Source organism: Carya illinoinensis, chromosome 1 (genome assembly GCF_018687715.1).
Source record: "Carya illinoinensis cultivar Pawnee chromosome 1, C.illinoinensisPawnee_v1, whole genome shotgun sequence".
In the NCBI taxonomy this organism is placed as follows: domain Eukaryota; kingdom Viridiplantae; phylum Streptophyta; class Magnoliopsida; order Fagales; family Juglandaceae; genus Carya; species Carya illinoinensis.
In genome coordinates, this window is record NC_056752.1 from 46673536 (window position 1) to 46745624 (window position 72089).

The following is a 72089-nucleotide window of genomic DNA, read 5'->3' on the forward strand; positions in this document are numbered from 1 at the left end:
TTTTGGTGCAGGTTTGGAGGATGAGGAGGAGGAGGCTGAGCCCGAGGATGCGGCTCCGTCGGGTTGCTGATGTTATGCTTTCTTTTATGGTTTTAAAACTGTATTTGTGTTTTGTAATATTTTATTTAAGTATGTTTTAAACAGCTTGTATTATGTTAAGAAAAATTCTGGTACTTAGTTATGACTTTCGTTATCCGCTGCGTGTTTCTTGTGCACATTTGTTGCCTTTGCACACACTTGGCACCCGTCGATGGGATGGTGACCCGGGTTGTCACCATCCGGACGTCTCGATTTCCCCGTGTTCGGGCATGGGGATTTGGGGGCGTCACATTATTAATCAAGGGAGTTCAATCCAACGGTGTGCAGTCCAAATGAAGGATTTGATTCAACTTCAATCGACTACGTCTTATCAAGTGAGTGCTCCCTAGAGTTAAAAATTAAGGCTAGGTTGTGATAAATCGATCTTGTAGAGTTCTTGATTCAATTTTTAAATTTAGAATAAGAGATAAATACAATAAATGAATCCAACAATATTTTAAAATAGAATTCACAACAGTGCATATAGACAGGAAATTCTTATTCAACTTATTTAATTTTAACGTTCTAATATTATTTTGTAGGGTTGAGTTTATCAAATATTAGGAATTCTTATATTTTGATGGTTTAATTTGATTTGAAGATAGATAAATATTACATGGATCTTATAATAATTTTGATTTTGATTTTACTATGAATTGTATTTTCGGATGATCATAATGTGATAAGGCCACGGATGATATTTCTTAAGCGAAAAGGATCCGTGAACTACATTTATGTACCACGTGACCCGGTACGACCGTCCATTTCGTGATCTGGTTTTCTTCTTTAGAGAAGAAAAGTCAAATATCTTAATTACACGTGTCCACACAACAAGGCTCACCAATCTTCGTCTACACAAAAATAGAAACAAAAGTAAAGCCACTAATCTAGTGCGTGTTCTTGTGGCCCAAATGTCCAACAACCTCAAAACAGCATCGCAACCTTCCTTGAATTACACGAAAAATCTCTCTTTACGAAGCCCATCAACATGTATACTACTGCCCACTGCCCAGCTTGAGAGCTCACCACCCTCCCTCATTTCAAGTTCTTCAAAAATTGCACCGCAACATTCTTCATCTCTCGCCTTTCACACTTGCTCCCTTTCTGTAACAATGGCGTCCCATCTCGGCGTCAATCCACGCGTCTCGCACCTCCATCCATACAAGCACGAGTACAGGCGCCCATTTCATCAATTACCGGCGCTAGAGAAAGTGCTACTGGTCCAGGGAGCAAGAAAGAGGAGCGGAGGAGGACGGTTGAGAGCTAAGGTTCCTGATGGCGGGGACTCGTACTTGGACATGTGGAAGAATGCAGTGGATAGAGAGAGGAAGGCCATCGACTTCCAGAAGATCGTCGAGAACTCCGCTGGGACTGATAATCGGAGCTTGGAGGAATTCGAGAAGAAGAGCGAGGAGTTCCAGAAGATTCTGGAAGTCCCCAAGGAGGAGCGGGATCGGGTCCAGCGAATGCAAGTGATCGATCGGGCCGCCGCAGCCATTGCCGCGGCACGCTCGATTCTTGAGGAGAAAGGGTCTAAGCCGCAGGGCGGGAGCTCCGGCGATTTCGGGACTTCGGGGGTGAGTGGCGATGCTAATCAAGAAGGTAATCGGACTTCCCGTTGAGTGTTTAGTCTTTGAATTTTTAGTCTGAACTTGGATTGGTGCGAGGAATTGTTTAATTATGTCTTTCTAATTAGGAATTTTTTCAAATGGGGCCAGAATATTCGAGGTCAAGTAATAAAATGAGAAATTTGTGGGTAATAAATATATCATCGTTGGCGCTTGGTCATTGTAAGTGTATGTATGAACATATTTTATCAAGGCCATGCCTCCGAATACAAATAATGTTCTTCATCATTAATCATTCCGTAAAAATGTAAGTTGACAACATGGTGATATTTGGTTTTGGGAGAAAATGAGAAATTGAACGTTGGTGAGAAGCAATACTTACAAAAAAATATATAAAAATAAAATAAAAGAATATTAGAGGCACATTTGGGTTGGTCTGTAATTGGATCACCTTACATGTTGTCCTATTTGTGACTCATGTTGACATTCTCTCCTTTATGGAAAAAATAAAATAAATGATTTCATAAAAAGAGACTTGAAGCCAGAAAAATATCTGTATCACAAACTTATATGTTCCCTATACTTCGCTGAAGGTAATTATCAGTGACTCTCTAATGCAGGCAATTCCATTGTAGTTTCGATGGTGGTAGTTTTCTTGTGCTAACATTTGAGCCAATGTTCTTCATAATGCAAATTGTTCCTTTCAATTTAACCAGGTACTCTGGGCCGGAGCATATTCGTGTCTCGAGCAGAAAGTTCTGGAAATGGAACTCCTGGTCCAGATTTTTGGTCGTGGTCACCTCCTGTGGATGGTGATAGAAGTTCAGATGGTGTTAATGACACGATGATAGCTGGAATATCTTCTGTGTATCCAATACCAACCAACCCGATTGTTGAGAAAGAACGGTCTGTGGAGTTTCTCTCAATCCCGTTTGAGAGTAAACTCTCTGAAAACAGCCGCAACCCTCCTCTTCCACCCCTTCAGTCATTGATTGAGGTTGAGAAAGTCGAAGCCTCTGAGTCTGGTCTGGTGACACCTTCCTTAAAAGAGGAACAGGAACTTGGCTTTCAATTTTTTGCACATGCGGCAGAAGTAGCTCTTGCTCTTCATAAGGTGGACGAGCCTGCATCCCATGGAGTGAATCCTGATGGGTCAAAGTGGTGGAAGGAGACAGGTGTTGAGCAAAGACCTGATGGTGTGATTTGCAGGTGGACAATGTCCAGGGGTGTTAGTGCTGACCAAAGTGTTGAGTGGCAAGAGAAGTTCTGGGAGGCTGCTGATGAGTTTGGCTACAAGGAACTTGGTTCAGAAAAATCTGGACGTGATGCAACAGGAAATGTTTGGCGCGAATATTGGAGAGAATCGATGTGTCAGGTTAGAAAGAATCTCTTCTTGAACTATGACTCTCTTACAAATTTAGGATTATTCAAATTGAATTTGCCTGTCTGATTTATGGAGAGGTAACCCTAGTTTGTGTTAGATGATGGCTCCAATGGGTTACCTTGCTACAATATGTAGCTTAATCAAACTGTAGGCTACATCAGTTGTTTCAAGTACCATGAGAAGCATGCAACAGGGATTGAATTGAGGCCATTGGTATATAGTGCAGCGTTGCAAATTTAGTAGTGTACAAATCAACATTTGAGGGGACCCCAATTAGCTGATGAGCCAACCCAAAATTTAATTTAAATCAATACTTAGCTGAGTTGAGTTAATTATAGCTTTAATTGGTGGCTCATACTGCATGATTATTTGCTGCCTTCACTAACATTAAACCTGGTAGAACCTGTTGAAAGGTTTTTAATATTATTTGCTACAATCTCTAGAGATATATTTTTTTTGTGGGTTTTACTTTTTGTTCTTCACTTTTTCCATTTTCTTTTTCATCTTCTTGCTTTATTTTCTTTAAATTTCAACAATATAAGTTGCATGGACATGGATTACATTCTAAATGCTTGCTTCTGTTGTTCCCTATTTTTTCTGCAGTCTAAAAGATAAAACTGTTTTGATGGTTATGTTTGTATATTTCCTTTTGATTCTGGCAAAATAGAGTGGAGAGAACTGAAGTCTTGATTTTAATTTGTGTAGGATCGTGGGCTTGTTCATCTTGAGAAAACTGCAGACAAGTGGGGAAAGAATGGAAAAGGTGATGAATGGCAAGAGAACTGGTGGGAACATTACAGTGCCTCTGGCCAAGCAGAAAAATGGGCACACAAGTGGTGCAGCATTGATCCAAACACACAACTGGAGGCTGGACATGCCCATGTTTGGCATGAAAGGTATCGAACCTCATGTTTAAATTGCATAAAATTTGATACTCTAGTCCTCTAAACTTGTGCACTTATAAAAATGACAATCCTAGAGTGGCCATAGACATTTTGGCCCGTTGAAGATTCTTTGGAGATAAAAGTAGATAGCATTTGGATGAAATTTAAAAACCAGTGTTAATTTGAACAACTTAAAAACCATGTACTTAACAGTGAATTGTATAATTGGCACTACTTTTATTTTATTAAATTTCTGAGAATTTGAATTGTTGGAGTAGCATTTTTTTGGAGTTTGTTCTTTTGGGGGGATCCAGAAAAGCATGCTAAATAGAGGTTGTTTCGATTACTTCTTTAGAGGGTGCAACATGGAGGGTGGCTGGGTTAAATAGTTACAACCTTCCTTCCTTGAGATGTAGCTTAAAGCACACGGCATGTACTCACATTTCTCATATGTCATGTTTCATGTTGTCTTCCTATCCTGTCAAATTCTCTGTGATACCCCATTATGATAAGTGATAAGGTTAGGTGGTGTATGGGATCCCACATTACTTGGGAAGGAGAAGTTCTTGCTCTTTATAGTGTTTCAATGGGGCTTCAATTGTATCATTAACTAGTCCTTTTAGAGTATACGCTATCTAGCTTGGGCCTTCTATAGGGGTATTACATTCTCATACAAGGAGTTTATAGTTGCTCACTAATTCAAAATCTGTCAACAAATGGTTACCTCTCAAAGATCACAACTTATTTTGCTATTTTCCAGGTAAAATTGTTCCCAGATTTATATGTGGTCTTTTGATACAATTGACAGGTGGGGTGAGACTTATGATGGACACGGTGGCAGCATGAAATACACTGACAAATGGGCTGAACGTTGTGAGGGTGATGGTTGGACAAAGTGGGGTGATAAATGGGATGAAAACTTTGATCCCAATGGTCATGGTGTCAAACAGGGAGAGACTTGGTGGGAAGGCCAGTATGATGAGAGGTGGAATCGAACATGGGGTGAGCGCCACAATGGCTCTGGATGGGTTCACAAGTATGGGAAGAGCAGCAGTGGAGAGCACTGGGACACTCACGTGCAACAAGATACATGGTATGAAAGATACCCTCACTACGGTTTTTATCACTGCTTTGATAACTCTGTCCAACTGCGGGAAGTTCGGAATCCATCTGAGCTGTCATAAACTATGTAGTTCATTTTATTTTGTTATTAACATTACTAGTTTATATTATTACCTTTGTTGCTGCAAGGGATGGCAGTATATGTTACATGGTTCATGTTTCCTCAGTACATATGTTCATCGTAAGTCACAGAGCCCTTTCCCTATATGGTCACGCTATGAGGTGCTCTAACTTCCTTGTCAATACGGGTTTTGAATCCCTGTGATCTGCTTTGTGAGTTTGCAACCCACTTTACTCATTAATAATAGCTAATCTTGTTTTGCAAGAGAAAAAACTTTGTCTATATGATGTAGCTGTGCGTATTTATTCTGGTTCAAAGAAACAAACAAGTGAGGCGGAAAATAAGAGCTCGATTTATTTTATCCAAAGGATCGGATAGGAAATGAGTATAAGTTTAATCCAATCAACAATAATTACTGAGTTTTGGATGATTGTGCAACAGTAGTGGTTGCCATACGACACAACACGAGTAAAATGACATTCAATGAAAAGCGACGGAGTTGATAAAAAGATAGTGGATCAGGGGGTGTAGTGTGTCAATATGATCTTTTGAGGGGTGAGGTGTAAAATGCTTGGTAGTTGAAGGGTGCAAAATGTATTTTATTATTATTTATATAAGTCAGGACTTTTTTATGTTCTTGTGAAAGAATGATATTTTTTTCGAAGAATATAAAACGTAATTTTAAAACCTCAGGTAATTTCGAGGAATACATTGCATTGATCATTTCTAGAGTTTTCTGAAGAAAAAGGAAGTAATTTGAAAGGGTCAAACAATTCAGAAAGTTTCAAGGCTTCGATTTTGCAATATGAGCTAAGCACTGATGCAAACAACTTAAGGATGTCGATGTTTGATAAAGAATATGACTTAGTAAATGAAATTAGGAAAAGTGAAGTATGCATGAAGATGACAGTCCTATAATTATATCCCATTTATTGGTAGATGACTCTAGTGTAATTACATTTCCATAAAGTGTCCAATCAACATTATACTGTGTGCATCAATGATCTTGAAACTTGATGGAATTTGTCATATTTTTATTTATTTATCTATTTTTTTTTTTTTAGTGAGGGATAAAGAATTCCGCAGATGATGAAATATGTAATAATCCTAGCCAATTTCTCATACCAAGGAAACTTTTAATTTTCATTCATCATTAAGGAATGAGGGAAGCCATTTTCATAGATGGTTGGGGGACCTGGGGTCCTCCTCCTTTTCTTGTTAATCCATTTATTTGTCAAATCATTTGATCTTATGCCAGAAGATGATGAATGGATGAAAAGGCAACAAAGAAAAATCTCATCTCTGTAAATCCAGAAGAAAATTTGTGTTCTCATTGCTCATGGTGCAACAATTCAGCTGTTGCCAATGAAAGGTGGTCGGTCAAAAGCATGGACGGTGTGTTTGTTACATCCTGCGACAAAATGTTCCCCAAAGCGTAAACGCCATGGCCGGGGATTTGAAAGTTTAGGAGAAGATTCATAATCTTCATTATAAATATTCTTAACGTTTCACCAAACTTGGGTTGATTTACAACGACCCAGAGACCTTCTTCCTTTAAAAAACAGAGGATTATATGCTATTAATGAAGGATTGTCAAGCTTGTAAAATGTGTGAGAAGCGAACTTGTACAAACCCAAACCTTTGAACTGCTTAATGCCTTCAAATGTCGCTGGTCAATACCTATGATTCCCAGTCTGAGTCTCCTTTTTGAAGGTTGAAACTTGAAAGTCCAGCTCATGAACAATGACTCTGCCACGTGTGATGTCCTGTTCGTTGTCAGAGAAGATCATCGAGAACTAATTGACTTTGTCAAAACCAAATTATACCTTAATCACTCCCTCCAAAACCATTGCACTACGGCAATGTTTCATCGAACCGAATAAGAGGAGGGACGTGGCTAACCCAATCAATACCTGCAATAACTTAAAAGGAAACCGCGTGGACAGCCAATCACATTAATATCGTTTGTCTATACCATTTATGAAGGAAAGAGAGACTCCCCCCAACCTTTCATTTGTGATTGTAGTTTAATGGAAGATTTCCTATCATAGCTCAAGCAGTTAATTTACCTTACGATTAGTCTAGAAGTTATGTCTCTCTTCTCAAGTAAATTACATGGTATTGACCATTCTTTTCCACCGAACTCATGACGAGTTTCAATTAAGATTCTCTTTAATTACTTCATTGAATTAAATGATCTAGACATGATATTAAATGCTTATTCAGAGACAACATTAAATATTATAAGGTCTACATAATATATTTATTTCTTTCTAAATTTAAACGGTCAAATTCGACCAGATGATTTTCGAGAATTTTTAAATTCTCTGATGAAATCAAGTTTTTGAAATTTATTTTTGAGTACACTTACAATAGATTAAACATATTCTATATATCTGGTTGTTAAATCTACAAGTCTTAATTTAAAATTAGTGCAAAAAATATTTAAAAATTGTAAATAAGGTTGTGTACATCACACTCGTTATAGAAGCGCGTAGAGAGTGGAAAACATATTAAGCTCTCATCTCGTGCAAGCAACGCAGCGTGCTCTCTGGGGCTTGAAATTTTGAGAGCCAAGAACACTTCTCCCCATACCCTCTGATCGCTCAGTCCATCTTACTTTTTGAATATACTATTTGTCTCCTAAACACCGAACCCTTACAGCTGTCCGAAATTTATTAAAAAATAAAATATTCATTAATATGCAGAAAAACCAGATAAAAAAAACTTTTAACTAATTAATAATTATTTTGTGTTTAATTAATTCCCTCACAGAATGAAGTCCAATATGTAGAATGAAACATTATTACGATTCTCTCGTGTAATAATAGTAGAGCAAAAGTCTGTAATTCTAAACTACAGTCACCATGCAGCTTATAAATTTGACTTTAATGTTGGACCTTCTTTACTATTGATTTGAAAAGAAGTTGCGAAACCCTTACCGTATCAAAGTTCTATTTAAAGCCCCACCTAAGGCTTCAGCTATACTCAACATACTCTATCTCTCTCTCTCTCTCTAGCTCTCTCTCTCGTTCTCTCTCCATCGATTCCTTTGCGTGTAAGGTTCTTAGAGCGTTCTTGAGATTCAATGGCAAACACCATGGCAGATCATGTTCTGAGCGAGGAACAGATTGTCGAGTTTAAAGAAGCCTTTAGCCTATTCGACAAAGATGGAGATGGTGAGCATTTCTCCTTTATGCTTATCGTTTATGGTTCTACCTTGTTTATAATAATTATAAGCACTTTAGATTTACAACAGGTTTTCAAGAATATGTATCTAAATATTCATGTTGTGGTTGCATTTGATCGTGTAGGTTGCATTACCATTGAAGAACTGGCGACTGTTATCCGGTCACTGGATCAAAATCCGACTGAGGAGGAGCTTCAGGACATGATAAGCGAAGTTGATGCCGATGGAAATGGGACTATTGAGTTTGCAGAATTCCTCAACTTAATGGCCAAAAAAATGAAGGTAACGGATTATAGTTACCTTTACTGTACCAATGTGAACCCGTTAACCAGACATGTCATGTCAATGTGTCGGAACACAAAAAGGGAAAATTAATGATTTTGAAAATTTTCATTTTTATGATGTTTTTGTACTTGCTTGCTTATCCAACCCACCAAAAAATAAACGTAGTTTAGTCACCAATCTTGATTAAGGTTGGATATGTTTGTGCTCTTTTATAGGAAACTGATGCAGAGGAGGAGCTGAAGGAGGCTTTCAAAGTTTTTGATAAGGACCAAAATGGCTATATATCAGCTACTGAGGTAAGTCGGCTTGCCCCTTGTCGTTCACTTCACATCATGTGAATGAATAACTTTATGAAAGTAAAAGTGAGAACCTTTTTTCTTTCTACAAAACTTCAAACTTTTGTTCTGTGTCCTCGCCGTGTGTGTTGACCTCGACAGCCTGAGAATTTCTGACATTCAGAATACAGCTAAGCCTATGATATTGTACCAATACAAGTTTACATCTGTGACCCACAGACACATCATTGAAAAATAATGTTCTTTCATGAAGAAATAAGTGAAGGTTCAGCTGAATTCTAATATTAGAAATCAGACACTGCAGGGATTATAGACACGGATCTCTATGGCTTGGTCGTCTCTGATCAGGGCCTCAGTGCTGAAATGATTAATGCTAAAATGTATTACATGGACAATCGTGTGTAATAGACTAAAATGTTTTATGCAAGCATTTCACATGTTCCACCCAGTTTACATTAATTTATGGGCAGGGGTGGTATCAAAATGACAGTAGCTGCAGGCAGTACATCGATCTCTGCATGCAATGAACATTAGCACATTCTAATTAGAAATTCAATGCATCTTCTATATATATATATATATAAATATATTTGACAACCGGGTCCCAAGAGAATCTAACTGCCTAAAAAAACTAAACTGTGATTCTCTTTGTAATTGTTTCCGTGCAGTTAAGGCATGTAATGATCAATCTGGGTGAAAAATTGACTGATGAAGAGGTAGCACAGATGATCAGGGAGGCTGACCTGGATGGTGATGGACAAGTCAACTACGAAGAATTTGTCAAAATGATGATGAACATCGGATAAGCAACTCCTCTACAATATGATTGAAGAAATTTCTTATTCAAATTCATTAATTTTCAACCCTTATTTCCTCCTAAGATCAATAATTGTGATTAATTACTAGTCGTCTGTTCTTGTTGTACGTTGTAGTAGTAATTTTATCATGTGTCAATGACCCAAAATTAGAATGACTCCATGGACAATCATTATCATTTGATCTGTTCAAACCTAAATTGTATTCTTTCTTTTCAAGTAGTTGAACAATATTAATATCATGTGATTTAAGTGTTCAGAAAAAAAAAAAACACCTGGAAAAATATATATTAGTTATGTTCTTTATTTTTATTTAATTAATTTCCTTATCCTCCAACTCATTGGTAGCCGGTGTACTGATCCAACAATGGTTTTGAAATGCATACATGCATATTAACAACACGTAGTACGTACGTACCGCTGTGTGGGAAAGCTGGATCAGATCATAGGTTCAGTTGTCTCTTTCATATTAACGTGTTGAGATATTTTCATATATATATATATATATATATGTTTGGTGAAAAATTGGAACATAGAAGTCCACTCTTGCAAAGTCTACAAAACCGCGTTGAACCATTGGTTTTCTTTAATTTTGATAAGCGCGTAAGAAAAGAATGGAGGCATGCATGCACATCATGATCTCTCTCATGTATATACGAACACACGCATTCCCATTGGTTTCTCTTTGATCAGCTAGCGAATGCGTGTTTTGCACAGTTTGAGAAAGGTTTTCAAACGTTGAGACATCATCTAGAGATTGTTATGGTTAATCCTGTATTAATGTTAAGCTGAGTTAAATTCTTTATAAATAGTAGTGAGTTAAGATGCTAAAGTAAGTTTTGTAGACTCTACCTAAAATAAGTTTAGATATGTTTAAATATTAAAATCAGTTTAGATATATTTATAGGAAGTTAAAAAATGTTATGAGTTTTATATATAAAGATGTTTTGAATTGAAAAAAGTTATGAATTTTACGTGTAAAGAGGTTTTGTGTTAGATAAATTTAGTAACTTGAGAGTGGTATTTATATGTTAGACCAAGTTTAAAATGAGATTAAACTGAGTTGATCTCAATCAATTCGTTCCAAACGCAACCTACTCGTTTTGCCCCAATGGAAATTTACAAATAATACGTAATTCATTAAAACAAAATAAATATAAGGAGAGAAATCACAATTTTACATCTTTGAATTATTATTATTTTGTCTATGTGTACCATAAATTGATAAAACCAATCAATTGAAAATTCTTTTCTTTTTTTTTTTAAAAGAATACCTCATATATTGAATTTACTTGTTAACTGAGTTACAAAGTTTATCAAAGTTCACAGCTTTTAATAGCTCCTGTGGATGATCTTCCATCCAGACTCTCTCTTCCTCTACAAATAAAACACTTTTTGCAAGATAATGTGCAACACTATTACAAACTCTATTAACATGTAAAACAGACCACTGCTTTCTATTCTTCAAAACAGACTTCACATCCTCTATCAATTGACCATGCCATTCCCAACACTCTTCTGCATTATTAACTGCATTGATCACAGACTTTGCATCTCCCTCCAACTGCACTTTACTGAATTTCAATTCCTCACATAATTTCATTGCCCTCCAAAGAGCATGAATTTCTGCTATTACAGGGTTTGAAACATTCAATCTGCAACTGCATAATGAGGCTAAAACATCACTACAGCTGTCTCTGATCACCACCCCCATTCCACACTTTCTGTCATCACTTTTTAGAGCTGCATCCCAGTTTACTTGAGGGAATAAATATCATTATCTAGGTTGCTTATAAATAAATAAATAATGTTATCTAACCTTGCCTAGGAAAATGCAACGAAGGCCACCTAATGACTTTAAGGCCAAACGAAATAATAATTTAAGCGAAAATTTTCCATTAAAAAATGATTAATTTACGTATTTTAATATAATACGATAGATTATAATTTTTATTTTTATTTTATCTTAAGTGCTTTATAACATTCTAAAGAATATTTGATCGTTGCCAAAGGTGGATGAAGCCCAAAAACAAGCGTTCGGTATGGGTTAGTGGGTTTCATTTTGGTGAGCCTTCAAAACCAATCAAAAGGCCCGAGGTGGAATGAGCTTCAGCCTTAAAAATTTTAAATAGATCAGAGCCCGCACAAAAGCAGGCCGAGACTAGGCGAGCCCAAAACCACTCAACGTCTTATTTTCTTAACAAATTGGTTACATTTCTCACATGAACATAGTAATTAATGATGAACACATGAAAGGGATGATCATGATAGGAGTTCATTATCACTGCACTATATGAATAATGACTTGCAATCAAAGGCAGAAAACTGCCTAATATTACCATTTCTTGTTCAAACCATGCAATTATATCTCCTCAACAAACAGAAAATAAATAAATAAATGAAAATAATTACACCATACATCACACTATTTTGAGTCTGTATATGAGGGGAATGGTGGAAAAATGAATACAAACGATGGACTCGATCTCCCTCTTTGCTGGTTTATCTCAATATACAAACGATCAACAGTGTCTGCGGGTCAAAATTCCATTTTTCGAAAGCTTGAATCAGAAAGAAAATCCAACCCCAACAAATCAGAAAAAGAACAGAGAAGAAACGGTAAGTGATTAATGTCTTAAGATGTTTAATTAATCGCAGTTGCACAGCACACGCAGTTGCCAAAGAAGGAAGACCTTGGTTTGCGCTTCTCTTTACCTTTACGTAGAGTTGATGCGGATGCAGCTTCCTTGGTAGATGAGTCGCACAATTCTCTGGTTGCATTCTCGGCAGCGGTAAGGTCTACTTGTTTCTGTGGTGTTACCACAATTTGAGCTTTTTCCTCTTCTTTCAAGAAGCCAAGGAAGGGAGTTCTCGACTTCTCAGACTCGCTTCTTTCCAATTTGATGACTTTCTCCTCCACGGCCATTGATTGATACTGTAACAAGTCTTTATTGTACCCAACGTACTCAACTGAGTTTCCAAGATTAACATCAGCCTGGCTCGATGAACTCTCCTTGGTATCCTTTTCCTGAAACAATAGTGGGGTTTGATCCGACTCTTCCCCTCTTGCCTGATCAATTCGGAGATCAAGATCAAAACTTGGGGATTTTCGCATCTGAACGTGGGGGGCGTTCATGTAATCGGGATTTGATTCAGTGCTAAGCCTTCCCCCACTTTCCCTTCCGCCAGTACTGCCATTTACAAGCGCAGATCCTTCAGTTTTTATACCTTGTGCACTGGACAAGCTTGCCAAAGTTGTAGTTTCTGTCAGTGTCTCTGGAGTTGTTTCTTCGCATTGTGATAGTTCTCTGCAACTTTCCTCAAATGCAGAGACAAAATTTTCTGCTGTCAATCTCGTGGAATTGAAAGTGGAAAAGTGGGCTACAAAGAGTTCATTGCAGATTTCCTGCCTCAGTTCAGGATTTGGCTCATAGGTGCTTTGAGTAGTTTCAGGTGCCACTGTACTAGGCCAATTGTGATCAAGAGACTGGATTGTAAAAGCAGGAGACTGTAAGAGGAACGCTTCTTCCTGGTCAATCAGAGGGGCTTGAGACATGCATTGCTTTGCGGTTTCACTTTCGAATGTATCCTTTACTGTGGCAAATGAAGCTTCTGCTTTGTCGTCTATTTTTTCCAGAATTTTCTTCTCCTCTGGTTGCTCCTCTTCACTTCTGCGATCTGTGAAAATCAACTCTGCCGGAACAGGAACCAATTCCTCCGAGACCACCAGAAGCTCTCCTTCTGAGTCCTTGTGGCGTCCCTCAAAAATGCTATTCTGGTTTCTAACAACTACTTCGACGTTGTAAGCATTCTCAGCAGTCTTTTCCTCCTCAATTATACTGCTAATATCAGTAGAAATATCAAGCGGACTTCTCATTTCGCACTCCTCATTTTTAGACTCAATCTTCCTGGACTCTGATTGGGTATCATTTGTTTCATCAGTCTTTAGTTCTTTCTCTGGGTTTTCACATAACGTACCTAGATTGGACTCATGTGAAACCTCTCCTATTTCTGATCCACTTCCTACTATTTTGGTTTCTCTAGTAAGAATCATCCATTTGTCCTCAGGTTCAGAAACTTCTTGATGTGAGTTTAATAGCTTATCCAGCACAACATTTTCAAGTTCTGAATTCAAGGAATCATTTCTAATTGAATCAGCCTCAGTAGATAACTCCCCATTGCAATTGTTCGTAATATTTCCTGGGGGGTCTGAGGTCGTTGTTTTCAGATTGCTCAAATCAAACCGTACCCCATTTCCGTTTATAATCTCATTTTTCTCTTCGTATGGCAGCTTTTCTTCGTTGAATGTCGCTTCTTTTACTAACGAGTCACTCTTATTTTCCGCACTTGAACTAACACCAAGATTGTTTGATATGTCAGCATTTAAAAGGTGACCATTCTCCTCATTAGCATATTTTTCGCTTGGTCCTAGAATATCCTCGCTTGCTTGCAGCAATCTACTGCCATCTTCTTCAGAAAGGTTAGCATTGACTTGATCCAGTTCATGTTGTTCGGACTTTAAATCTGAAGATCGTCGAGGTTCTGGATCATTTGGCGTAGGTAGAGTGTTAGAAGTTGTATTCCTAATCTACTCTGTTGCAGTTTGTAGCAAACAAACGCATGGGTCTTATGTTGGGTTTCAGTATGTTTATATGTGTACTATGCATCCTACTAGTACTAAATAAAAATGTGAGGAAGCAATGAAAAATAATTGAACACCTAATATGACTAATTGAAATAAGTTCTTTTAGTTAGTGGGTGGACTGAGTATGCTGACCTTCACAGGTGGAAGCCTGCCTCTCAAGTTGATGGTCATATGTTCCCAATAGATTCTCAGCCAAATATGAATCTGACGGCTTTTCGTGAACTTCTGAATCATTTGGTGAAGCTGGTTTGATTTCACCATCTTCACCGCTTGCTTCAATTGAGTCTACCACTGATCTTAAAGATTCAGTGGGAGTTTGAACTACACTTTTTTCTTGCTCTACAGAAGGAAAATGATGAGTGAAAGTCTGTGGATTGGAATTAGAATTCTTAAAGCAAAATGGACTATGGACCAAGTATGCGAACCTTCATTTGGGAAAGCTTGCTTCTGAAGCTGAATGTCACTTGTTACCAATTGATTATCATCCAAATTTGGCTCTATTGTCTTCTCGTGAACTTCAGAATTTTTCTGCGAAGAAGTTGGTCTGAACTCACTGTCTTCACCGCTGGGATCAATTGATTTCGTTACTGTTTTTGAAAGTTCAGTGTGAGGAAGGACTTCGTTTTCTTCTTGCTCTATAGAAGCAATGAGGCCGAAGTTAATGTTTATGGACTTATCAAATGATCGACAGGTAAAGCATGATGAATTTAAGCACCAGTTATAGATAAAATCAAATTACCAACCTCTTCCACCAGATGTTTCGTTTTCAATATGAGGATCTTTTGGTCCTGTTGGATCATCAGAAGACAGCCCTGCAACTTTTTCGTAAAAATCTTTGGCTGGAGATGTTGGAACCGTTTGATTTTCCACTTTAACATCCTCTGCACCATCAGCTTCTAGCAACAAGTTTTTTGAATCTATAGCATTTGTGTTATTTTCTTCTGTATTTGTACAAGCAACAATATTATTATCAAAGAAAAACACATTTCTGTAAAGTCAGAAAGAACAAAATATCAAATTACTTAGACTTGCCTTACCTTTTAAACCAGACGTGTTATTGTTACCCATCTCATTGCCCATGTCTATATTGCCAACTCCTGCAATACAATGAAGCAAAAAGACAAAAGTCACGAGAAAACAACTACGAGGGCCGGAAATTTTCAGCAGCACTAGAGAGCTTAAAGAGGGCACGAACCCAAAATGTGCAAGTCTTAAGAACTTCATACCATGACGAAGAGGATTATATTCACATGCATATAGCTATAAAGATTTGTTGACAGCTCCATTCCTCTCAGACTGCCAGAGCATCAGTACTTTGATTAAAACTTCTACTTCATTGTTATTGCTTAAAGCGCAAGCCTCATTGGGCCATTTGTCAGCCAAACATGAATACCTCTAAAAGCAGTGGAACATATACTTCAAATTCTCCCATTCTTTAATCTGACATTGACATTCTGTGATCATGAATTTCACAGATTCCTTGAGGACATTGCTAACTAAATAAAGTTGATCTGTCGGCGACTCAATGCGCATAGCCCTATCAATAATTACGTTTTGCAGAATTCCTAACTAATATGCCAAAAGCTAGGCATTCTTTGGAGAAAAGTTATGCCAGTCTAACCTAGCCTTTTAAAGCAGATCATAATCTGCAAATGCAGCACTGACACAAATGATGCGTTCCGATCTTGTTTTCGAGTTTGTTAAACCCTGGACAGAGCACATTATGCGGCTTTTAATTTTTAGAAGCGCATCTTCATGAGTACTGAAAATGAGTTGGATTAATTTTCCAATTTCAATGTAAAAAAGATGGTCCATAAAGGTCTCGTGCTGTTCGAGTACATGTGGGAAAGACTATAGAGAAAGGTCCATCTAGCTGTTCATACCGGAGAAAGACATTTGGACAAGGACCTACATCGGTACCGACCATGGCTGATAAAAAAGGGTAATGGGATATGGATGGAATGTGAAACACGACTGCAAATTCAACAAGATAATGCATTTCTTTTTGGTGTAGATGATAGTTTAATTGAGCTTAGAAGATCTGTGTTGTTTGATTTTGGACAGAGCCACATGTAGAATAAAGATTGGCCAGGTTGAGGTCTGCATAACAGGACGGTGCATATATTAACTTTCTTCTGCCATGGGGTATGGAATAATGGTTTTGATAAGGCCATGAACAGGTAGGTCTCTTCTTCAAGATTTTTTTAGGTCTTGAAAGGCCAGTTCCATCATCTGTACGCGGTGTGGGTTGTAGAAGCAGATATATATTTAAGGCTAAGTTCATCATGGCTGAGCATTTTGCTTTGGAACTCTCTACCTGTCCATGGCTCAAAAGTAAACTTGTTGGACCCTCTCCCTTCCTTTTCCTTTTCTCAGAACCAGAGGAACATAAAGAAAAGTTGGTTGAAACCACCGCACCCACTTTTAAACAAAATAAAATAATTAGCCATGGAAATGATTACACCATTTTGCATCCTTCTGAGGCAGCAACTTTCTTATTTTATAACCAAACCCATTCTCTCATCTCCCCGGGTGTGTTTGTAAAGATTTTAAATTCATTCCGTACCAGTTGGTAGGGTCAGAATTTATCGTTCCAATGCAGTATCCAGTATATTATGTCATCCCATTATGTTTTGCTTCAAATTCTAGTCATGTTGGTCCGTTTCGGTCATTCTGATTAAATTTTAGACATTTTGATTAGAATGAGTGTTTCGATCTCCATTCTTTTCGGATTATTTTTGTAATTTTTTTGTATTTAGATAACATTTTTATAAATTTTAAATCTATATAGTATTTAATTAATTCTAGAATATAAAATTTTTTTATATAATTTTAATTTTTTTATAATTATAAATTTCATTATTTTTAATAATTTATCTATTATTTTATTTTTTTTTCTTTATTTTCGTGTCTCAACTCAAGTTTATAATTTTTTCAACATATAATCATTTTATATATTTTCAATTCTTTTTTATATATACAAAGATATATGATACACATTTACATATATATATCAGTAGGGTTGTGCACATGAACTGAAAGCCGCTTATTCCGATTAAAATAATCCAATTTGACCCGACTCGAATGATTTGGATACGTGCGGATCGGGTTGGCATGCTTATGAAGTGGGACCAGGTCGGGTTGGTCCCAAATCCGACTACAGCTTATTGGGTTGCAAGCCTACATATATGTATTTATTATATTAGTTGTTAGCTTACATATACGTATAAATATTTATATATAATATATAATTAATTCTAAAATAGTATCGATATCAAAATATTTTGTTTAAGTGTTTTAACCGAAACTATTACTAAAACGATATTTAAAACTTTACAATTTATACTTCATTTATCCCATGGATGAACATACAAATCCGTAGGACCGACAAATCATAACAATGTAGATATTAGATGCTAAGCATCTTGGAGAACCAATTACAAGCTTGAACCCACTGAAGGTGTCGTGGGTGAGGCCACAATATTGCTACATACGATCACAGCCTACCTCCTCTTATAGCACTCTTAATAGATTTTTTATCATATTCTTTAAAATATATCGCTAAATTTTATTTTTTCTATTTTACATACTGACTTTTATAATATATCACATATCAACTTATCTATTTTTTTTCATATCATTTTAATATTATACCTTTTAATATTTTATGGGAGAAAAAATACAATGAGAGAAATTAATTTGAGAAAAAAAGTACAAGAAGAGATAAAAACAAATAAAAATATGTTTACATTTGTGTACAATTTCTTCTACATATAGTGGCAACACCGTACAAAAATGAAATATAGAAATAAAATGTAGCATCCGTTGGATGCATATTTTAGACAACTTTTCTTTAAATTTTACATAACAATGGGTTTTATAAAACTCATTGTGAGTGCTCTTATATCTTCATTGTTTTTATCTTTTAGAAGTGTCTTAGGCACTATTTTTTTTATTTTTTTTATAAAAGTAAATTCACAAGTTAACATTATTTGATGTGATATATCAAATTATAAAATTAATTATTATTGTAAAGTAAACATTCTAACGTATTACATTATGAAGTCATATCAATGTCTGAATATATATATTTTTTTTCTTGTTAAGAGAAGAGGTCACATGTATGTCTGAATACTTTACTTGAATGGAGAGACAAGAGAAAGGCTTTAATTTTATACAATGACCTAACATGACCATCAAGAGACGGACGTGACTTGTTACCTGTTATAATAACATATGTCCACACGGAATGTGTACTACCAATTTATCACTTCAAGCTAAACTAACAAAAATCCGGAAACAATTTTTTGACTGAACAAACAAAAACCAATTAGATTACTAATTCTGAGGCACACGTAAACTTTCGAAGAAAATTACTAACTTGACCAATTACTTGGCTTCAGAGACAAAGATTACGGACATGTTTGGATGCTTAGAATATTTTAAAATTTTATAAATCGTAAGAAAATAATTTAAGTAAAGATATTTTATCAGATTTTAAAAAATGAAATATATTGAATCTTGAGTTGGGGGTATTATTCGTGATGATTGTGGCAGGTTACTTATGGCTTACTCTGTGTCCTGGGATCGGGTTCCAACAATTTTGCTAAAATGAGGAGGTTATTGAAAGGAGTTCGAAAGTGTTATAATCTTGGTTTCTTTCGGGTTGAGATTGAGACTGACTTTCAACTTTTTGTTTATTAAATTCTGAAGGGAGCTTGTAATATTTGATATCTGGAATATTTTTAAGATGATTTATATGATTACCTTCATGGCATGGAGTAACCGTGAATCTTACATTTTGTGAAGGTAACGTTGGAATGGGTTGAGGAACATATGTTGCCTAGTAATTTAAGGGGGCTTATTCGCATGGACAAGTTGAGTCTTTCTTACTTGCGACTTTCGTAAGGCCTGACTAGGTAAGTTGTTCTTTTGGAATTAGTTCTTCTACTATTCTTTTTTTTTGTTTTTTTGGCATGTGTTTCTTCTTGTAGGTATTGTTTGTTTGTATTAGATTCCTTTCAAGTACTTTCCACAGCATTGTATTAGGATGTTTCATAATGTTTTGTTTTTTTAATTTTTTTGATATCCAGGTTTGGATTTCTTGATCATTTGTAACCTTATCTGGTTGTAACTATAGTTTTCTTCCACTATAAATAAGGGTAATTAATAAAATTAGGGTATCGTTCTCTTTCTAAAAATATAAAAAAATAAAAAATTGAATAAAAATATATTTTAAAATAATACTATATTGGAGTTTTTGAAGGTGAATAGATCATAATACTAAAAGGTGGTTTGAATATAACTTCTTAAAATTATTTTTGTTAAATTTGTAAAAGTTATACAAATTTTTGTGTTTGCGTAATAATTAGGTAATTATTAAATTAATAAATTAAAAATTTGAGAATATAATAACTCAATTTGAAATTATAAAGTATTTTGTATTTGAGTGATATTTAAGAATGAAGTTATGAAAAATTTTAAGAATTTTGAGAGAATTTCATGTTTGGCAAACCCTTATAATCAACATAGTCGGAATAGGTACTTTGACCTAGTATTTGGGGCATGCAATTACATCGTCCTTTCTTATCCATTGCCATTGTCATTACTGAGACTGGAAAATTATTAGTTCTTCGACGTTAAGTTCATTTTATAATTTGGATGAACCTTTTGGGTATTGAATGGGAAAAAAAAAAAGTGACGAGCGAAAATGATGAATATCTGGTCATAGTAATTTTCCGGGCTTGCGTATAAGTAAAGTACTGAAGGCAACGCAAATGAACAAAGCCGGTATATGAACCAAAGTTTTGAAATCCGTTTCGAAGATCATTCCAGTTGAGGTACTGGAACAGAATATTTCAGTATCGGTACGTTTCGGTGTACCGTTTCGGGATTAATTATATATTATATATAAATATTTATATGTATATATAAACTAACAATTAATAAAATAAATACATATATGTAAGTGTGTGATATGTATATGTGTATATATATAGAAGAATTAAAGATTTATAAAATGAATATATATTGAAAAAATTCACAAACTTGAGTTAAGATACAAAAATAAAGAAAAAAAATTAAAGAATAGACAAATTATTAAAAGCAACAATACTTCTAATGCACGGAAATAGGTATTTGAATTCTTAAAGTACAATTTTATTCATTATTTTTTAACTTATTTACAAGATTTTTTTTTTTTTGGACCGGAATACCAGAATTCCGGCCGGAATTGACCGGAACGGCCGGAATTTGACCCGGAATGGAACAGATACCTATCCCATTCCGGTCACTGTTCCGGCACGAAAAATTCCGGCCATTTCAGCCGGAACGGAACGAATTTTAAAACTTTGATATGAACTGGGTACCTTTTATTAAAAGAGTTGTTACGTGTAAGTAAAATTATATACTAATTTATGTATTAATAATAATTTTTTTATATTTTTAATTTAAATTAATATTATTTTTAATAAAATTTATTTTTTGACCAATCATATTAAATTAATGTACATATTAATGTGTAATTATATTTACAACTAAATTTTTTATTATTAAAAAGGAAAACTAAAGATATTGTGCTCCAATCCTCCAGGGGAGCATTAGACATGCATGCATACATTTATATTAAGAGTAATTAATCAATATTTTTATTAAAATCTTTTAAATAGTATTAGATACAGTCTTAAAATGTGTAAACTCAGTGCACGTCTTTTGAAGGATAATAGAGTGCATAATTAAAAAGTGAATTTTTTTATATGCATATTAAATTCATCCATATTTTTCAAAAGAATTACGTCAGGTTTGCATATCCTAAACCATACAGATCATTTCTTGTTTATCACGTACCATTTTCTATTAATTAGTTAGCTTCTTTGGATCAATTGTATTATTTTTATCGTGCAAATAGAGAGTTTTTTCCCCTGCAATTGGTGAGAGAGTTCTTAAACCCAACTAAAACGGCAATTGACCGTTGACAAGGACGGTCGAGAAGGACTTTGACGAGGATAATTGCCAAAAAAACCTTCACGTGGATAAAATAGAAAAATACTCTTGGAAATCAGAATGAATCATGTGGGTCTGAGAGTTTATTATGAGGGATGGTGTGAAAGGGAAAGGTTGTTGGCAGTTGCTTGCCATTCAAGAAGTGCTATGGAATATTGAACATATAGGTCAGAAGAAAATAAAAAACAGAGATAAGTTTGCTACATAAAGGCTAAGGACAGAGTACTCAAATGGTCCTAGATAGTTGTTCTCATACTTCAGCGGTATCTTCGAAGAACGCATTTTTTTTGTTTTCGTATTAAATGAAAGAAGCTAACCCAATTGTTAGAAATATTAGAATCAAAGATGAATAAGCTACCTAAAGACACTCCTTCGATCACTTTATGATAATCATATTCTTTTAACGTACGTACCCTGCTACGTTAAAGACTGTTTCGCATCTCTTCAACAATTTTGGATAGAATTTTGTAGGATACTTAGCAAAGACCAACTTTGAATTTAAATCAAAGCAAAACGTGGGTTTACCTAATCAGAAAATCACAAAGAAAATGCTGCCAAATTAATGGGAAATTCACTGCACCGCCGTGATCGACGGGGTCCAAAAAATTGGATGTTTTGTTAACCTGCCACAGAAAGTAGGACAGATACATTACCAAAGCCAAAAATAAAAATAAAAATAAAAAAAAGATACATTACCAAATGCGGTTTATAAGTTGCTGGGCTTCAAGCTTTTCTATCCATGTCTTAGTTTTATCCATTACTCTTAAGTTGTTACATTTCTTCCCAAGAGCCTTTTGTGCGCACCCATATCCTTGAGTTTGATATTTCACTCATCGAAGAAAAATACACAAACATTGTTACCATCTGTACAATTTCTCGCTTTCCTGTAGTGACCAGCTTCGTGGCATCGAAGGCTATACATCAAAACACCAGGACTCCTAGTCTGTATCCAAGTCATTTTATCCATTTGGCATTGCGGCGCATACCCTTATTATCTGCCCACCCTTTTTAAAGAATCCTTACATCCTTCATTTTTAACTTGTGTGTATTCGAGTTATTTTATATTTGGCATTGCAGCATACCTCCATTGTTGTCTTCCACTCTGCCACATTTGTTTCCAGTAGCCTTTTTACTGTCTGTCTTCCTTGCTATTTTGCTTAATATATAATCTACATAGTCATCTGCTTCTTTTACTTTCGATCCTCTGCTTTCCAAACCAATGTCTAGCATTCTCTTGGCAATATTGGACCCCATTGATTCTTTACTTCTTGCACCAGGCACCCTTAGCCGAGCCAACAAGAGATGGCACTCCGCTTTTGTGACCATATATTGTTCTAGAGCCCTACTATCTTTATTCAACAATTCTCTACCTCATAAGAAAAAAATTGAGGTTTCGCGCAGTCCTTTCTTTACTGTGGATTTCAAACCGGACTATGGTTTCAAAATTGATCAAGCAATTCTCACTAAGCTTGTGAAAGACAAAGATGTTGACAATCTCCAAGACATTGGAGGAGTTCTAAGAGTAGCATCTAGTCTTGAAACCAATGTTGAATTTGGGATTCCTGCTGATCTTGTAGACATTGATCACCGTCACGAGGCTTTTGGCCAAAACACCTATGAAAGACCTCCTACAAAGAGTTTCTTCAATTTCATAGTGGAAGCCTTCAAGGATCTTACCATTTTCATCCTTTTAGGATGTGCTGCATTATCTCTTGCATTCGGCATAAAAGAGCATGGAATAAAAGAAGGATGGTACGATGGCGGAAGCATATTTGTTGCTATATTTCTTGTCATTGTTGTTTCTTCTACAAGTAACTTTAGGCAAAATAGACAATTTGACAAGTTATCCGAAGTCAGCAACAACATCCAAGTTGATGTTGTAAGAGCTGGGAGACGTCAACAGATATCGGTATTTGAAATTGTTGTTGGAGATGTCGTTTGCTTAAAGATCGGAGATCAAGTACCGGCAGATGGGCTATTCTTAGACGGGCACTCATTGCAAGTGGACGAATCCAGCATGACAGGGGAGAGTGACCCCGTAGAAGTAGATTGCAGTCATCCATTTTTTATTTCCGGTACAAAGGTTGTCGATGGATATGCTCGAATGCTTGTCACTTCGGTTGGTATGAACACAACATGGGGCGAGATGATGAGCTCAATCAACCGAGACACCAACGAATAGACACCTTTACAAGCTCGCCTCAACAAACTAACTTCAACAATAGGCAAGGTTGGTTTGGCAGTTGCATTTCTAGTTCTCCTAGTCTTGTTGGTTCGCTACTTCACAGGAAATACAAAAGATGAGAAAGGAAATAGGGAGTTCAATGGTAGCAAGACCAAGGTTGATGATATAGTGAACACTGTAGTAAAGATAGTAGCTGCTGCAATTACTATAGTCGTGGTTGCAATTCCAGAAGGATTGCCCCTGGCTGTCACTCTTACACTTGCTTATTCCATGAAGAGAATGATGGCGGATCAAGCAATGGTTCGGAAGCTTTCTGCCTGTGAGACCATGGGTTCTGCCACCACCATTTGTACTGACAAAACAGGCACTCTCACACTAAACCAAATGAAGGTTACAAAGTTTTGGCTTGGGAAAGAATCTTTTTTGGCAAATGCTTACTCGTCAATTGCTCCATATATTCTTGAATTGTTCCATGAAGGAGTTGCTCTGAACACAACTGGTAGTGTTTTCAAGCCTAATTCAGGATCTGAAATCGAGTTCTCAGGTAGTCCCACTGAAAAGGCAATTCTTTCGTGGGCTGTTCTGGAGCTAAACATGGAAATGAAGCAATTGAAGCAAAGTCGAACGATTATTTTCATCGAAGCATTCAATTCCAAGAAGAAAAGAAGCGGGGTCCTGATGAGGAGAATGGTAGACAACACAACACATGTACACTGGAAAGGAGCTGCAGAGATGATACTGAAGATGTGTTCGAGCTACTATGATGCTTCTGGAATTATTAAATATCTAGATGACGTTGAGAAGATGAAATTTGAGCAAATTATTGAAGGTATGGCAGCGAGCAGCCTCCGATGCATTGCTTTTGCGCATAAAGAAGTTTCAGAAGAATATAATGGAGATGATAAAGAATGTAAAAAGCTAGAAGATGACGGTTTGATCCTTTTAGGATTGGTGGGAATTAAGGACCCATGTCGTTCAGGGGTGAAGAAAGCCGTGGAAGATTGTCAATATGCTGGTGTCAACATCAAAATGATCACAGGAGACAATATTTTCACGGCTAAAGCTATAGCCACTGAATGTGGGATACTAGCGCCTAGTCAGGACAGTCTCAGCGGAGCAGTAGTAGAAGGCGAGGAATTTAGAAACTACACACCAGAGGAGAGATTGGAAAAGGTTGATAAAATTTGTGTGATGGCAAGATCCTCTCCCTTTGACAAACTTCTGATGGTAGAATGCTTGAAACAGAAAGGGCATGTGGTTGCAGTTACAGGGGATGGTACAAATGATGCACCGGCGTTAAAAGAAGCTGATATAGGACTTTCAATGGGGATTCAAGGAACCGAGGTGGCCAAGGAAAGCTCAGACATCGTAATTTTGGATGACAATTTTGCTTCCGTGGCCACAGTTGTCATGTGGGGAAGGTGTGTCTATAACAACATTCAGAAGTTCATCCAATTCCAACTCACCGTAAATGTTGCTGCTCTGGCGATCAACTTTGTGGCAGCAGTTTCAGCTGGTGAGGTCCCGTTAACAGCAGTGCAATTATTGTGGGTGAACTTGATTATGGACACTTTGGGAGCTCTAGCTCTTGCAACTGAGAAGCCAACCAAGGAGCTGATGGAAAAACCGGCTGTCGGTTGGACTGAGCCACTTATTACCAACATCATGTGGAGGAACCTCCTAGCCCAAGCTTTATATCAGATAGCCATCCTTTTGACCTTGCAATTTAAAGGTAAGCCCATCTTTGATGTGACCGAGAAGGTAAAAGACACCCTGATCTTTAACACTTTTGTTCTTTGCCAAGTCTTCAATGAATTCAACGCAAGAAAGCTAGAGAAGAAGAATGTCTTCAAGGGAATACATAGGAACAGGTTGTTTTTGGGGATCATTGCAATAACCATAGTTCTCCAGGTAGTCATGGTAGAGTTTTTGAAGAAGTTTGCTGATACAGAAAGGTTGAATTGGGTGCAATGGTGTTCATGCATTGGACTTGCAGCAGTAACTTGGCCAATCGGTTGGATTGTCAAGTGGATACCTGTTCCACAGAGACCAATTTTTAGCTACCTAAAGATGAAAAAGATATGAAATACTGCCACTCAAATGCGCGCATCTGGTCTCATTTTATACTAGTTTAGTTCTCCCATTCTATACCAAATATAATATGTGAGCACTAATGTCGCGACGGATTCCAAGTTGCTGATAAAGTTTGGGCATGAGGAGTTTAGGAGTCAGTAATCGTTAATAAGTTATTTTTTATATTTAAGAATAAAGGGATAAAATCCCTATGTCATTGTTGGTTTTGAATAAAGTCCTTATTATAGTATTGCAGTCAAACTTGTCCGTCGATAAAGTAGATATAGTTGGAGTCTATTTAAAGAGTCAAGTGCTACCATATGAGTCACCTTTTGATGAATTAATAACGTTTATTTTCATTCCTGAGACGAGAAGAATCGGGTGAGACGCCTGGTGCTTTGTGTGAGTTGCTTTTTATTTACTAGTTATTAAGTCCTACATCAATTTTGGTAATCAAAGCTAAGGTTCCTAACGTTGTTATCGCCATGCATATGCGAAGCACCGATTACTCTGCCCGTTTAACACCACAACAATGTGATGATCTCCTAGAAGTAATTCCTCAACTGGGCTCCATCAATAAGAAAGTCGACGTAGTTTGGAACCATGTGTTTGATAAATCGGAAGGTTCAGGCATCAACAAACAGGAGGATACACCAGAAAGTGGAGAAACCAAACTACATTTAGAAGGAGGCAGCAACGTAGAAAACCAATCACGTACACCAACTTTTACCTCGTTCCAAGGATCTCGATCGATGCCATAAACTCACAATGGTGAAGGCAATCTGGCACATCACATGGGTTCATTCTTGAATCGAGCCGAAATTCATGAAAAGCATCATGATGTGGCCACGAGACGAATTCGAGTAGAAGTGCATGATATCCACGGGAAGTTAGATCCATATGCTTTCCAAGATTGGATTACGGCCTTGGAAGATTATTTCGATTGGTTCGGAATGACTGCCGACCGCAAAGTTGGCTTTGTGAGAATGAAACTGAAAGGGTAGGTGCGAGTCTGGTGGCAATGCGTGGAAGAGCAATTGCACAGGCTGCATCAGCCTCCCATTACGGATTGGAAAGAGATGAAGCTAAGGCTACAAGAGAAGTATTTACTGATTGACTATGAGGAAGTACTGTTTGAGGAGTTGTTGCTATTAAGGCAAGGATTGATGTCTGTCGATGACTACACTAATAAATTCCACGAACTCAATATCCGTAGCCGCGTGTCTGAAACAGAGCGCTAGTCCATCGAAAATACAAAGCAAGCTTGTGAGGTGATATTCGGAAGGAACTTATCACCGTCCAATTGACTAGCGTGGAAGATGCGTATCAGCTAGTGCCATGCCTAGAGCAACAGTGTGGGTTGGCCGCATTCAGAAGATCCTCTAATAGTTGGGCAACTCCGGTGTCAAAGGAGAACTTGAACCAGAGAAGCCAGACATCCCCAGCCGAACGCATGAGGTATAATACACCAATGACACCAGACAAATGGGTTCCAAGCCGTGATACGGGGAAAAAGCAAGCCTAAGGAATGTTACAAGTGTGGGGGACGTGGTCATTTCAAAATTGTTTGCCCCGCAAAAGAACAGAGGTTAGCTTTGACCTGTGAAAACATGATTACGTCTGCTGAGGACAAGATGACCTTAGATAACGATGAAGACGGTGAAGCTGAAGAAATATTGGAAGGGTCCCAACTGCCAGTTCATGTGATCCAGCGTGTGTTGACAAGACAAAAGAAAGAGGAGCCAGTGGGGAATGATTGGTTACACAACAATATTTTCCACACTCGGGTGAAACACCTAAGGAGATCCTTAAATCTAATTATTGACAGTAAGAGTGGAATGAACGTTATCTCACAAAAAGTCGTGCAAAAATTGAAACTGCCAGTGGACAAGCACCCACAAACATATTGATTGAGTTGGGTTGACGATACCTCCATCCCTGTGAAATACCAGTGTTTGATCACCTTCTCCGTCGGGCAACATTACATTGAGACCGTATGTTGTGACATGATCCTGATGAAAGCTTGCCACATGTTATTAGGCCGCCCTTGGTTGTATGACAGGTGAGTTAGGTATGATGGTTATCGAAACACATAATCCTTCATGTACAATGATAAGAAGGTGACCCTGTAGCTAATGGAGATTCATGATTTCTATCATCCATTGAGTGAAGAGTGAGTCCTTACACTAAGGCAATTCTCGCAAGCGGGCCATGACCGTGGACTCATTTTTGTCCAAATCACCAAGACAACCATGGAGGTACCAGCTGTCTGTGAGCACCTACCAGAAACAAAAGAACTCTTGGAGGAGTTTTGAGTTTTCGGATCTCACTCCTGAGGAACTGCCGCAATCTCTTCCCCCATGAGAGAGATTTATCATGCGGTGGACTTGGTACCTAGGGCAACCTTGCCCAATTTACCCACTTATTGAAGGAGCCCAGTTGAACATAAAGAGCTCAAGCAGCAAATACAAAGCTTGCTTGACAAAGAATTTATCCGTGAGAAGCTTAGTCCGCATGATGTAGTCGCTTTACTCACATCCAAGAAAGATGGAAGCTAGCAGATGTGCATTGATAGTCGTGTGATAAATAAAATTACGGTGAAGTATCACTTCCTTATTCCACACTTAGACGACATGTTGGACGAATTATATGGTGCGAGGATTTTCTCTAAGATTGACCTGTGGAGTGGTTACCACCAAATACTATTATGGCTCAGGACGAGTGGAATATGGCCTTCAAGATGAGGGAGGGACTTTTTGAGTAGGGCTGAAAACCGGCCGGCCGGTTTTGGTTTTAGGCCTAAACCGAAACCGACCGGTCCTTAAAAAAAAATACATCAACCGGCCAAAACCGACAGTGCTGGGGGAAGAAAACCGGCCGGTTCCTTTGCCAGCCGGTTCCGGTCGGTTCCCACTATTTGGGCCGTGCGTTTTGGGCCCGATTTTAGACCCTGTTTTGGCCCTTTTATCCAATATGTTTGGGTTTTTTTTTTTTTTTTTGTTATATATATATTTTTTCTGAATTCATCATCCAACATTTTTGTAATTTTTTGTTGTTAACTAATAATTCATCATTCATCATAATTCATATTATAAATAAATAAAAATAATAAATAACTAAAGCATTCATCATATTAACTAACTAATTACTATTGTTGCCCAGATGACTAACACAAGAGGGGGGGTGAATTGAGTTGTATTAAAAAAAATAACAATTATAAATCAAATATATAATATAAAATATAAACAAAATATGAAATAACAATAAATATAAGGAGTAAGGGTAAGAGAGAAGCAAACTCAGTATGTTAACGAGGTTCGGCCCCACTGCCTACGTCCTCGCCTCAAGCTACCCCTTGAGGATTCCCAAATTCACTATTCAACCTCCTTCAGGTGGAGATAGAAACCTATTACACCTTTGAACAACACCGCTACAAAGGATCCGTGTAGAACACCCTCTACACTTGCAATCACCTTACACGTGGTGATTCAACTATTCCCTGTGTAGAATACTTTCTACACACACAAGGGTTATACACACCCTTTTTCTGATACAAAAGCTGATAGTGGGTAGGTTATCAGAAAACACTCCTCAACGAGTGAAATAAGAACAATACAGCGCAAGCTATATCTCTCAAAATGAACAAGGATTAAGGCTCAATGTTTAGAGAAGAGAGAATGAAAGCTTTGAATGAATGTTGTATGCTCTTGGTGTTGTAAATGTGAAGCTCTCAAATGATCTATTTATAGGCATATGAGACTTCATATTCAAATTTAAAAAGATTCACATGTCAAAGACAACATCATTCACTTTTTCAAAAAATTCAAATAAAAGGTTCTTCTTTCTCAATTGTCAAAGACAACATCATTCATTTTTTCAAAAAAATCAAACTTAATCTTTTACTTTTGGCATATGACAAAATGAGCACACTTTCATTTTCAAAAAATTCAAACCTAATCTTTTACTTTTTGTATAAGTCTAAAAAAGCATCAATCACTTTTGAAAATATTCAAATAAAACATGCACATGTGAAAGATGATAATCAATCATCTTTAATATTTTCAAAGTTCAACCCTTTAATCAAGGCATGCACATGCAAAAGATGACAATCAATCATCTTTCAAAATTTTCAAATTTAATTTTCAAAAATATTCATGCACATGTGGAAAATGTATTTTAATGCTTTATGATAAAATATTAATTTTGAGCATTAATCCTAATTTCGAATTTTGAAGAGATTTACAACATTACTCTATAATTTTAATGTGAACTTGTTCCCTTCTTGCTCATGCTTGTTTCCTTGATGTGCTTGACTCCATTGTGTAGACAACTTGAGCTTGAGACTTCTTTATTCTTTGAATTCATTTGTTATCATCAAAATCCATATGTAGATTTATAATCACATGAAACTTGAAACCTTGAGTTCAACAATCTCCCCCTTTTTGATGATGACAAATATTTGATAGAACTTGAAACCTATATTAATACTTAAGCTCCCCCTGAAAATATGCGTTAGTTTTTCAAGCAAAAGTATAAATATAATTCCAAGCATATATAACAAGTTTAGCAATTTAAACAATGTTAATGTTCTAGTCTAACACTTCTCCCCCTTTTGGCATCATTAAAAAGGATCCGCAACAAGTAAATGGACTGAAGAAAACGATGCGTTTAATAGTCACTGTAGATAGTTGAAAAATGGAGCCGTCCGTGACCCGACAAGTGCTGCAAAGCCTCGAGGCCTAACTCTATGAATTTAATACGGCTGAAGATTTAAACAATCGCCTGATGTTGTTGACAAACGGGATTGAAGGCTCTGAGTTTCTATAAAAAATGATCATTTTCATCTATCGGATGCCAAAAAAATAATCACTTCTTGACCTGAGTTCTGTTTTTCCACAACGATAGAATGGCTGAGCAATTCTCTTCCACTAATGTTCCAGACTTGAATCAGGAACCCTTGACGCATCAATCATCAATCTTCTCTCCTGAGGCCGTCAATACCATGATAGGAGCAGTGAACCGTTTTTCTAGTAAGGCTGATTCTGAGATTATTGCAGAATCAAGAATGCTCAGTAATCAATATGCTGCCTCTATTACGATCATGTCTCGAAGGTTAATGGCGAGGGTGAGTGAGATTGATCATCTTAACATGCAAATATCTGAGTTACGACAGAAGCTTGCTAATAAGGATAGTGAGAATAAAAGGCTAAAGCAAGAAAACCAAGAGTTGAAAAAATTTGCAGATTGGTATGCTCATGATCTGCAACCACGAATAGAAGAGCTGGAACGAGAAAGGGTTCAGATACAAGGTCAACATCGGCAGATAACAGCAGAGGTTCATCGTTTACTAGAAAAATAGGGACAATCTACTGTTAATCTCGCTGGCTTAGTAAGAAAACTTTTGACAATGTGTGTCCAGCATATCTTGTATTTCTTTTGACTAAATAAGATTTGAAGAGAAAATAGTTTGTCTTATTCTTTATGCTATCTCTATAAAATCAGTCCTGAAGTTCATCTAATCCGCATCAAGTTTTCATCTCATCTCTATAACTCATTTGCATTCCTTCAGCATTCTCGTTTTAAGCCTTCTATTCTTTTCTCAATGGCTCATTCTTCTACCATTTCTCTAGATCCATCCATGAGGCATTCTGCATCTCAACCTCCTGTTCTTTCTGCAGCTACCATTGGTGCCATGTTGCAGCAAGAAAATAATAATCTGACTAATAAGTCAGATTCTGATGCTATTTATGACTTGGTGAGTCTTGGGACTCGCTACTCTTCCTCTATTGTGGCTTTTTCTCACCGGCTACAAGCCAAAAATCACGAAGTTGAAAAGCTCAAAGAACAAATTGTTGTACTTCAACAAATTGTTCAAGAGTCTCACACAAGGGAAGGAATCATTCGGCAGAAGAATAAACAGTTGAAATCTTTATTAGATTCTTCATTCCGCTTGCCGGTTCCCATGAATAAGAATGACATGATATTGTATGAAGAGAATGAGCGTCTCAAACATGAGGCTAAGAATCTCAAATTTATGTAAAAGTATTAAAAAAAATCTATCTCTATTTTTATTGACTCTGGTCTATCTTTTAAGAGATATTCATAGCATGCATCATACCTATTTCTCTTCTGATCATACATAATCTATCTTCTGGTAAAGGTTTTGTGAAAATATCTGCTAACTGATCGTGTGTGTTTGTGAACTCTAACATTATATCACCTTTTTGCACATGATCTCGAAGAAAATGATACCTTATTTCAATATGCTTAGTTCTAGAATGTTGTATTGGGTTCTTTGAAAGATTTATAGCACTTGTATTATCACATTTGATTGGAATGTGATTATATATGAGTTTAAAATCTTCAAGTTGTTGCTTCATGTAGAGAACTTGAGCACAACAACTACCCGCAGCAACATATTCTGCCTCAGCAGTAGATAGTGCAACAGAATTTTGTTTTTTACTAAACCAGGAAACTAATGCATGACCTAAGAAATGGCATGCTCCACTAGTGCTTTTTCGATCTATTTTACAGCCAGCATAATCTGCATCTGTGTAGCTGATTAGATCGAAAGATGTGTGCTTAGGGTACCATAACCCTAGGTTAATTGTACCACTAAGATATCTAAGAATGCGCTTAACTGCAATTAAATGTGATTCTTTTGGAGATGATTGAAAACGTGCACATAAGCACACACTAAACATAATATCTGGTCTACTGGCTGTTAAATATAATAAGCTACCAATCATACCTCGATATATCTTCGAGTCAACTGGCTTACCGGATTCATCTTTATCAAGTTTAGTTGATGGGCTCATTGGTGTTCCAATTTCCTTAGCATTTTCCATCCCAAACTTCTTCAGTAATTCCTTAATATATTTTGATTGATTGATGAATGTCCCACTTTTTGCTTGCTTAATTTGCAATCCGAGAAAGAATGTAAGTTCACCCATCATGCTCATCTCAAATTCTTCCTGCATAGTCTTAGCAAAAACTTGACACATATTTTCATTAGTAGCACCGAATATTATATCATCAACATAAATCTGAATCAAAAGAATATCATCATTTTCATATTTAATGAAAAGAGTTGTGTCGATTTTTCCTCTTGAAAAACCTTTTTCAATCAAGAAACCATTGAGTCTCTCGTACCAAGCTCTAGGAGCTTGTTTAAGTCCATATAGTGCTTTTGTGAGTTTGAAAACATGATTTGGGGAAATATGATTTTCAAAACCTGGAGGTTGCTCAACATATACCTCTTCATTTATAAAACCATTTAAGAAAGCACTTTTAACATCCATTTGAAAAAGTTTGAAATCTTTATAACAAGCATATGCAAGTAGCATTCGAATAGCTTCTAATCTTGCGACAGGTGCATATGTCTCATCATAATCGATTCCTTCTTCTTGATTAAAACCTTGGGCTACAAGTCGAGCCTTATTTCTAGTAATGACTCCAGACTCATCTTTCTTGTTTCTAAAAACCCATTTTGTTCCAATAATAGTATAATTTTTGGGTCTAGGAACAAGTGTCCAAACATCATTTCTTTCAAATTGATTCAACTCTTCTTGCATAGCTAGAATCCAAGATTCATCAAGAAGTGCGTCATCAATATTTTTGGGTTCAATTTGAGATAGAAAAGCAGTATGATTACAAATATTTCTAAGAGATGATCGAGTACTTACACCTTGTGAAGGTTCTCCCAAAATTTGTTCCACTGGATGATCTTTCACAAATTTCCACTGTTTGGTTGCATCTTGTATTAAATTTTGATGATCTTTCCTGATGGCTCCATGTTGAACTTCCTCTATTGCTTTCTCTTTGTTGAAATTGAGACTTTCTGTGTTATTTATACCTTCTATTTCTTCATCAATAGATTTCTTGGAGAGTGGAGAATTAGATTCATCAAATACTACATGCATAGATTCTTGTACAGTTAAAGTCTTTTTGTTGAATACTCTATAAGCTTTACTATTAGTAGAATACCCGAGAAAAATACCTTCATCAGATTTTGCATCAAACTTGCCTAAATTATCTCTGTCATTCAAAATAAAACATTTGCATCCAAATACATGAAAGTAACCAATGTTGGGCTTTTTCTCATTCCAAAGCTCATAGGGGGTTTTATCTAATTTAGACCTTAACATAACTCTATTTATAACATAACATGCAGTACTTACCGCTTCGGCCCAAAAATAACTAGGCAAGTTGTTCTCATTGAGCATTGTTCTTGCCATCTCTTGAAGAGATCTATTTTTCCTCTCTACTACCCCATTTTGTTGAGGAGTTCGAGGAGCAGAAAAATTATGAATAAAACCGTTTTCATCACAAAATGTTTCAATATTTTTATTAACAAATTCTTTTCCCCTATCACTTCGGATACTTGAAATAGTATAGCCCTTTTCATTTTGAATTCTCTTGCATAACTTGGTAAAGGCATTATGTGCCTCATCTTTATGAGCAAGAAAGATGACCCAAGTATATCTAGAGAAATCATCAACAATAACAAATGCATAATATTTTCCTCCTAGACTTGCAACTCTATTTGGTCCAAAAAGATCCATGTGTATCAGTTGCAATGGTCTAGTAGTGGAAATATGTTTCTTAGTTTTAAAAGAAGTTTTTGTTTGTTTACCAAATTGACATGCATCACAAATTTTGTCTTTAAGAAAATATGTTTTTGGTAAACCTCTCACAAGATCATTTTTTGAAAGTTTGGAAATAAGTTCCATGTTGGCATGACCTAATCTTCTATGCCATAACCAACTAGTTTCATTTTGAGCTGACAAGCAAATAGCATCTTGTGAGGTAATTTCTTCAAAATCAATTGTATAAACATTATTGTTTCTAAAAGCAATAAAACAAATATTACAATCATGATCATTCAAAATAATGCATTTATCCATTTTAAAAGTAACTGTAAATCCTTTATCACATAATTGACTTATGCTCAAAAGATTATGTTTTAAACCTTCAACAAGTAGAACATCTTCAATTATGAGAGAAGATTCATTACCAATTTTACCTATTCCCACGATCTTCCCTTTCGAGTTGTCTCCAAATGTCACGTGTCCTTCTTCTTTAGATCTAAGATCAAAGAACTTAGTCTTGTCTCCCGTCATGTGTCTTGAACATCCACTATCTAAAAACCACTTATTTTTGCTTGTGGATGACTTCATGCATACCTATAAAAACAATTAAAATGATTTTTCTTGGTACCCAAGTTCTTTGGGTCCTTTATTTATTAGTATTAGAAGAAACAAGATTTTTAGGTACCCATATGGCCCTAATAGTCATTGTATGATTTCTTCTAATAGGACAAGTATGATAATTATGACCATTTCTATTACAAAAATTACAAATAGCATGTGACATATATGAAAAACTTGAATGATTATAATAATATCCTTTTTTGACAAAATTATTTTTATGAAAAGAATTTTGAATATTAGTCTTTGAGGTAGAATGATTATCAAAGAAATTTTTATAAGGTTTGTATTTTTGTTTTGGCATATATCCCAAACCTGCCTTGTCAAAAACACATCTTTGACTACCAAGAAGTTTTTCAAAATTTCTTTTTCCATTCGTAAAGTTTTCAACAATATTTTCTAAATCGGTTTTCTTCTTATTCAATTCAAGATTTTCATCTTTCAAAATGATACTTTCTTTTCTTAAAATTTCAATTTCGTTTGTTAAAGAAGAATTTTTCTTTTTCAAAGCAGTATACTTTATACCCAATTTTTCAAATTCCTCATAAATCTCTTCTAAAACATTTTGCAATTCTTCATATGAAGGATTTTCAATATTATCAAGATTTGTTACCTCAATGTCATCTTTAGCCATAAGACAAAGATTTGCTGATTCTTCATTGCTTGCTTCACTATCTGAGCTACTTGAATCATCATCCCATGTAGCTTTCATTGCTTTCTTGCCCTTGTTTCGATCTTTCTTTAGCAGAGGACAATCTGGCTTGATATGACCAGGTTTATTGCATTTATAACAAATTAAAGTGTCGTTTTTACCTGAATCTTTCTTGGAAAACTTTTTGAAAGATTTCCTCGGAGGAGTTCTATTTTTCTTCAAGAACCTCTGAATTCTTCTTGTTATCATCGCAACTTCTTCATCTTTATCGTCATTTTCCTCATCTTCATCACTTTCACTTTCATGAGGAACAGCTTTAAGTGCTAAGCTCTTCTTTGGCTTTCCTTCTTCTTCTCCTCTTTTCAATGTGTACTCATGGGTGATAAGTGACCCGATGAGTTCATTGACTTCGAGCTTCTTGAGGTCTCTAGCTTCAAGAATCGCTGTAACTTTTGATTCCCAACGTTTTGGTAAAGAGTTGAGAATTTTTCTTACTATCTCCACCTTGGAATAAACTTTGCCAAGAGCTGTCAAGCTGTTTATGATGTTAGTAAAACGAGTGTGCATACTAGAAATAGATTCATCATCATTCATCTTAAACATTTCATATTCATGAGTAAGAATATAAATTTTTGATTCCTTGACTTGCGAAGTTCCTTCATAAGTTACTTCCAAGTTATCCCAAATTTCCTTTGCCGTAGCGCAATTCATTATTCTATTAAACTCATTTCCATTAAGAGCATTATATAATAAATTCATAGCAGTTAAATTTAAAGTATAAAGTCTATCGTCTTCACGATCAAACTCTTCTTCTTCCTTTTTGACCTTTACTCCACCAACCACTTTTGTTGGAATATAAGGTCCATTTACAATACATTTCCATATTTCTCTACCTTGAGCTTGAAGAAATATTCTCATTCTAACTTTCCAGAATGAGTAATTATCTCCACAAAAGAGTGGAGGCCGACTACTAGATTGACCTTCACCAAATGAAGCTGCAATGTTAGCCATAAGATCTTAACTCAAAAGATAGTTAATCTTATAATAGAGCTCTTAGCTCTGATACCAATTGTTGCCCAGATGACTAACACAAGAGGGGGGGTGAATTGAGTTGTATTAAAAAAAATAACAATTATAAATCAAATATATAATATAAAATATAAACAAAATATGAAATAACAATAAATATAAGGAGTAAGGGTAAGAGAGAAGCAAACTCAGTATGTTAACGAGGTTCGGCCCCACTGCCTACGTCCTCGCCTCAAGCTACCCCTTGAGGATTCCCAAATTCACTATTCAACCTCCTTCAGGTGGAGATAGAAACCTATTACACCTTTGAACAACACCGCTACAAAGGATCCGTGTAGAACACCCTCTACACTTGCAATCACCTTACACGTGGTGATTCAACTATTCCCTGTGTAGAATACTTTCTACACACACAAGGGTTATACACACCCTTTTTCTGATACAAAAGCTGATAGTGGGTAGGTTATCAGAAAACACTCCTCAACGAGTGAAATAAGAACAATACAGCGCAAGCTATATCTCTCAAAATGAACAAGGATTAAGGCTCAATGTTTAGAGAAGAGAGAATGAAAGCTTTGAATGAATGTTGTATGCTCTTGGTGTTGTAAATGTGAAGCTCTCAAATGATCTATTTATAGGCATATGAGACTTCATATTCAAATTTAAAAAGATTCACATGTCAAAGACAACATCATTCACTTTTTCAAAAAATTCAAATAAAAGGTTCTTCTTTCTCAATTGTCAAAGACAACATCATTCATTTTTTCAAAAAAATCAAACTTAATCTTTTACTTTTGGCATATGACAAAATGAGCACACTTTCATTTTCAAAAAATTCAAACCTAATCTTTTACTTTTTGTATAAGTCTAAAAAAGCATCAATCACTTTTGAAAATATTCAAATAAAACATGCACATGTGAAAGATGATAATCAATCATCTTTAATATTTTCAAAGTTCAACCCTTTAATCAAGGCATGCACATGCAAAAGATGACAATCAATCATCTTTCAAAATTTTCAAATTTAATTTTCAAAAATATTCATGCACATGTGGAAAATGTATTTTAATGCTTTATGATAAAATATTAATTTTGAGCATTAATCCTAATTTCGAATTTTGAAGAGATTTACAACATTACTCTATAATTTTAATGTGAACTTGTTCCCTTCTTGCTCATGCTTGTTTCCTTGATGTGCTTGACTCAATTGTGTAGACAACTTGAGCTTGAGACTTCTTTATTCTTTGAATTCATTTGTTATCATCAAAATCCATATGTAGATTTATAATCACATGAAACTTGAAACCTTGAGTTCAACAACTATATTACTTACTACATAATTAAAAATAAATAAAAACAACTTCACTAGATATTTAGTATTACATATTACAAATTTAAAAAACAAACCAAATTGTCTTAAGCATAGCAAAAATACAAGCACAACATGAACAAATAACATAAATAAATGAAAAATATTGCTTCAAGTCTTCAATCTTCAATACTTGTCACGTTCGATTGTGCGGTCAACTCTATAAGAATAAATAAGAATAAAATATCAAATGTTAATGAATTCATATTATGAAAAATATGCAAAATTAAATTACAATGAAAATTTGAAAACATTACCCGATTCTACTACAAAACTCTCGACATTATCCATAGCCTCTCAGATATCAATGTGTGTTGCCGGATGCCTTAACCAATTTTGAGTGCAAATAAGTACCTCAACAGTTCTCAGAGCCAACGAACTCCGAAAAGGATCAAACACACGACCTCCCGTGCTAAATGCTGACTCGGATGCAATTGTGGAAACAGGCATGGCTAATAAGTCTCGTGCAATCCTCGCAAGTATAGGATAGTTAGCCTCATTTATTTTTCACCAAGTCAACAAGTCAAATGATTCGCTGAGTGCCTCACAACCATCTGATAAATATCAATCCACTTCAGTTTTGGTAATATTAGATCACATGGCAGAATATGCCTTATACCACTCCTTGAACCATCTGGTCTCATGTTTGCCATCACTAACATTCATGGATCTAGATATTGGAGGGGGTTGAGAAACTGGAGTACTCGTGGTGGAACCAAATGTAGCATTATACTCTACATACAAATCTGCTAATACCTGTTTCACATTCGAAACCAACTCCTCAGCACGAAACTCATCATGGATTTTCTTCAAATGAAAAGAAAGAAGTCCTAACTTGCTTCGTGGATCAAGCACAACAGCAATTAACATGAACAAGTTCATCCTGTCTAATGACCTCCAATACTTATCATATTTGGTTCTCATGTTTATGACCATACTCCTCAAACAAGTATTAGTACTCTCACTCAGCATAATCAATTCTATTTGGAGATCACAAATCTCTAAAAAACTGGTGTTAGCTGTCACATATAAAGATCCAGAAAATCTAGTAGTGGCTTCATAAAACATCTCCAAAAATTTGACAAACACCCGCACTGTCTCCCATTCTGTAGCTTTAGGAGGTCCCATGTGCCCATCATCAAAGTAAGAGAGGAAATTATAATCCTCACTCTCCATCCACCTGAAAGCCTTCTCAAACTTCTCAGCTGCTTCCAACATCAAATAGGTTGAGTTCCATCGTGTCTGTACATCAAGACACAACATTTTCTTACAATCAATTTTTTTTTTCTGCACATCTCTTAAACTTCTCTAATCTTGCTGGGGATGAATGTATATATCTCACTGCATTTCTAACCATTGTAATTGCATCATTGCACTCCTTCAAACCCTCACTCACAATAAGATTCAATATGTGAGCACAACATCTCATGTGCATATACTTACCCCCCAACAAATTCCCTGTCAAAAACTGTTTCCAATAGGAAATTGCAGTATCATTCGAACTTGCATTATCAACAGTTACAGTAAATATTCTATCAATACCCCAATCAAGCAAGCACGATTCAACATATCTTCCAATGGTATCCCCTCGATGATTAGGGATTAAACAAAAATTAATTATTTTTTTTCTGCAATTTCCAATTCTTATCAATGAAATATGCAGTCAGACACATATAATTCAAATTCTGCACTGATGTCCATGTATCTGTCGTCAAGGAAATCCTCATGCCACCATCTCTAAACACTTTTTTAAGCTTCCCCTTTTCTACTTCATACAACTTCATGCAATCTCTTACAACTGTGACACGACATGGAATTTTAAACCGGGATTCAAGAGACCAAGCAAATTTTCTAAATCCTTGTCCTTCAACAACCCTAAATGGCATTTCATCAACAATTACCATTTCTGCAATAGCCAACCTCGCAATCTCTTCACTAAATTTGTGAGTTACAAGAGTCCTTAATGTACTACCATCACTCTCTCCAACCCCCTCCTCAGGTGATGTCTCACCTGTCAATGTTTTTTGATACATATCCAAAGGTCCACGTTTATGAGGATTTTTACGACAAGAAGGCAAATGATTTTGCATCGTTGAAGTTTCATTCCTCTTTGAGTGGCAAGCATACATCTTGCCACAATAATTACATTTAGCTCTTGGATCATCTACAGGACAACCATCCACCTTTGTAAAATGATCCCATACAATCGACTTGTCCGTCCCTTTCCGTTTCTTAGGTAATGGACAAGTACTACTAGTAGGGGCACTAAGGGGTTTTGGGACATTGGTCTCTCTCACATCTTCTTCCAAATTAATGGTTGGTTGAGTTTCATTTGTATCAACATCAATAGGAGACGAAGAAGAATCCATCTAAATTATAAAACAAAATATAAATGTTAGGCAAACATAACACTCAATATCTCAGTAGTTAGTTTGCAACATGGCAAACATCATAAGTCTAAGACTCTAATCTAAGTTGTTCACTCATCTTCTCTCAATTTATATAAATAATTAACAAGCTATATATATACACATTACACAACAAATTATATAAGTTAATATATAACAAAGTATATATATATAACAAAATAGATACGATTTATATATATAATATATATAACATATTAAAATTTATAATCAACATCTATAAAACAGAATATAGATTATATATATAATCTGTATAAGTTATATAAGTTAATATATAACAAAGTATATATATATAACAAAATAGATACGATTTATATATATAATATATATACATTATATATATAATATATATAACAGATTAAAATTTATAATTATATATATATAAAATAGATTATATATATATATATATACATTATACGATATATATATACATTATAACAGATTCAATATAACAGATTTATATATATAATGTATATAATAATATATATACATTATATATATAATATATATAAGATATGAAAATTTATATACACTTATATCTATAAAACAGATATAATATATAATATATATAACATTCTACAGATTATAATAATTTATAATTATAATCATATATAACAGATTATATAAATAATAAATATATAAGAAATACTCACAGTCATAGAGGCCGGCTTGCGAGGGAGTCACCAGTCACGGAGTGCTGCGGCGGTTCACCGGTTGAGCTTGCAACCGGAGTGAGAGAGAGAGAGAGAGAGCGAATCGGGAGGGGGGGCGGCAGAAGAGAATAGGGAGAGGGAAGGGGGGAACTGGGAACGGGAAGGGTATTAACCCTAACCCGTTCCCAACCAAACGACTCCGTTTGGTTGAGACCAAACGGCGTCGTCCTACTTAATTTTTTTTGTTACTCACTAAAATAAAACGACGCTGTTTCATATGAAACGGGGTCGTTTTTATATAAGATATATATTTAAAATATATATATACGGTCGGTCAGTTTACCGGTTTTTTGTGTGGGCAAACCGGGACCGAACCGACCGTGATCGGTTCCTAATTATTTCTACCGCCGGCCGACCGGTTCTTCGCCGGTTCCGGCCGACTCCGGCGTCCGGCGGTCGGTTGCCGTCGGTGGAGGTCGGTTCGCCGATTTGTTGTACACCCCTATTTTTGAGTGGCTTGTAATGCCATTCGAGGTCACGAACGCCCCCAGTATGTTCATGTGTTTCATGACCCAAATACTCCGGCGATTCATTAACAATTTTTTGTGGTCTATTTTGATGACATACTTGTGTCCAGCAATAGCTACCCCGAACACTTATAGCACCTACATCAGGTCTTGGAAGTTCTTCGTTTTGAAAGCTTCTCCATACATTTAAAGAAGTGCACATTTGGCTAAAGCTCGGTGGTCTTCCCATGCTTTGTTATTTCGGACCAAGGGGTTTCCACTGACCCCACCAAGGTACAAGCTATTCAAGAATGGCCCACTCCGAGTAACATCCACGAAGCATGTAGCTTTCATAGACTAGCTTCATTCTATCGCCAATTTATTCGAGGATTCAGTAGCATCATGGCCTCGATCACTGAGTGTACAAAGAAGGTTCCTTCGTATAGACTCTAGCGGTCGAATGAGCATTCCAAACCATCAAACAACTTCTCATCAAGGCCCCTGTCCTTCGTCTGCCCAACTTCGAACAACCTTTTGAAGTTGCCTGTGATGCATCCCATACGGGCATAGAGGGGATGCTCAGCCAGCAAGGACATCTCATTGCATACTTTAGTGAAAAGCTCAACTAGACTCGACGCCGCTATTCTACATATGACCTCGAGTTTTATGCCCTTGTACAGTCTCTCCGCCACTGGAGACATTATCTCCTCCATTGTGAATTCTTCCTATACATTGACCGTAACTCCATTCGACATCTACACTCCCAGAAACAACTAAGTGCCAAACATGCTCGATGGGTAGATTTTATACAAAAATTTTCATTTGTCCTCATGCATAAGGCTAGGTTCGAAAATAAGGTCGCTGACACCCTCAACTACAAGACTTTGTTGCTTACCACCCTCATGGTAATAACGACGAGTCTTGAATCCATCAAAGCGGAATACAATGCCGATCCCAAACTTGGTCTTATATAAGTAGTACTGCAATCAGGTCCTTCTCCACAACACGTTGACTTCACCCTTACGGATGGGTTTCTTTTCTACCATAACGGGCTTTGTTTCCCAGATACAAGCATTCGAGCCTTCATCATTCGTCAACTGCATGCAGGAGGAATTGCAGGACACTTTGGGTGTGACAAAACTATTTAGCTTGTTGAAGACAAGTTCTAGTGGCCGAGTCTCAAACGAGATGTCCAAAGGATGGTTCAACGTTGTCGAGTTTGTTAGTTGTCGACAGGGCAGAAACAAAACACGGGTCTGTATACACCTCTACCCATACCGGATCAGCCATGGGAGGACCTTAGCATGGACTTTGTGCTTGGCCTTCCTCAAACCATTCGTACACATGACTCTATCTTTGTGGTGGTAGATTACTTATCAAAAAGTGCCCACTTTTTGCCATGTAGCCAGACGTACGATGCATCCAGAGTTGTTGCACTATTTTTTGTTGACGTGGTATGTTTGCATGGTATCCCAAAACTATTATCTCTGATCATGATGTTATATTCGTTAGTTACTTTTGGAAGACCTCATGGGTGAAGACAGGTACAAAGCTCCAGTTTTCTAGCTCTTTCCATCCGCAAACAGACGGCTAAACAAAATCAGTCAATCGAAGCCTAGGCAACTTACTGCGCTGCCTCGTTGCTGACCACAAAATCACCTAGGATCTTCTCCTCCCTCACGCTGAGTTTGCATATAATAACTCAGTCAACCACAGCATGGGTCGTTCGCCATTTGAGATTGTCACTGGGCTTAAGCCAAGGACACCAGACCTTTCTCCACTACCATTACCACCTAGAGTTAGTGAGGGAGCTGCTAATTTTTGTAGACATATGCAAGAAGTCCACCAAGAAGTGCGCAACCGTATAACTCGTAGCAATGTAGCCTATAAACAACATACGGATACTCGACACAGGCATGTAGAGTTCCAACTTGGGGATCTAGTTCTCACACATATCAGACCAGAGAGATTCCCATGAGGGGCAATGACAAAGCTGCATTCTCGTAAAGCTAGGCCCTTCAAAGTACTACGTTGATTGGGTCAAAATGCGTACTTTCTTGAGTTGCCACCAGATGTGCAAATCAGCCCCATCTTCAATGTAGAAGATCCGATGGCTTATCTCGGGGATGATACTTCACCAACTGAGGATCACACAGTGCTACACTTCCCAGCAATAGCAAACATCAGGAAGCCATTGAAGCCATTTTGGATGATCAGATAGTATCCACCCGATGAGGGGGATACCAGAAGTTCCTTGTTAAGTGGAAAAATGGGCCACTATTGGATTGTTGATGGTTAAAGACTGAAGAGGTTCAATGTATAGATCTAGACTTGTATGAATTTTATCAGGCCCAACATCCGTCAAAGTCGGATTCTTTTAGGGGAGGGGAAAATTGACGGATTCCAAGTTATCGATAGAGTTTGGGCATGAGAAGGAGTTTAGGAGTCAGTTGTCGTTAATAAGTTTATTTTTTATAGTTAAGAATAAAGGGATAAAATCCCTATGTCGTTGTTGGTTTTGAATACAAGTTCTTATTATAGTATTGCAGTCGGACTTGTTCGTCAATAAAGTAGATATAGTTGCAGTCTATTTAAAGAGTCAAGTGCTACCATATGAGTCACCTTTTGATGAATCAATAAACTTTATTTTCATTCTTGAGACAAGAAGAATCGGGTGAGACACCTGGTGCTTTGTGTGAGTTGCTTTTTATTTACTAGTTATTACGTGTTCCATCATGTAGTTTATTCGTAACATAATTCTCTTTACTCCTCATGCATCGAGGGCAGTTTCAATAAGAATGTCTTTTGAGAATGTACTTTGGGAATCAGCATATGTTTTCAGCTCTCTATTTTTCTTTTACCTTTCCGTCTAATTAATAGGAGTCCAACCCACGATCTCATCTTTCGTCCTGCTTTAATAGAGGTAAAGACTCTAGTTAAATTAGAGCTTATTGATTTATGGGAACCCATTCATACTATAGATTCGCACAAAAATAAACAACAATGTAATGATTCTATAAAAAACAGATCATGAAGGTAGTATGTGTTTCATTCATGGACATGGTTTCGTGCTGGATCAATCTCAGTACGGTAATTAAAAAGTAACCCATCTTGTGGCGTAGAAATTGAACACAACCTAATCTTCTATTGACTCAAAAGAAAAAAAAAAATGATCATTTAAGCCCATACATGAATATCAACACTCACAACATGACGGGGGCTTCCATAACCCACCCACCAAATAGGGGGTATGATAAGAGATTTTACTTTGTAATTATGGCAAACATATGACGTGCGGTGCGAGTATATGGTGTAATGGACCTAAATCCTAATGGATATTCAAGAATGTTGGTTTTTTTGTTTTTTTGTTTTTGGCTAAAAGGAGGGCGGCACCTCCGATACTTTATTAATAAAACCTTACTTGTGGCATAGGGAAACCGTGATTATAATAACATCCAACTTTTTTTTTTTAAACCAAAAAATACTTCCCCATATCAGTAAAACCTATACATTTACCAACCACATCTAACATATACTCATTTTATCCAATCTATACAGTCCTTTAATTGATTGAGGAAATTGCAAACAATCAGTGAACAAGTTATTCTCTCCCAACGCACCACCTTTATCCAAAGCATCTACTATTTGGTTCCCTTCTCTAAATAAATGCTTAATAGAGAAGTCAAAGCCCTCCAGTAGCAACATTAACTCATCCCAACAGTCTCAAAGATACCACACTGTATATTTTCTAGTCAATATCCATGAGACAACCACCAAAGAATCGCACTCTAAGTCTATGAACACATGCCTCATCTGATGACATATTTTTAATTCCTTTTATAACCGCTCGAAGCTTAGCCTTGTTATTAGAACAAGTGCTAAAAAATTTTGAAAAGCCAAAAACCAGATGACCTCCAGAATCCCAAAACAAGCCCCCCAAGCTGGACCTAGGTTTCCAAAACTACTCCCATCCAGATTTAATTTTAGGTGGCTAGGACACAGTTTTAACCAATGCACTTCATGTGATTCTTCTCCACTATCGACACATTTAAATTCCTCAATATGCACTTATCAAGAACTGACAGCCTTTGCACCTTGACCAAATGACTAACAAGCTATTGTGTCCAATATTTAATTGAGCACCACACTTCCAATACCGACTCAGCCCTCCATTCCATTCTTGTCATGTACCTTCTACTCCAAAGATGCCATACCACAATGCAAGGAAGTAATCCCATCAACATACCCATTTGTGACTGTCGAGATGCCCTCTTAAACCATACTTGAACCCTCTCCTTCCAACTCTACTGTGGAACAAAAGGAATTCTCAATTCTGCCAGCGCCTTCTTTGAGACAACCATTGCAAACTCCCTTGCCAAGAACATGATCAAAATTCTCTGCCTACTGACTCAAACAATTGTTGTAGTAAGATGCTCAAGAAATCCCAAGGTGCCGAATCTGTTCATTCACACCCATTTCGCCCACATACACAGTTATACCTTTTTCAGCAAGAATTTATGCCACACCCATTTCGCCCAATCACTTTGGCATTTTAACTCTAATTACCTCCCACGTAGATTTAGTAAAGAAACATCTACTCTTCTCATGTAACTATAACAAAGTATCATTTTTATTTTTCAAAGCACTAACTGAATCCACAATTTCTAATGCCTTCTGACTTCTGAGTAACACATGAAGATGTTGCATATCCCATATATCATTCACAACCAATTCTTGAGTATGAGTATTTGCATCCATGATCCCACTTGTTTCTTGAAACAATGGCCCAGGTCTCAAAAAAAATTTCATAAAAAAAAGAGAGGCATTTAGTCTTCTCGATGGTGTCAGGAGACATTATCGGTGGCTCTAGCATTGCCCTAATATTTAACTCAAATTATTTCACAACTATTCACAAATCATTTTTCTACTAGCTCAAACTATCTTACAATTAGCATTTTACTACTTAAGTCTACAAATGTTCTTTGAGAGTTTAAATTGATTGAAATATCTTTATTTTGATGGAATTATAAGTAGGGAAAAATGCTAAATGATCATATCAGTTTTCCTACTCATTTTGATCACTCGTGCATTTTATTTATTTTTTATTTTTCTTTACTTAATTACTAAGGAAATGATTTGAATTTGTATTTTTTTTTTCTTAATGGTTAGGGATGTTTAAAAAATGTTTGAAATAAAATTAAAAAAATACAATTTACACTAATGATAAGATTTAGGGGGCAATTCTATTAGACTGTCCCTTAGAGCATTGTTAATGGATTATGTATATGTAAAGAACACTTCTGATGAATTCAGATTATGGTTATTTCATTTACATAAGTTTTTACATTGAAATAGCTATTTTTTTTATTACTAGTAGTTAGGCAACGTCCAATGGACGTTCATCTAGTATATAGAAATATTATTTTTATTAAGAAAAAATTTTTAATTAATAATGTAATACTTTTAGAAAAAAAAAATATAATTTCTAACATCAAATAGTAAGATAGACTTAAATAGGTTTAAACTTAATTATTTTACATTTCTTTTTATTTATATAAAGAATGAATAGAAATTTTAAATCACATATATAAATTTATATATAATTTATATATATATATATATAAATATATATATATAATAGAATATATATATATATATATGTATGTATATATCTAATATACTTCCTAATAAATGATTATCAATGCATGAGTTCTAGGATCGATGCATACTGCATGAACTTTGATAATTATAAATTTATTCATAAGTAGGAGAGAGAGATTAAAAAAATAAGAATTTTTAAGAAGAGAGAGAGCCACTTTAATTTATTCATGCAACTAACGGCGTTAATTTTAACGGTAAAATAACAAAAACTGTTAAAACAAGATTTTCCGTTTCATACACACTTTTTATATATAGAAGATATAATAATAAAATAATATAAGATGAGTTTGAATTTGGTTATTCACATCAAATCTACGTATTGGATTATATATTTATTATATAGTAATGAGTAATTAATAATTTAAAAAATATTTAATTTTTTTAATTATTATTTTATTTTATCATATTTTACTATTCTATCTATTATATTTTAATTAGTAATTACATTCTAATTAAATTATATAGATGTTTGTAGATGTAAATGGAGAGAAGAGAAAGAGTGTTATAAAAAAATAATACAATAAGCATTTGATATATGCACAGTATCTATCAAATTTGCTTTTAATTTTAGATTTACTGTAACTAAAAGCTACTATAGCAAAGTTTTGAATAATTCAATGTGATAGTCTTTTATGTCCTATTAGGCTTTTATTTGAAGATGTTTTTTGATGTTTGGCTATTCCATTAGCAATGCTCTAAGTAGTGGTTATAAAAAAACTGTAAAAAATCTGTGTTCTGTTTTTTATTATATATATATATACACTTTTTTAGATTTTGGTTGGTTAGATATTTAGAGCTATTATTACCTTTAACTTCTGCATTTATTTTTTGTTCGAATATAATACATTTGTTAAGGGGATAAAAAATAAATAAATAAATAAAAGTTGGTATTTAGTATAAAGATGATGAGTAAAATTTTTCATATAATACTCTATACATAATGATGAGTATTGGTAGTATATGTGATCTTATATTTCTTAGGAGGTAGAATTTCTTATTCTTTATAATAATCTCAATGGGACTATAATTGTGACATTAACTAATTATTTTGAAATATAGCTCGGATGTGGTTCAGACTTTCTTTTAAAAAGTTACAAATGATATCAAAGTCTATTCTAACAAGATGTGCGGGATTTGAATTTGAATTATACATTTGTTAAATAAAAGTGTCTTTTTCTTTAGGACTTATTGTAAGTATTATATAATTGAGTTTAATGTTCTTATTTTTGTAAACTTATTAATTAATTTAGTTTAAATATTTGAGTTAAATATGAATTTGTTAATTTTTATTCATTGAAAAATATTGAGTTCAATTAGTATAACTAAATTTATTTTGTGGTAGAACTTAAGTTTGACTATTTTTATTTGTATTTTGAGTTCTATTATATTTTTTGAGACATGTTGTTTAGAATTTCTTATTCTTTTCTAAGATATTATCTAGCCGGTAAATAAAGCTTCCCGGCTTGTACTGGGTTATTGAAATTAGAACATGCCTTTTTTCTTTGCACCTTTGTCAAAATAGAAAATCTACACAGCAGCTTCACATTTTTTTACACTATTAAAAAATATAAATTTATTATTTTATTCTCTTATATTTTACACTGGTGTGTTGGGTGTGGAGCTGCTGTGTAGCAGTGCTCTTGTAAAAAAACTAGAGTTTTCTTCGTTTGATTACGTGGCATTTTTAAATGGTTCAAAGTTTATTTATTTAGAAAAATGATATTGTACCAGCTCTCAATTTTATTTTCTTGATGTTGGGTGTTACGTGCCTTATTAAAAAATTAAAATTATAAAAATATAAAGAATATTTAAGATTTTAATATTAATTTTGCTGTCTTTCTGGAAGTCATTTTATTTTAAATATATATTTTTAATTTTTTAATAAATTACGTGATATTACATTACACATTCAAGAAGACAAATAATATAAATTATGAGGTATAGTAATATTGGTCTTTTATTTTCTGGGCAAATACTGCTAATTACATAAACATTCTAAAATGACTTGAATTGGGTTGGGTCGATAAGTACGTGATAAGTTATTCAGTGACATTAAGAAAGTATATGGTATTAAAAAAACTTATGATAAATTTATAAATAAATAAAAAGGAAACTTCTGTCCTATGAACGATTTGGTTTATAGAATCAAGGATAAAACATTGGAAGAAGTCAAAAAGTCCCGTGTTCCTTTATCTTTCTACGTGCTTTGACTGTGGACACATTATAAGGCAGACCATCGCATTCCTTATCTAATACAGCACGGTGAAATCAGTGGTAATATTATATTGCTAAAGCAAAAACCTCAATGCAAACACACGTCACAACACCTGGAAAATCCCAACCCTGGTGGGGGCAAACTCCAGACCCTCGAGCAAGATTAACCAGAAGTCAAACTTTCCTTTTTTATTTTTTAATCTTTTCTTTAATTAATAAAATAAAATAAAATAAATTGAGATGATTGAAAATACTTTCATCCAAACTGAATCTAAATGTTATAAAAAGGTTTTACATCACATAATTTTATTTAATTAATACATAATTTATCATTTTTATCCTTCTATTAAATATATATTTAAATATTAATATAAAAAATAAAAATAACAAATTCATACTAATTAGATGAATGTGTATTATGTAAAGCTTATTGTAAAAATTTTCTTCCTTTCCGCTATAACCACAAAAATTTGTATTTATTACCCTTTTATCACCTTTCTCTCCATATTTCTTAAATAATTGACTTATAAATAAAATATAATAAATAATTTCTAATTATTAAATATTCTGTCTTAAAAAAGACAGTATATAAAATTACTCATACACCATTTAATACAAATTAATGTTATTGGATGCTTCATGCTTAGGAGAGGAATGAAATAAGATGAGAAATTTGTAAATAATAGTGAAATAGTTTAAAGCTTCATTTGTTTTTACAGATGAGATGAGTTGAGATAGATGTTGATTAAAATATTGTTAGAATATATATTTTTAATATTATTTTTATTTTAAGATTTGAAAATTTTTAATTATTTATTTTATTTTATATGAAAATTTAAAAAAATTGTAATGATTAGATAATATAAGTTGAGAAAAATTGTAAAAACAAACGAGAAAAAAAAGTTATGATATTTTATATATGGGTTCAGGTAAATGTGAGAGAAAAAACTGAATAAAAATATTAAAAAGTTAAAATATTATTATAATATAATTTTTATTTTAAAATTTGAAGAAATTGAATTATTTTTTATATGTTGTTTAAAAGTTTACAAAAGTTATAATGATTAGATAAAAAAATTAAAATTTTATAATTAAAAAATATATATATTTGAGTGATATTTAAATATTGAGATAAAATGAGATGAAACATTCTCAACATCCTAACAACCCAAGTCTTAAAAGCACCAATAGCACGCTAATAAACCTTTAGAGATGACACGTGAGCATTGACGAGAATACAAAACTAATAAGAAGAAAATAAAACTTAAAAAACAAAAATCTAAAGGCATTTAATAAATCTAAACAACGGTAAACTAAAAAGCTTTTTATTTAACAAATTGAGTATATAAAAAATTAGAATATAATAATATTAAAATCTAAAATCTAAATTTAAGCAACAAACCATAAATTTCAATTAAAAATATAAAAAATTCAGAATAAAAACAAAAATTGAAGAAATCCGAGTGTGGTCGGAGGGACCAAATTAACATCTCGAATCATCATTCCTTGGAGGCAAACTGGGAATATTGATAGTCGAAGAAGAGCATCGGAAATGAACACCTTCTATCGAGGACGTACAAATTGGTAATATTGTTAATGCAAATATGCAAGAACATGAGCTATATTATATACCACACTCCTATGGTCCTATTTCAGTTATTGTACCGTTGTATCATTATTCATAAACTCTTATATTAACAAATGCTTATATATATGAAAAACGTTATATTAGCATAATAAGATAAGAATGTAATGTTATACAGTAATTTCTTTCATGCATAAATTTTGAATGCATATAGGATAAACTCTCATGAAGGGTAAAGTGGTAATATCAACCATAAAAAAAACTTATAAAATGATAATTTGTAAAAAATTTAACATAACACATCTTAATTTGTGAACGAGTTAGTTTGTAATTCTTTTTGTATATGAAGCATTATCCATCTTATGTGAAAGAACGCTTTACATGAATAACTTTCATTGAGGACAAAGTAGTAATATCAGTAATGTAAGAAAGTCAGTCATTTGGATAAAGATCTTCTACGACGCATGCAGCATGTAGATTCCAATATTAAATGCAATAAGTATCTATATAATGTATCTATTTAAGTATTAATGATAGACATAAAATTAAATTTTTTAAGTGAATTTTTTTTAAAAAAATACGTGATATTAATGTATTCTATAATTATAAATATTATTTTTTATTAAATAATACTAGGCATTCTAGATGGTACATGGACCTTTAGAAAAATTTCTCTGTTTTTGTCATGTTTTATGAACTTTAAGGTGTCTAAAATAGAGTACTATTATATTTATAAAAAGATTATATAAAAATAATTATATCAATTGATATAATTTTATTTGATCTGTTAAATTTATTTTATAATATAATTTAATAAATTATAACAAATTATAAAATTATTTTTTAATGCGGAATATTTCCATTATTTAAAAAGTAGTACGTCAGTTGATGTGAACCAAGAATAACGGGAACACATTTATGCTGCTATTTCGAAACCGAGAGGTACGAATCACCAACTTTTTCTGTGCCAAAAAGATAAGTTAGTGTCGCAAAGTTTCGAATTGAAAATAATAAGAAAAAAATAATTGGTTGCATTTGAAGACCCCCGTTAACTTAACCAAATCATAAGGTTACCTGAGGGATGTCGCCTAGTGATCTACCTTATATGTGAAGCCACCTGTTAATTCTAACCATACCATGAGGTTACTTCAGGGCATCGGAATGGACGATCAAACTAACCCCACTCTGACTCCCTAGTCTCCCACATTATTTTCTCCACTATAAATCCCGATCGTCACCCGCTCATACGACATATTCGCCGTACTCACACCATTATATGCTGCCCAAAACCGTCGTCGAAAGAGTGTTTGCAGAGCCATAGCCACTTCCTGCGAATGTCAACCGTCCCAATTCACTCTAAAAATTCCCAAAAGGATCTTTCCTGCCGTGCCCGCTGAGAGTTCCAGTGGATGAACTCACTAGTGGAAGGGTTCTCATAGCTCACAGACCACCTCCTCCTTTCCGACTTCACAAACACACCTCTAATTTTCAAGTTCACAAACATGGCTCTCGTTCTTCTGACTTTGGCTTTATTGTACACCACAAAAAGGTAGACACGTTCCTCTTTCATAGTTCCACGGGGAGATTCTGAAATTGTTAAGGCTCGATCGGTTTGATCAAGCTGCTGATCAGTACGGGGAACGAACAATAGCGTTCAATCCAGGTAAATAATTAATAAGCTGGATCAAAGTAAAGAATTAGTTGAAGATCAAGGCGTAGCTCTGTTGATTTCTGAAACGAAAAATTCCTTCCTCTCCGCCTCTCTAACGTACGTTTACCAAAGCAAAATTTGATTATATTAACAAATTAATTCTCTTGAATCCGATTTTGAGAAGACAACTTTTCTCGAATTCGATTTTGGACGTCTTTTCCAGGTAGGACACTGACTCCTCCTACTTCGATCTCCACCACTAGTCCACAACGACGACTGGCTTCGGTATATATCACCACCTCTGCCACCAAGTCATGACGCTTTGCCGGCAATCTCTGCTACCGAAACGACGATCCAAGAGAGATCACTTAGCTGTCGTCCCACAGGCGCTTTTCCGCGGTTGTGCCTAAAATCTTTATCATCGGACTGAATGCGATGGTACGATCAGACCTAAACTCTTCACTCTACTTGTAACGTACCATGTACGGTCATAAATTTCGATACGCCATGCTTTAAAAATGAAACATAATGTTACGTTCAGTTATTTTGATATATAGTCCGTACATTATATTGATATAATTAATTGTTTTAATTTTTTTAATATACAATCAATCACATTAATAAAATATATAAAAAATATAAAAATAACTATAAATAGAATTTTTGAAAATAAAATTTTATCTCTTACTTGTTTTAGTTGGTGTTTTTCACTTTTATAAAATATCTCATTTTACTTAATTATTATAATTTTTTTAAATTTTAATACATGAATGATGACGAAAAAAATTCTTTAGTTATTGTCTGTGTTGCCATGGGCGACTTTTGACCCCAAATTTTTGGTAAAACTACTAAAACGCATACAGGTCTTGTTTGGATAATAGTGATGTAAACTCATCCAATCTTATCATCAAAATACATAATCGACAAAATAATTCAACTTTTTGTGACAGAACATATTCTCCTAAAAAGTTTTGAAAAGTTGTAAACAAAAATACATGATTATTATAATATTAATTCCGTTCCTCCTCGGAAGATGACGCCACGTTTATTTAACAAATTATTTTTTGAAATTTTTTGCAAAACTTTTCGAAAACATTTTTAACTTCAATCGAAATATTTTTCTTAAAAAAACTACTTCAATTTTTTATACAGCCATTTGCCTAGTTTTCAGTAAAAATTAAAACTACAAAAATAAAGATAAGAACTACTTTTAATCAATTATATTCAATAAATTTTAACTATCTACTTTGATAATGAAGTGACAAGAATAGAGAGATTTTACAAAAATAAATTCATAAATTAAAGTGACTCATATGATACACATAGTACTATTACATCAAGCTATATTAATTTGTAAATTTACTTTTGTAAAATAATTTTATTGTTAAAAAATTTTTTACTTTTTATAATCCCCAATACAAAACATATTTCTTTATTTTTTTTTAAAAAAAAAAATTGTTCAAAATCTCCCACTTATTTTGCACAAGAATACTATTACTAGACATTTGAAATTTATCATTCAGATGATCCTCTTGACATGTTACCACCTCGTAGTTTATTAAAAAAGAGGTGTTCGAAAATACAAAAAGAATGAAAAATGAAACTCTAGCTTCCATCGTATATTCCTTTTGTGTTTGTACTTTTAATTTTTTTTTTTTAATAAAGTCAAGATGATTATCTGAACATTAAGTTTCATATGACCAAGTAGCATTATTCATTTGCACAAAGCTAAAAGTCAAGGAAAATCATTAACTTACAACTATTTTTCAATTATATTATAACTTTGTTGAATTTCATTTTAAATAAAGTAGCATGTTTACTTTGGTTGATTGTGAAATGAGTTATAAATAGTTGTAAGAGATTTGTAAGTGAATCCATCATTACCGTTTTAGAAAAGAAAATACCAAATAGTTCTTATGATAATTGATGTGAAACACTTGAACATTAGCATTGAGCAATGTAGTAGATGTGTCAATAAAGAAACTTAGTTTTTTCATAACTAATCTAAAAGATATTATGAAAAAGTTATTATTGAAAAAGTCATATACATTCTCAAAAGTTATCTTGACCAAACATTTCCTAACATTCTATATCTTTGACTATACTGTTGCTCGATCTTTTCTTTCCTCTCTTCGGTTTAGCATCATACTTTTCAACCAAGCTACAGAGAAGAATAAATAAATACCGGCTTTGGTTGGTCGCAAATTTATCGGATTATGGAGTTAAAGTTCATACATTTTGTTTCTGACGTAACTCAAAAGGAATTTGCTCCAGTACTTGTAAATCTTGGGTTTTTTTATATGATGCTTTGAGATAGTGCCATCCATGCTTTTTAACTGGTTCTCCATACTTTTTTCCGCGTCTTTGAAAATGAAAGCTGTGGTTGTGCACGATTTAGTGTGTCATGACGAGTTTAGGTCCATATGCGGACAAAAGCAAGTGGGGCCGCGGCCGGGGCCGGCAGCAAGTCGAAACTACCCAAGCGAAACGGTGTTCTTGGGAGGATGAAAGGGACCTTCCAGAGAGTATCGTTTAAGAAGCGGAGACCGAAGGCGTCGAGGCCGAATTCGGTGGGCCGTGGCCGTGACGGGGAGGCGATTGGCGAAGACGAGTTCGATGAAGTTAGGAGCCGAGGCGGTATGCACACCTGCCGCAAACGAGGCGAGAGAGAGAGAGAGAGAGATCTGGGATTTTTATTTTTATTCTTGTGTTAAATCATGTTCTGTTTTTTGGCCCCTTCCCCACGAGTGTGTTCCCATTGATCTACAAACCTCCTCGCGTGCGTAGAATGTGTCAAATCAAATTTTTGGTCAACTTTTGTTTTAAGAAAAAATTAATTTAAGAGATTATATCAGTATTTTTTTATTAGTGGAATGTAGTGTGTAATCTATTTAAAAAATAGTAAATAAATAATTTATATAAAAAAATAGTTTTTTAACAGTGACTATTTTTTTAAATAATTGCTCGATATTTAAATAATCTATATTATTTTTAATTTAAAGGTTTGTGTAACTTAATACGGCGAAATAGAGATAGAAAAAATATATTATTTATAACAAGATGAGATGAGTTATAAGAAGTATTGTGAAAATAAAAGTAAACGTGTCCTAATTTTTTCCGTACAAATTATCTCATGCGAATTGCCACCTCTACTTATGCTTCCGCACATCCATCGATCTCAACTCAACGTCTTTATACTATAGCCGTTTTTTATGAATTGCTTGCTTTCCGTGTCTTTATGCTATAGTGTTCTTCTTTGCAGAGTAACTTGTCATCATCAATCGTCATCTAGGCCGCGAAGAGTAATGTGTTTATGCGCGGTACTGTAAGAAACAAGTTTTGAGACGTTGGGCGTATTCATTAGCAATGGGTATATATACCAAAATGAAGACAAAGAAAGTACGGAAACCACCCACTGACAAGATCGACCAAACTGGCCTAACGGCACTTGTCAAGTACAAAGATATGTGCCTGCTTAAAAATCTTGGAGGGGTTCAAGGCGTAGTCTCAGCTATTGGAAGCTGTGTGGAGAATGGTATTGACAATGATGCTGAAGATATTGCTCATCGACGCGAGGCATGTGGCTCAAACACGTTTGAGAAACTGGCCGCTGCAGAGAGCTTCTTGCGCTTTGCAGTGGGACCCTTTGAGTATTTCACCATCTTCATGCTCGTAATCCTTTTGGTTTGTGCAGCCCTCTCTTTTGGCCTTATAGTCACTAAACGACATGGATTAAAGGAAGGATGGTCTGAAGTTGGAAGCATAATCGTCGCAGGTCTTCTTGCTTTCTCTGCAAATATAAGTTCGTTCCCAATGGGGAGATCTCTCTACAAGTTATCCGGAGTCGGCAACAACAGGCCGGTTGATGTTGTGAGAAGTGGGCGGCGCCAACAGATTTCCATACTCGAAGTTGTTGTTGGGGATGTGGTTTTCTTAAAGATTGGGGACCCAATTCCTGCGGACGGGTTATTCTTAGATGAGCCCTCAATACAAGTGGACCAATCAAGCATGACAGGAGATAGTCATGATTTCGTTGATGTTAATTGCAGCGAGAATCCCTTCTTGTTTTTAGGCACCAAGGTTGTTGATGGGCATGGTCGAATGCTTGCAACTTCAGTTGGCATGAACACTTTCTGGGCCGAGATTATGATCTCAACTAATCATGATTATCATGAAAAGACCCCTTTACAAGAACGGCTCAATACCATGAACTTCCTTATAGTTAAGGTTGGTCTGGGAGTCGCTTTCCTAGTTTTTGCAGTCTTGTTGGCTCGCTACTTCACAGGAAATACAGAAGATGAGAGTGGAAATCCGGAGTTCAGTGGCAGCCAGACCAATCTTAAGGACATTGTGAATGCTGTGGTGGGGATCGTCGCTGCTGCAGTTGCTGTAGTCGTCGTTGCAATTCCAAATGGATTGCCACTGGCTGTCAGGCTTACACTTGCTTATTTCAGGAAAAGAACGTCGGCTGATCATGCAATTTTGCGGAACCTCTCCGCCGGTGAAACCGTGGGTTCTGTCACCACCCTCTGTACTCAGGAAACGGGCACTCTCATGCAGAGCCAAATGAAGGTGATGCAGTTTTGGCTTGGCCAAGATTTTGTGGCGGTTGGTGCTTACGCATCTATAGCTCCCAATCTTCTGGAATTAATCAGAGAAGGAGTTGCTCATAACACAGCTGCTAGCATTCCCACCGATAAAGCCATACGGTCATGGACTGTTCTAGAGCTAACGATGAATATTGAGCTGGAGAGTTATAACATTCTTCATGTTGAAGCTTCTAATTCACAAAAGAAGAGGAGTGGTGTCTTGATGAGGAAAAAGGCTGACAACACAGTCCATGTTCACTGGAAAGGAGCAGCAGAGATGATACTCGCAGTGTGCTCGAGTTACTATGATGCATCTGGATCAACAACAGATCTGAACGATGATGAAAGGATTAAATTTGAGCAAGTAATTGAAGGTATGGCAGCAAGAAGTTTCCATTGCATTGCTTTTGCACATAAACAAGTTCCCCAAGAGGAGTACGCCAAGAACAATGGAAACAGGATGCTCAAAGAAGATAACTTGTCTCTGTTAGGAATTGTAGGTTTAAAGAGCCCATGTTGTCCGGGGATGGAGGAAGCCGTGGTAGCGTGCCATAGTGCTGGTGTGGGCATCAAAATGATCACTGGAGATAATCTTTTCACAGCAAAAGCTATAGCCACTGAATGTGGGATACTCAGGCATGGCCCCCAGGATATGCTTGATGGAGAAGTAGTTGAAGGGGTGGAATTCAGAAACTACTCGCCTGAGGAGAGAATGGAAAAACTTGACCGAATTTGTGTAATCGCCGGATCCTCTCCATCGGACAAGCTTCTGTTGGTAGAATGCTTGAAACGGAAAGGCCATGTAGTTGCAGTCACTGACGATGGCACCAACGACCCACCAGCACTGCGTGAAGCGGAAGTTGTACTTTCCATGGGTATTCAGGGCAGCAAAATGGACAAAGATAGCTCAGATATAATCTTCTTAAATGATAGTTTTACCTCTGTGGTATCAGCTTTGCGGTGGGGAAGATGCATTTATTACAATATCCAGAAGGTTATTCAGTTTCGGCTCACTGTAACTGTTTCTGCTCTGTTAATCATCTCTGTTGCAGCAATTTCAGGCGAAGTCCCATTGACAGTGTTTCAGTTACTGTGGGTGAAGATAGTAGTGGAGGCAATGTGTGCTCTTGCTCTTGCTTCAGAGCAGCCCACCTCGGAGCTCATGGAGAAGCCACCTGTGTGTCGGAGCGAGCGACTTATTACCAACATCATGTGGAGGAACATATTGGCTCAGGCGTTGTATCAGACATTCATCCTCCTGACCCTACAACTTAATAAGGGCGATTCGATCTTTAGCATTAAGAAGAAGGTGAAGAACGCCTTCATCTTCAATACTTACGTTCTGTGCCAAGTTTTCAATGTAATAAATGCAAGGAACCTTGAGAAGAAGAATGTCTTTAAGGGGATAAAAAGGAACAGGTTGCTTTGTGGGATGTTTGGGATAACCATTGTTCTTCAGGCTGCGGTGGTGGAATTTCTTAAGGGAATTGGCGGTACGGAGAGGTTGGATGTGCGGCAGTGGTTCTTGTGTGCTGCGCTTGCAGGCATCTCTGGGTTAATTGGATGGGCAGTTAAGTTGATTCCTGTTCCGAAGAAACCAATTTTAGGATTTTGTGGTGTGTAAAATACTTGGTAAAATGCTCCACCAGGCGCGCTTGGGAGAGAAGGCAAGGAGCTAGCTAGCTGTCCACTGCATGTAAGATCATGATATCATCAACTACTTTAATTTTCACTTGTAATATTGTTTGTAAGATAAATTGTATATATATAAATGCGTGTAAGTACTCCTATATCTAAAAACTATATATATATATATAGGAGATCGATAATCTAATATGAGAAATGCTTTATCTTAGATTGTAGTAGTACTGCTAATTGTGCATTTTATATAATTATAATTACCTTGATCATTACAATTTTGGGCCAGGCTTTTGCCCAACAACAAAGATTAATTTTTTCTCTAATTTATTTTCGTTGAAGAGACCTTTCAGTTCGAGGTTCAACTTTATCTCTAGTACTTTTAGTTTGAGCCTTTGAGGTTTAAAAATAGACGAGTAATTAATATTATATATAGAACTTTTAGTTTTTAGGTAAAGATCATGGGAATTAATGGATATTTATATATAAATATATATATAATATGATACTTTAAAATCGGAAATTGATCATGACCATCTAATAATTCTAAATTATTGGAATAATGAGAAAATGGATAATTGATGAGTAGATTTTTTCTAATATATATATATATGTATATAGTAATTGCAATATTAAATATCGAAAGAGCGGTAAAGAGAGCGGTAAAGTAAATAATTTTTTCTAATATATATATGTGTGCGCGCGCGCGCGCGCAAGATGCGGTAAAGTAGTACTCATACGGACAATCGACGCTCTCTCTCTAAAACCTCTCCCTTCTCTCTAAACAACAACAAACGATTATCGGCTAGAGGGGGTGGGAGCTTAGGCTCCCTCCCTCCTCCCTCCATCTCCCCGCCTCCCTCCCCTCCACCTTCTGGGTTTGTTTTTTCTTTTTTGTTTTTCCGGCTGTATAAGGGGGAATCACAGATCTGGAAGCATCCGGCGACCACCGACCAAGACGCGCACCTCCATGGCGTAGCCCAGCCACCGATCTTCAAGACTACCGAATCCGGTGCCAATCGGAGTGGAGAGTGGCCCGCACGCGCGGGTTAAATTTTCCTGTTGTTCCGGCGCGTGGTGCTCACGCGCCACCGGGAATCCCTCTGCCGATGCCACGAGCGGCGTTTCTGGGACCTGTGAGTCGGGGACTTCCAAGACTGGCCGTTGGTTCTCTCATAGAGTGGCGCATGTGTTGCACGCGCTACAGTACCTACGGATTACATTGGTTTTCCGTGTACAGTGTTTTCCATGTAGTTTCTTTTATTGTCTTTGTTTTCAATAAAAAAAAAATCCAAAAAATTAGTCCCCCCTCCGCTTAGCGGTGTTTGGTGGGGTTGGTACCCTATATCCCGCTTAATCGGGTATAGGGATTTGGTAACTCTATCTTAGATAGAGTTGTGTTGTCTCTTAGACTTAGGTCTTTAGAGATTCGCAATCTGGACTAGACTATGTCAACCACATTAGTGTATTGGGAAGCTATAACCGTTGTAACTGACTTGTTTAAGTCAAATTTGTAAGTCCTCTTTAATGAATGGATATGATCTGTTATTCAAAAAAAAAAAAAAAAAAGATGCGGTAAAGTAGTACTTACTTATAATTATCGATCTAATTTGAATGATAGATGGTGTGATAAAACTGATCCCCGGCCAGCTGGATGAAGAACGTTGATAGGGTGGGAGATCCATGCATGCAAAGATGCATGTGGCCGGGGATGCATGGGGGTTTGTCTTTAGAGTACTCGAAACTCAAGGGTTGCTCATATATACTTCATCAAACCGTTTGAACTGTATATATATGTATATATGAGCAACCAAGAAATTAAGGGTGGGGGTATCAGGCTGTGGCTTGAAGTTCAAGATCAATACTGTGAGACTCGAACTAACCAATTGCAGCTGCATGTGATGAAGAAAGAAAGAAAGAAAGAGAGAGAGAGAGAGTAGCCGTGATGGAGATTAACGTATATAGAGGGACTTTGACGGAGATGACGTACGAAATATTATTAATGGTGGAGAGAGAAGATGACAAAAGTAAAGCTGGCGACTCTACCTAACGCCTGCATTTAATATCAAAATTAGAGGTGGTGCTCGAGTCTTTTTTTATTTTTATTTCTTCGGTGACAGTTTGTTAATTTAATCCTATTTTATTTTATCTTCTTAAAAAAGTACCACCCCCTCTATCTAGCTTTTACCATCATCTCCGTCTAAAATTTAACTAAAAATAAAATTTTTGACTAAAGCCAAAATTAATGGATATATTAATACACATTAGATTATTTATTTTAAAGTTAAAATAATAATATAATATTTTATATTTTAATATTTTATAAATACATTCTATATATTAATTAATAATTTATTTTTTATTTAAAATTAATTTTTTCTCAATCTAATTATCTAAGAGGTCACATGTTCAAGAGTGACTCCCTCACAATTTTATTAAAAATTCTTACTTATGATAGAGGAAAATTGTTATAATAACTAAGACACAAGAAATTTACAAATAGACAATAAAAACATCCCGAGCATCAACACCAATAAAGACCAACACCTATACTTATTGATTATTTTTTTAAAAGAATAAAGAAACTTAGCCCTCATAACCAAAATCAGTTACAATTTTTTCAAATTTAAGAAAAAACCCCCTTTATCCAGTCAAATAAGGCCTCTAATGAGAGGAGGAAGATCTGAAGCCAAAAATCATATGTCATTTGAACCATTTGCACATCTTTACGCTAAACCATTTGCCACTGCATTAGTCTCTCTATAAAAATAAGAGAAAGAAACATGAAGCCCAGCTAACCTATCTCTTCCCAATAATCCTCCATATATCAAAAGTCACATCTTTGTTGTTGTAACCATTTTATCACTAGCTAGCATAGAATCTAGTACAATCTCCACATTACTTAAGCAAATCATATATGCATATCTAAGACAATGGAACACATCCAACAGATACATTTGATAATATTTTTAGAGTAAAATATAATTTTGGAGATAAATAATAGTTGGTCAAATTTAGAGAAAAATATAAAATTAATTTAGCTCAAAGATCAATATATGGGGTTTTGGCTATTCTAATGCAGGTCACTTTTACTCAAATTAGTCAAAATTTAATTAGTCACTGGCATTTGACTAGGCCAATGACAATGCTTTCAAACTATTAATTTTGACATTCATTTTAAATTATCAAGAATTCGTAATGATTCACATTTTTCTTTTAAGAAGTTATAATTATCTCTAATTTCTTTTTAAAATTAAACATAATATATAGACTATATATTAAACTAAAATGACAACAAAAGTGGTCCATATATGGACTGACCCACGGTCATCCGTGGACTTATTTATTTACTTTAGAATCTTAGATACTTAGGGTATTTTGTATTATGTTTTATGGAGTGGTATATTTTAATTTTTTGTTAGCGTCGGTTCAAATGATTAACAAAATAAATAATTGCCTATTATATATAGGATGATAGTTTAAGGAGATCATGAGTATCTTTTTTAATCATCCCTGAATTCTTCAAATCACAGCGTTGTATTTTTAATTTTTTTTCCTGAATTAATATATAAATTTGTTTCTTTTAATTAACATGTTTTATTTTGTGATTTACTCCTAGATAGCATATATAATATGATTGTTGACAAAGAAAATGCGAGGTAGATAATTCATAAACATTTAATTAGATGATTAACTCCTTAATTGTATGTTTATGGATAACGGCTCGCAATTAGTAGAAGAGTTTTATGATATATATTACACATATAATTTTCGAGTCTCTCTGTGCATATATATATCGGCTTGTAATTATTAGTAGAATGACTTCTTCTTCTTCTTTTCCCTTCAAGTTGTAAGAACTTTGAAAAATATTATAGATTAGATTCTTATCTAAGTTTTATTCCATTGTATATACATGCTGATCATATGGTACTACGTCCCATATATAGCTCTTGGATCAAATTTTCTTATTTAAAGAAAGAAATTAACGGTTAATATTGGACATGAATTCCGTGTGGATCCGGAACATAGTGATCAAATGAGAATAAAACGTACTTGAAATTAAGCCTTGTTTGTTTTCACAAGTATTTTCAACTCAGCTTATTTCATCTCATTTTATCATTACAATTTTCTCAAATTCTGATACAAAATCAAATAAATAATTCAGCATTTTCAAATCTCAAAATAAAAATAATATTATAAATATATTCTAATAATATTTTATTTAACTTTTAACTTTTATCTTAACTTATTTTATTTCATCTCTTCTCATTAGGGAAAACAAACTAGTTGAATAGTATAGCTCAAAATGTCTTAACTGCAAAATTTTAACAAAATCTAATCTATCATAATTTGCCATTTTCGGAGATGACTCCTAAACATGGCAAAGGGGAGAAATATCACAGGCCAAATATAATACTCCACACCCAGTCCATGAGGGAGAGGTCATCATCAGGAGGTAAGAAGGTACGGGAGACAAGGAGGAGGTAGGCTGAGGAAATAAACAGTAAAGTTAGGGTTGAGTAAAAATTTAAAAATCCAACTTTGAATTTGACTCCGTTTCAAGTTGGAGTTTTTTATATTTGGGAAGTCAGAGGAGGAGTCGGTCCGACTCTAACTCCGACTCCGCTTCCGATATTGCACATATGTTAAAAAAAAAAAAAAAATCTATACATTCATCATATATTTTTTTTTATAACTATAACTTATATAATTAGTTAAATTCAATAATAGTATGAACTAATTATTATAAAATAATATACTTATACTATATAATATAAGAGAAATAATTTGTACAAGCTCCAAATAGACTAAATTAACTAATAATAGTTTAGTATATGAAATATGTAAATATCATACTGTTACTATCATATAACACTATTGTATAATAATATGTAATACTAATGTATAATAACATTTAATACTAATGTATAAATTTATAATAACATGTAATATTACTAATGTATAATAACATTTAATACTAATGTATAAACACGAATCTATAAATTTATAATAACATGCAAGACTAATGTATAATAATATTAGTATAATAATGTATAATACTAAGTCTAATATATAATTAAGTTAGAAATGAGTTAGAAACTAATATAATAATAAGTAATTAATCACTATAGTACTAGTACAAGTCTATAGATTATAATGGGAATAAGTTATAGTCTTAGACACTAGTATAATAAAAGTATAATGAGCTAATAACATGTAATATTATATTATAATAATAGTAATTGTCATTAATAATTCAGTACAAGTTGATTTAAATAGTAATTGTTATTAATCAATACTAATAATTAAATTGAGTGATGAAAAATATTATAAAAACCATAAATAGAATGATGACATATAATTAGAAAAAAGACAATATAGTATGATAAAATGTTAAAAGTATAACTGTATGATATAATAACATATAATTAAATACTAGTGAATTAATATCTAATAATAATATATAGTAAGTACTAACAATTATAAAAACTATAAATAAAAAAATTTAGGATTAAAAGTCTAAATCAAAGATTAAGATTAAAATTAAATTTAGGCATGGTTTGATTACCAAATACTAAATTATCTTATCTTATTTCATCTCATCTAATTATTACAACTTTTCCAAATTCTCATAAAAAAATATAATAAACAATTCAAAATTTTCAAATTCCTAAATAAAATTAATTAATATTAAAAAATTATATTATAATAATATTTTATTTAATTTTTAACAAAACACATCATCTTATCTCATATAAACTGTGTAACAAAACACATCTCGCCTCTTGATCTCTTCCACTCTCAGACGTGTAGAATACCACTGCCGATCAAAGTTAGTAAGTCTCCATATCCGTTACACGTCTCTATTTTTTAATCAAATCTTTAAGGCCGGTTATTCTAGCACATAAGTATTCATTCTTGAGTTTTGTTACATACAAGCAAAGTTATGTACTAATCTGTGTGCCAATACTGATTCTTTCAAATTCAAAATTTAAATTAACATTATTTTCAATAAAATCTACTTTTTGACCAATCACATTAGATTGGCATACATATTAATGCACAGTTGTACTTACAACTAGATTTTTCTTTCCCTCTTTAAGGTTGGTAATGCTAGCATATATCCTCAAAACTCGTACACACCAAACTAAAATTTTGCACATACCCGTGATTGCTGATTTCTTCTATGGTTTTTTCTAGATTTTGTTTTTGATCATAGTGCTTCTTCCAGATTTTGGTTCACCACACTCACCACAATAAGTCCCTAGATTGCCCCTTGTTGATTTGGCGTTGATTTTGGTTTATTACATATTCTGAATTTGGTTGATTTTGTGTAAAGTTTTTTTCCTGGATCTACCTATAAATTTCCTATCATGTACTGATGTATATGGTGAAATGGGTTTTGCTTTTGCTGATTGTAATGTTTCCGTTTGGCTTTATCTTTCATTTGAAGAATTGTTTGTTGATTGTAATGTTTTAGTTTGAGGGAGCAAAACCGCTTTGGAGCGGTCCATCTGCTATTCACCTATAAACAGCCCCTGATTAAGTTTTGACACATCACTTGTTTCACATTAAACCAATAGTGTGCATCACACTAGATAATTCATCTACCCCAGACCCTCACGTTCCTTATTCTCAGCCCTTTCATCTTCTTCTGCCGCCGTAGCCAAGCATCTCCGCCGCCTATCATCGCTATCGTTGCCCATCTCTGTCGTTGATCCCATTCTTCAATCCTAGGCTAGTCTTCCACGTTCTTACTTCAAATCAGTCTTCTCCTTCTTCTGTTTAAGCCTTGTACACAATGAAAGTTCACTTGCAGACCCATGTGCAAACCAAGCGCTCCCACCGCGTTCACATGAATTTCTTCTCCCCCATCTCTGTCAATCATCTCCATCTCCGTCTATTCAGGTCTCCATCTCCGTGTAAACATAGTAGACCATTGAGATAAATGACATAATTTACCATTAAAAAATGTAAAGCACGGGAAGGGATGGTTTCATGGTTGTGCAATCCCCTTTTTCACAAGCATTTCATAAACCGTGTCAATTTTGCTAGGTTCAAGCTTGAACAAGTTATGGGCATCGGATTTCTTTGCAACATTACTCCTAATGATTTCGATTGACATAACCTCTTGCAGCTTAAGATAAAGAGATGGGGGTAGTTGAATCTCGTTGCACAGCCACTTATTTACTGCTTCTTCTCATTCCTGATGTAATAACTAAAAGTTTCAAGGAAACAAAGATCAACATTCCTGATGTAATAACTAAAAGTTTCAAAGAAACAAAGACCATTTTCAACTAGTATCTCTGAATTTTGTCTTTGGGACCTTACTCTCAAAATCTCTGGCCTTCAGCCCTCATATCATACCAAACTCAGTCCTCCAAGATAAGCGAGAAGATAGAGAGATGGGCCGTCATCGGTCGTGGCGGAGAGGGAGAGAAGACAGTCACGGAGAGGGAGGGGTTTGTTTTCCATCTAGGTTCCATGGGAGAGAATGGAGAGGGTGAGTGTGTGATGTCCTGCGATGAGTGCACATGATAGATAAAGTGAGAAGCCTATGTGGAGGTGTGACGCCCCCAAATTCCGTTTGGGATCGGACGGACATTTGAAGCGTCGAGACATGCAACACAAGGTTACCTGCCCCCGTTCATGACATATAAAATGCAATGTTCCTAACATGCATCTAACATTATGCAATATTCGCAGCGGATAATTTTTTTCTTTGGCAATACTATGCACCAAATTGAAAATATCCCAAATGCTTAAAACATACTTCATACATAAAGACTTATTGAGTAGATCACAACACTAGTCAAAAATAGTTATGATCCAAAAAAAACTAAAGATGCAACTCCATTGTACAAGTAGTAATTTACGTTAACTACTATATTAACATTGACGTCGCACCGTCGCTTAGTCAACTGTGTCTAGTTGATCAGCTCCTGATTCTCCTTCAGGTCCTGTAACAAGATCTACCATTCGGGGGGAATGGTAGTTGGGACTACCAAAGTGAGATTTGATTACAAATCTCAGTAAGTTAACAAAAAACTTCCACACAAGCTAATGATGCATGCATGACAGTAAAAGTATAAATGTATAATCAAATTCATAAGTAATTAAAGCATAACTTGGCGTACAATATAGCATAATTGACATAACTTAAATTGAAACATGAACTGAACTTGACTTGACATGAACTTGATCTGAAACTTGACTTAACATGAAAAATACATACTCCACAGTTGTTGTGACCCCATGTATTCTACACAAACTTGACTTAACATGAAAAATACATACTCCACAGTTGTTGTGGCCCCATGTATTCTTCGTGTAAATACATACTCCACAGTTGTTGTGGCCCCATGTATTCTACATAAACTTGACTTAACATGAAAAATACATACTCCACAGTTGTTGTGACCCCATGTATTCTACGTGTAAATACATACTCCACAGTTGTTGTGGCCTCATGTATTCTACGCATCACAATTGTAGTTAAATACATACTCCACAGTTGTTGTGGCCCCATGTATTCTACACAAACATAATGTACTCAAGATGAAACGTGACTGGAATACAAAATGACTGAAGCCCTGATGTAACATAACGTGACTTGAACATAACTTGAAATACATGACCAACTTGAGATAGAAACATTTCGTAACATGACATAACATATAATAGACAACATATTTAACATGACATATTTGCAACAGTGAATATTACATGACTTGACATACATGTAATAGATGGCATACTTAACATGACGTACTTGTAATGTACAGTAATACATAACAGAATATATTATGTAACATATAAAAATTGATGACAGAATAAATTCTGTATAATAGACAATTACGTGATAACTTGGCATGGCATGACATATATGATAACACACATACATACACTGTAGTTCTTTTACTTAGCACACATACACAGTAGACTGCTAGTAAGTTAAAAGCTAACTTACCTCGATCTCCGCGTTTCTTATAAAACTTTAAGTGCGACCACGAGGAACTGTAATTAGTGATTCTAAAAGTTAGAACTAAATCACTAAATATTTGAAATATGGAAAATACTAACTTAAAGAGTAAAATTTTCATTTTACTCTCTATATGTGGGAAAATGACCGTTTTACCCATAACTTAAGGATTTTGCATACTAACTCCAAAAGTTTCCAAAATTTACATTCCTCATGTAAATTTTGTCCTAAACTTAAATATCAACTCAGAAAAATTTAAAACAAAACACAACTATGGAAAACACACTATGGCCGAAACATCCATAGGCCATTTCCCTTGATTTTTGTTGCAATTCCTTCCAACTTCAAAACTCATGCTTAAACCAAAATTTTGCAACAAACATCTTCCAATCCTAAGTTCAAAACCATACTTAAAACATCCATTTAGAAAAAGCTAATAATCAATACCAAACTTTTTTGTAAAAAAAGATCCAAGCACTTGAATCACAAGTTTTGACCTTAAATCAAAACATCTCCAAAAATTTCAAAAATCAAATCTTACTTCTAACATATTCATAATATCATCCTAACATCAACCATGCTTTAAATCATCAAACTAAAGTCACCAAAATCACAAAATAACATTTGGAGTTTTTGGTTTTACACTTAGTCCAAAAACAGAAACTTTTTCCTCAACTAGTTTTGATAAATCTCTTGATCTATGACTTATAAATATATGATCTTCAAACCAAACTATTACATGGTTTAAAAAGATGTCCTAAAACATATATAAGCTTCTAATTCAAGATCACATGGTTAGAAATTAACCAAAACATAAATTTAGCCAAGAATATCCACACTTTGGCTTATCTTAATATCTCTTTGCATAAAATTTCATATCTTTGAAACTAACATCAAATATCTTCAAAATAATAATATAACATGTATATAAGATACTTAGGATCCTCCAATAAAATTATTAAAGTCATTAGAATAGATTTAGACCATCAAAGAGTTAAACTTTCTCAAAACAGAAACTGTTTTTCTTTTTCCAGTTTCTAAGTTTCTAAATCTACGAAAATATTTCATCAAAACCTTTAATCATGCAAAAATCCTCAACCAATAGTCATATATACATGTTAACAATACTCCATAAAAATTTCGGACCAATATCTATCCATTAGCTTGGTCAAAAACTCCAAATTATAACATATTCTCCAGTTTACCTCTCAGAATGACCTTTCTATAGTTTATACAATATTTGACTAACCAAATGATCTTCAAATGGGGCAAATAAGATATCTATGTAAACTAGACTCAAAAAGAAACAACTCTTATGAAGGAGACTTTATGCTAAAACACTTACAACAGCTTCGAAATTGGCGTGCAAAATACCTCCTAAAAGCTGTCCGAGAGAGAGTGTTTGATATTCTTTCAATGGAAAGTGTAAATGAAGATAATTTCATGGGGAGAGGTGGCTGGAGATACTTATGGATGAGATATGGAAGAGATGAGGCTGGAGTTGAGAGTTGAGTGTAGTTTTCTCCTACCCAAAATATCTATAAAAGATTATCTCATAATATTCTATCCAATAGTATCTACAAAAAATCAACTTAAGATATTTTTATCTAATAATATCTATAAAAATCAACTCAAAATATTTTTACCCAATAATATTCATGAAAATTACCTCAAGATATTTCTTTTTATCCAATAATATCTACAGTTTTGAACAGATGTTTTGTCCGAAAATATGAAAAAATTTTATTGCGCCATAAGACTTTAAATAGCCCTCCGAGTCTAATGGCATAAACCATAATACATTTTGACACTTCTAACTATCTCCAATAATCAAAAACACACTTCTGATACCATAGTAAATAATAACACTAACTATGTAGTTAGACAAAAACCTATACGATTAATGGATTCGTGAAAACTTATGGGGTTTTCACGAGGTTCCTAAAGTTAATAAAAATTTCACAATTGAATTTCTAGCGGGCTGTTACAGGAGGTCACCAATTGGAGGGTTGATATTTGAAGTAAAACAGATGGACCGATTTTAAGATTAACCCTTGAGGGAATGCAAAGTTGCAAACCCTTGTCATCATTCCTCAACCATATTAGATTATGCAATTTTAGGAAAAAAGTGGGTGGAGCCATAAGAGCCATGAAATAAATTACAATTAAGGGTATCATTATTTAAATGATCTTTCCATTTTCTCTTGATGGTTGTTTCGAAAGTTATTGTTGTTTTTAGTTCGTAATCTTATTCTTATAATCCTTTTTTGAGGCACAACTTGGAAGTTGGAAGGCACTTGGAATATTTAATTTATTTTCATTCATTTGCTGGGAACGTTTGTTGCTGTTGTTGGGAACATTTAATATGTTTGGAACAAAAAAATTGTTTTGTTGTTGTTTGGTTTATTTCATTGTCAGAATGAGAACTTAGAAATTTTTATTGTAATAGTTGGAAGGAAATATTATTATGATGAATGATGGATGTGGATGATGGATAATGGGTGTGGATGGTTTTTTGTTATGTTTTTAGTAAAATTGAAGTAAAAATGAATTATTTAATTTAGATTGTAATTTTTGAAAATTGAAATTCCACACTTTTTTTTTTCAAAGAGTGGCCAAATATGAAATTAACAAAAGTTGAACAAAAAAACCCAAAAATCAAACTTGTTAGAGTGGAGGATGTACATCTTGGAGTCGGAGGTTAGATTCCACTTTCGACAAGCTCAGAGTCGAAGTCAGAAGCAGGGCAAACCGACTTGGACTTGGTGCTCAACCCTAAGTAAAGTGTCAAGAGGCAAAAGACAGGTCAAGGAAGTCAGGCGAAAAATGGGAAATGAGTGAATGTAAAGTAGATTTTTCATCTACCACTAGTAGGAGCTCAATTAAAGGAATCTGAACACTTAACGCTACTTGAGGAGGCTTATTTTCTTTCAAGAAAAGCAAGAGTATTGTTTGATTCATTCAATTGTTTTTTCTTTCAAAATGTATATAATTGGGGTATTGTATAATTGTTAACTATACAACGTTACATTATTTCATCTTTTAACTTAAAAGATTATCAGTTCCTTGTGTGCATTAATGATACGATCGATTAATGCTGGAATTTAATGCTCTCGCAAATGATCACTACGTAATTACTAACAGTTAGAAAAACTTGCCAAACTGCGTACCATGGTGTCGTATATTCTGGATGTTGCGCCTCTTTTACTTGGCATGCAGATCATATATATTTTGGTTTAGGGTTCTTTCGACTTTTCGCTGATGTTCTAGTCATGTATGTGCTTAGATAAAGCAATTGTATTTTCCTTAGGACGGAGAAAGGTGGTTTAGAATATCCTTAATTTATAATAGAATTGGTCAATTTCTTGCTAATTTCTCTAGTATCAAGCTTAGGGGTGAAAGATTTTGGATCAAGATTGGAAAACTTGACTGGATCAAACTGTTCGGTCCAGACCAGATCAAAAATCTTGTTGGTTGGTCTTGGTCCATGGTATTTGAGAAATTCGGTTTTTGGTTCGGTCCTTGGATGTAGTTTTTTTTTTTAATCGTACCAGACCGAAATATTTACATATAAATTTTATAAATATAATACATTATTTTATATAGTAGTTATATAAATTAATTATTTAATTTTTATATATTAATCTATCACTCCCGACCATATAAAATAATATATGATATCAATTAACTAATATATTATATGATAATATATGTTATTATATATACATACATACTCTACAATTTGCACCTAATTAAAATAATTAGATAGTTTTTTTTTAAATACCTAAATTTTAAAAACACATAAATAATCTATAGACAATGAAATTATTTAATATTCATTTACCATATATAAAATGTTAGAATTTTAATATAGACAACCATTATTAATACTAAAGTACTAACTTAGTAACTAATAACATCATAAATATAATTATAATTAATCATTTTTTTAATGAGTAAGTTGCAGAATTCACATTAAAGAGTTTATTTAGTTTTTATTTTACTAATTTAATTAATTTTTTGTATTAATTTATCTTCCAAAAAATAAGAAAAAAAGTATTCATGGATCAATCAGGCTGGACTAGACTAGACCGTTGACCAGACTATATTAGCGAACGGTTTGGTCCGGTCTGGCAAAAATGGTGAATCAAAATTTTCAATCCATAAACCCGTGGACCAAACCGATTACACTCTTAAATTTAAGTTGCATGGTTTATATATTCTTATATAGGACAATGTTATATATATATATATATGATGAAATTTTATTTAATTGTTCAAGAATAAACAATTAATTGAAGTTTATGTTTGTGGAGTTTCCTTGATGGTTTCGAGT

At 34.7% G+C, this 72089-nt stretch overlaps 6 protein-coding genes and 1 long non-coding RNA gene across 8 annotated transcripts; 6 read left to right on the forward strand and 1 right to left on the reverse strand.

The window, feature by feature from the left end:
• The first annotated feature begins 968 nt into the window (after nucleotides 1-968).
• Nucleotides 969-5202, forward strand: LOC122277941. The gene is made up of 4 exons (XM_043088030.1): nucleotides 969-1680; nucleotides 2363-3021; nucleotides 3736-3926; nucleotides 4723-5202. The coding sequence occupies exons 1-4, from the start codon at nucleotides 990-992 to the stop codon at nucleotides 5096-5098; spliced, it is 1917 nt and encodes a 638-aa protein (XP_042943964.1). The 5' UTR covers nucleotides 969-989; the 3' UTR covers nucleotides 5099-5202.
• A 2843-nt stretch (nucleotides 5203-8045) lies between these two features.
• LOC122277957 (calmodulin-like protein 8) lies at nucleotides 8046-9995 on the forward strand. 2 transcript variants are annotated; one of them, XM_043088032.1, is made up of 4 exons: nucleotides 8073-8276; nucleotides 8412-8569; nucleotides 8788-8868; nucleotides 9537-9995. In XM_043088032.1, exons 1-4 carry the CDS (start codon nucleotides 8186-8188, stop codon nucleotides 9672-9674), a joined length of 468 nt encoding a protein of 155 aa, XP_042943966.1. In that variant the 5' UTR covers nucleotides 8073-8185; the 3' UTR covers nucleotides 9675-9995. The 2 variants fall into 2 exon arrangements, with proteins under 2 accessions (XP_042943965.1, XP_042943966.1); XM_043088031.1 differs by having other exon boundaries at nucleotides 8046-8569.
• Nucleotides 9996-11999: 2004 nt separating this feature from the next.
• On the reverse strand, nucleotides 12000-16086 carry LOC122277983 (nucleolin 2). The gene is made up of 6 exons (XM_043088033.1): nucleotides 15555-16086; nucleotides 15366-15425; nucleotides 15072-15269; nucleotides 14754-14963; nucleotides 14461-14667; nucleotides 12000-14225 (listed from the first exon to the last, which is right to left on the reverse strand). The coding sequence occupies exons 2-6, from the start codon at nucleotides 15406-15408 to the stop codon at nucleotides 12328-12330; spliced, it is 2556 nt and encodes an 851-aa protein (XP_042943967.1). The 5' UTR covers nucleotides 15409-15425; nucleotides 15555-16086; the 3' UTR covers nucleotides 12000-12327.
• LOC122278007 lies at nucleotides 13346-14391 on the forward strand. The gene is made up of 2 exons (XR_006229273.1): nucleotides 13346-13485; nucleotides 14064-14391. It is a non-coding gene; the product is annotated as an uncharacterized LOC122278007 (long non-coding RNA).
• A 6463-nt stretch (nucleotides 16087-22549) lies between the features above and the next one.
• On the forward strand, nucleotides 22550-25954 carry LOC122277999 (putative calcium-transporting ATPase 13, plasma membrane-type). The gene has a single exon (XM_043088035.1). It carries the CDS (start codon nucleotides 22550-22552, stop codon nucleotides 23510-23512), a length of 963 nt encoding a protein of 320 aa, XP_042943969.1. The 3' UTR covers nucleotides 23513-25954.
• Nucleotides 23798-25600, forward strand: LOC122300563 (putative calcium-transporting ATPase 13, plasma membrane-type). Its single transcript, XM_043111317.1, has one exon. The coding sequence runs from the start codon at nucleotides 23798-23800 to the stop codon at nucleotides 25598-25600; it is 1803 nt and encodes a 600-aa protein (XP_042967251.1).
• A 29859-nt stretch (nucleotides 25955-55813) lies between the features above and the next one.
• On the forward strand, nucleotides 55814-58830 carry LOC122303126 (calcium-transporting ATPase 12, plasma membrane-type-like). The gene has a single exon (XM_043114744.1). The coding sequence runs from the start codon at nucleotides 55910-55912 to the stop codon at nucleotides 58754-58756; it is 2847 nt and encodes a 948-aa protein (XP_042970678.1). The 5' UTR covers nucleotides 55814-55909; the 3' UTR covers nucleotides 58757-58830.
• Nucleotides 58831-72089: the final 13259 nt, after the last annotated feature.

What these genes read in the sequence shown, in the direction of transcription:
- LOC122300563 (XM_043111317.1), top strand. Translation starts at nt 23,798, where the DNA reads ATGGCGGATCAAGCAATGGTTCGGAAGCTTTCTGCCTGTGAGACCATG.
- LOC122277983 (XM_043088033.1), bottom strand. Translation starts at nt 15,408, where the DNA reads ATGGGCAATGAGATGGGTAACAATAACACGTCTGGTTTAAAAG. An exon ending in CGAAACATCTGGTGGAAGAG is followed by an intron (nt 14,964 to 15,071) that starts GTTGGTAATTTG and finishes TTGCTTCTATAG; the next exon opens with AGCAAGAAGAAAACGAAGTC. An exon ending in GCAGGCTTCCACCTGTGAAG is followed by an intron (nt 14,226 to 14,460) that starts GTCAGCATACTC and finishes CAAATGATCCAG; the next exon opens with AACCTCGACGATCTTCAGAT.
- LOC122277957 (XM_043088031.1), top strand. Translation starts at nt 8,186, where the DNA reads ATGGCAAACACCATGGCAGATCATGTTCTGAGCGAGGAACAGATTGTC. An exon ending in TAATGGCCAAAAAAATGAAG is followed by an intron (nt 8,570 to 8,787) that starts GTAACGGATTAT and finishes GCTCTTTTATAG; the next exon opens with GAAACTGATGCAGAGGAGGA. An exon ending in GCTATATATCAGCTACTGAG is followed by an intron (nt 8,869 to 9,536) that starts GTAAGTCGGCTT and finishes GTTTCCGTGCAG; the next exon opens with TTAAGGCATGTAATGATCAA.
- LOC122277999 (XM_043088035.1), top strand. Translation starts at nt 22,550, where the DNA reads ATGTCTAGCATTCTCTTGGCAATATTGGACCCCATTGATTCTTTACTT.
- LOC122277941 (XM_043088030.1), top strand. Translation starts at nt 990, where the DNA reads ATGTCCAACAACCTCAAAACAGCATCGCAACCTTCCTTGAATTACACG. An exon ending in TGGCGATGCTAATCAAGAAG is followed by an intron (nt 1,681 to 2,362) that starts GTAATCGGACTT and finishes CAATTTAACCAG; the next exon opens with GTACTCTGGGCCGGAGCATA. An exon ending in GGAGAGAATCGATGTGTCAG is followed by an intron (nt 3,022 to 3,735) that starts GTTAGAAAGAAT and finishes TAATTTGTGTAG; the next exon opens with GATCGTGGGCTTGTTCATCT.
- LOC122303126 (XM_043114744.1), top strand. Translation starts at nt 55,910, where the DNA reads ATGGGTATATATACCAAAATGAAGACAAAGAAAGTACGGAAACCACCC.